General features: G+C 43.1%; 1 protein-coding gene across 4 annotated transcripts; it reads right to left on the reverse strand.

Moving 5' to 3' along the window:
- Nucleotides 1–1,700: 1,700 nt before the first annotated feature.
- Nucleotides 1,701–57,949, reverse strand: LOC128691707 (integrin beta pat-3). Of its 4 annotated transcripts, none has more exons than XM_053780587.2 (9): nt 57,929–57,949; nt 19,230–19,327; nt 18,456–18,627; nt 16,919–17,066; nt 14,975–15,201; nt 7,927–8,118; nt 6,992–7,137; nt 3,314–3,420; nt 1,701–2,906 (listed from the first exon to the last, which is right to left on the reverse strand). In XM_053780587.2, the coding sequence occupies exons 2-9, from the start codon at nt 19,300–19,302 to the stop codon at nt 2,883–2,885; spliced, it is 1,089 nt and encodes a 362-aa protein (XP_053636562.1). In that variant the 5' UTR covers nt 19,303–19,327; nt 57,929–57,949; the 3' UTR covers nt 1,701–2,882. The 4 variants fall into 4 exon arrangements, with proteins under 4 accessions (XP_053636562.1, XP_053636560.1, XP_053636561.1 ...); XM_053780585.2 differs by having other exon boundaries at nt 57,641–57,949; XM_053780586.2 differs by lacking the exon at nt 57,929–57,949 and adding an exon at nt 27,360–27,442.
- Between the last annotated feature and the right edge of the window lie 14,140 nt (nt 57,950–72,089).

The raw sequence follows: 72,089 nt of genomic DNA on the forward strand, positions 1-72,089 counted from the left end.
TAAATCAAGTGTTTACATTGAAGCATATATGTGAACAGTATTTAGATAAAGGTAGGGAAGTTTTCATTGCATTTATCAATTTAGAAAAGGCATATGATAAGTGGATAGGGGAGCAATGTGGCAGATGTTGCAACTGTATGGAGTAGGTAGTGAGGCTCAGGTTAGGGTGTGTAGGAGGGAGGGAGATTACTTCCCAGTACAAGTAGGTCTTAGACAGGGATGTGTAATGTCAACATGGTTGCTTAACATATTTATAGATGGGGTTGTAAAAGAAGTAAATGATAGGGTATTTGGGAGAGGGGTGGGATTAAATTATGGGGAATCGGATTCAAAATGGGAGTCAAGTTACTTTTTGCTGATGATACTGTGCTTTTGGGGGATTCTAAAGAAAAGTTGCAAAGGTTAATTTATGAGTTTGGGAGGGTGTGTAAAGGTAGAGTTGAAAGTAAACATAGATAAGAGTAAGGTGATAATGGTATCAAACGATTTAGATAAAGAAAAATTGGATATCACATTGGAGGGAGGGAGTATGGAAGAAGTGAATGTTTTCAGATATTTGGGAGTTGACTTGTCAGTGGATGGGTTTATGAAGGATGAGGTTAACCATAGAATTGATGAAGGAAAAAAAGACAAGTGGTGTGTTGAGGTATCTGTGGAGACAAAAAACGTTATCCATGGAGGCAAAGGAAGGAATATATGAGAGAATAGTGGTACAAACACACATATATGGGTGTGAAGCATGGGTTGTAAATGCTGCAGCAAGGAGGAGGCTGGAGGCAGTGGAGATGAATTGTCTAAGGGCAATGTGTGGTGTAAATATTATGCAGAGAATTTGTAGTGTGGAAATTAGGAGGTGTGGAGTTACTAATAGTATTATTCAGAGGGCTGAAGAGGGGTTGTTGAGGTGGTTTGGTCATTTAAAAAGAATGGAACAAAGTAAAATGACTTGGAGAACGTATAAATCTGTTGAAGGAAGGCGGGGTATAGGTTGTCCCCGAAAAGGTTGGAGGGAGGGGGGTAAAGGACTCTTTGTGGGCAAGGGACTTGGACTTCCAGCAAGCATGCGTGAGAGTGTTAGACAGGAGTGAAGGGAGAAGAATGATTTTTGGGACCTGGTGAGCTGTTGGAGTGTGAGCAGGGTAATATTTTGTGCAGGGATTCAGGGAAACTGATTAGCCGGACTCGAGTCCTGGAAATGGGAAGTACAATGCCTGCACTTTAAAGGAGGGGTTTGGGATATTGGCATTTTGGAGGGATGTCTAAGCTGTTATATCTGAGCGCATCTGCAAAGACAGTGATTATGTACGAGGGATCGTGAAAGTGTTGAATGATGGTGAAAGTTTTTTTTTTTTTTTTTTTTTTTGCCACCCTGCCTCGGTGGGAAACAACCGATGAAAAAAAGTAAAACATTTTAAAGGAGTAACTCCTCTTGAAGGTAAGGTTCAGGCAGTATGTTAAGAGATGTTTCATAAACCATTTGGCTTCTCGAGAATTTAATTGACTCCCACTTAAGACTGTAGCTCTTCACTCCTTCCACCACAGCACTGTGACCCACAAATTTGGCCCTTCCTTGGAATATATCAAACTCATATGATACCCATACAGTATGTATGAAAATATAATTTATAAATGCCTTTATTTTCTGTTACAGTTTTCTCCTGAAGTAGGCATGGAAAAACAAGGAAAAGGAAACTCCAACATCTGTTTTCGTTTTGTGAGATTATTTTTATTGTGAGCTTTATCTAGTTCCTGTTTCAGCTATTGTTGCCTTACACTTGTGTAGCATAACATACCATACTTTAGAAATTATCTATTTATTGTAGACTATAATTTTTTTAGTACTGTATTCTTATAGTTGACTATGCTTGTTTGAATGGTTTGTGTAAATAGAATTATATTTGACGAGATTTAACTTTCATTAAGTATTACATTCCAAAGAGGTTTATGGCTCCCCACCCACTTTTATTTTTAAAGAATACACATTATCAAAGTCTGTCATATATGATTAATTTACTTTCATGTATATCACAGAAAAATCTTTTTGTTGGTCTTCTCTTTAAGGTGGTTGGTGAATTCTCAAAAAGACAGTTTATTAAAAATCCTGTAATAAAAAACTATGCAGATTTTCTATTTTTCCATTTTTATTAGCAAATTTCTTTGCCCTGAAAGTCTTCTTGCCTTGACACTTTGTAAAAAAAAAAAAAACTTGGTACATTGTTCTTTCCACAAGAACATTATATATACACCCAAGGTCTGTAGACTGTAGCAATGCATGGATAACAAAAACAAATAATGACAGAGATAGTATACAAGATCCTAAGTAAAATGCTTATACCAATATATTCAAATATTTATAAATCAATTAGTATTGTTTAAAAATCAAAAACACTGCTGCTCACTGACAAAATATGAAGTGCCATGATTAGCTAAAGCTTACTAAGAATGGAATTACTCAAGATCAATAAATGATACGTGAATGGGATAGATTATGTGAACTTTCCATAAATATGATGATAGTTGAATAATGATGCCATCACTGCATAACTAGAACATAATGACTATAGTAAAAACATTGCAAGTTTGAATTTCCTTTAGGAATTATAAAATTTGAAACCTTTCAAGGGGAGTTGGCCTTGATACTGATGAAGGGCTCTTGTTTCAAAGAATTAAGGTCACTTCCCAATTTCTTCTGATCAAATCTAATTACCTAATTTGCCAGGTGTTGTACAGCACTTATCAGTTTAGTATTTCCACATGAACACCAAAATTATAAGACGTTCCCCTTTTGTAGTCATAATTACAGCTCTGCACAATTCTTGTATAGAGGCACAAGGTGATCACTGACCTTCATCTCTTGCTTATATTTATCGAAGGAGTTCACCTTAGTCAATTTGTGGTGGACATTCCTGTGGAGTGGTTAATAGTGATTATGATCTAAGCCTACCCAAGCAAGGATTCACATACAGTAAGTTCAATTAAACTGCAAATTACTTATTCAGTGTTTAACAATATCCTGCAGTCTGTAAACAGATAATGCTAAAAAAAAATGTGGAACAAAAGGGGCCATAAAATGTGATCATCCAGTGTGGTTGAAAATTCAGCATTCCCCTTTTCCCTTTAGATGTCAGGTAATTTATTGAAAGATCTACTGTAATACAAATAAAACAGACTAGATAAATAGTTAATTGAGGTTATTACAGCTTTAAATATGATCATAACCAGGCCTGGTTGACCAGACGAGCCTGGCCCATGGCCGGGCTCAGAGAGTAGATAAACTCTCGAAACTCTTCAAAGGTATATCAAAGGTACTTACATTGTTTCTTTCCACAAGAACATTATATATGCCCAACACTTGTAGACTGTACGAATACTTGAGAATGCATCCCGAGTTAACCATCACACAAGTTGTCATTGATGGTTCTGCAAACCATAAGAAAATTTATTATATTTCCTCATACAATTTATCAGAGCACAAACTGTGACTTGGAACTACTGTCTCATTCCTTGGATCAAACCTGTTTATCTCCCATTCTCCAGGCATTATATGGCTATGGGTTTAGCACTTCCCATGACTAATAATAATGATGGCAGTGAAGAACTTGGTCCAAAGAATTGGAGTTGTTCTCCCTTTCCTTGGATCAAACTTGATTGCCTCTTATAGGGGTCACATAGCTCTTGGTAATGAGTATAGCACTCCTCTGTACTGTACATTAAATAAAATACAATAGGTTTTGAGTACTAGGGTCTTGAACATCCAACAGGCTTGTGTCAGCATGTTAGAAGGGAGTGAGTGGAGACAAATAGTTTTTGTGGCTTAATGTGGTTTAAAATAGCAACCGAGGTGTTTTCTATGATGGTTTTTATGGTTTTATTGGCCGGTTTTAGGACAGAAAGTAGCTTGAAATTGAGTTTAAAATAATGTAATTATTAGATGTTTGACAATCTTCCTGAGGGTGGGTAAAGCCTCCCTACACCCTTCCCCCTGGTCTGTTTTATGGGCTTTTACTAGGCCTGGTTCAACTAATGGGATGCTGTAAACCATGACCAATAATGCCTGATTATATTATCTGATTTTAATAATAATAACCATGGAGCGCACTTCAACCCATAGAATTATACAGCACATGTGGGGGGGGGGGGAATGAAAGGCATTCGGGCTCAATTCAGGGAACTGGAGCACAGATCAAGAGCCCCTCACCAGCATCAAGGAACTTCCCTTGAGGGGTATTATTATCTGAGAAATAGGGTAATTCCTAAAAAAAAAAAAATTAATGGAGGGGGCATGAGGGACATGATTAATGAAACGACACAAGTGCAACCAATATGACATTTTATTGTGGCAACATTTCGCTCTCCAGGAGCTTTTCAAAGCCATTACAAATAATGCAGGGACACAGAGAGTACATATAGACTTAGTGAGGTGTAGTAGTTGTAGTAGTAGTACGTAATATATGTGGTAGAACAATCAACTTCCACATGAGTAAAAGGTTATAAAAGCTATTACCTAGGTAGCATAAAAATAGGTTAGACAAATATTTCTGTTAGTGGTTGGTAAGGCCAGTGTTCCTCCTCTGTTATGTTTTTGTGTAGTATTAGCAGCAGCAGCAACTGTGATGGCAGGGTTTATTGTTTTGAGGAGGATTTTTGCTAATACTTCAGAGATGATGAAACTGCCTTTATTTTGCTTGTATTAGAAACTAATTAATGATGATTCAAGGTATTTACGTCTGTGGAAATTAGGTTCTCTGATCACTAGTTGGGCGTCGTTGAATTTCATGATGTGATTGGTGGAATTCCAGTGTTGTACTAAGGCATTGTTCAAGTTATAGTTCCTACATGCGTTAATGTGTTCACTGAGATGTGTTTCGAGGTTCCTTGCAGTTTCATCTATATATATTCTGTCGCAGCCTCCACAAGGTATAAACTTCTGCACTGACTGGTTCGTGGTGGTTTGATTTTGTCCTGGTTAGATCCCTTATGGAAGTGCTGAATGTGATGGCGACTCTAGTGTTAGTTTGTGCGAATACCTTAGAAACGTTCAATACAACCTGGCTGTTGGGAAGAATTGTAACTTCGTCAGGAGCGGTGTTGGTCAAGATACTAAGACCAAAAGAGGTATCATCGGATTTTTCTTAAGAGCTTACCGAATTTGTGGTCCTGCTTCTTGACGAGGAATGTACTTGCATACATCAAACCTTCACTGATTTTCATTTTCCTTCCTTTTCATCAAAGACTGCCAGAAAAGAGCTCTTCAGATCAATTCTTCATGCACCAACACCACTCCTAACAAGCTTATAATCGTTCCCAACAGCCAGGTTGCATTGAACGTTTCTAAGGTACTCTCACAAACTAACATTAGTGATCAGAGAACCTAATTTCCGCAGACGCAAATGCCTTGAATCGTCATTAATTGCCGTTTCTAATGCAAGCAAAATAAAGGCAACTTCATCATCTCTGAAGTTATTAGCAAAAATCCTCCTCAAAACAATAAACCCTGCCATCATGTAGTCGTTGCTACTAATACTACACAAGAACATAACAAAGAGGAGGAATGCTGAAACAGGCCTTCCCAACCCCTAACAGAAATATTTGCCTAACCTATTTTTATGCTACCCAAGTAGAGTACATTTAATAGCTTTTACTCATGTGCTGGTTCATTGTTCTACTACTAGTATTACACCTCGGTGTGAGCCTATATACACCCTCTGTGTCCATGTATTGTTTGTAACTGCTTAATAAAGCTCCTGAAGAGCCAAATGTTGCCACAATAAAATGTCACATTGTGTCCTTTTACCTAACATATTGTCAGTAATTGTACCAACATTAATACATGATTAATGAACAAAAGTAATGTTCATTTAGTGCTTGGAATGTCTACAGTGTTCATTTTGGACTGTTTTTAAAATTGGAATTTTATATAAAATTGCCCAAATATATACAAGGGTAGTTCTGATAGCTGTAAAGGTGGTTTCTTGTGTTCAATGGATAAACAGAAGGATAGTGGCAAAATAGCTAAGAATTTGGTCAAGCTGAGCAATGGAACTGGCTTAAAACAGGACTCAAACTGGGTGAAATTGCTGATATGTAAATTGTGCCCAGATCACTAAAATTGTGCCTGCATAATTCCCCAAGTTCTCCATCAAATTTCGTTTTTGCGGTGTCATTACCTTCAGAAGATGATTCTCTACCATTTCACCCCTCAAGGAAGATTCCTTGATGTTGGTGAGGTCTCTTGATCTAGGGAACTGAATCTGTGCTCCAGTTCCCTCAAGCCTGAATGCCTTACACATTCCCCCCCCCCCCCAAAGGTGCTGCATAATTCTATGGGTTTAGCACTCCCCTTTGATTATAATAATAATAATCTTTATAATAATAATAATAATAATCTACCATTTCAGAAGAATTTAAAAAAAAAATACCAACACTCATCTCCTCTAATTTTGGGGCTTCCAACAATGAAGGGGTTAAGAGGCTTTTTAAGTCTGGGGTGTATAAAAGGTGTAAGGGATGTCCAAGAAAAAAGTTGGTAGTGTGAAAGAGATAGAGGCTTGAACATCTAGCAGTCATAGAGCATGGGAGATTGGAGTTAAGTGGCCTTCGGGATTTTGCTGGGTTAGTGTATGGCAATGTGTGTGTGAAGAGATTCAGGGAACCAGTTAGCCAGATTTAGAAGTGGAAATGTTGCCATTCAGTGGTTCATCACTGCCCCTATTTATTTATTTATTTTTTTTTTTTTTTGTTTTTTTTGAGGGGGGAGGTCACCCTTCTCTAGTGGGGAACAGCTGATGTATTAGAAATGATCATTTACTGGTTGTCAAAAATTTCATATAAATATTGGTTCTAAAAGCTTTCTTTTTCATCAAATGAGCATTTTAATTGTAAAAACAGAACCAAAAACCTTTCTTGGCCATCTTTTGATTTCAAATGACTTTAGTCCTACATTAATATACTACAGATTTAAATGAATTACCAATTACTTGGTGGTACTCACCAAGAATATCCACAGTAGTGACTGTGATCTGACACTGATCACATGTAGACAGCTCCCACTTCCAGGCTTTACAGAGAACACAAGGCTTCAGCTTTTCACATACTCCAGCTGCATAGGCTGAATCCTCACAGTACATACCTTTAAATCTGGGGAAAAAAAAAACTGGTTTAAGATGGCAGTTCAAGATGCAGTATAAATATTGAGTTCTTCATGTCTGTCCTCCTGCCATTAGTCTAGCCTTTACTATGAGATGTGAATGCAATTTTTTTGATGCTCTATCCAAGTACAGCCAGAAAAATGTTTAATGGTAACACACTTGCTATCACACTTCTCATTAATTGACCATGGGATCACCTTCCATAAATTAAGCAACCAAGTTTGTACTGTGTGCACACATCATACCTGTAAAACTGATGCCCTCTTCAAACTCCAGGCAGTATCTGGTTGATATGTGACTCAGTTTCCATTCAGTTACCAATACTCTTTACCATTCATTCATACTTACGACCAGTGGTTTACATCTATAGAGACAGACCTAAAGCCGTACAGTTATTGAAATTAATACGCTTTTTAAGGATATAGTATTTGTATAATTTTTCACATATGTACTGTTATGCCAAGTGATATATCACAATACTGTATTTAAAAGTTTTGCACTCCTATTAAAATAACTACCTGTGCAGGCATACATTCTATAGATCTTTTCAATTAGTAAATAGTGCATAATATATTTGTGTCCTGGTGTGCATGGAGTAAGAGAGCATGTGCTCTATCTCAAGGTAAATAATGATTATTCTGCTAGTGGCAATGAATTTATCACTCTTTGATACTCAAAATTCCCAAGATACTAACTAGTACTTGTTCATATAGTAAGACTCTACTGTAACCAATTCTCTACACTATGTACTAAGTAGATATTGAATACAATAACCTACCCATCTCCACAGCTACATCTTCCACACACACAAGTCCCTTTATTTGAGCATATACTATTATTCCCTGGTAGGATACATGTCTGAGTTTGAGTGGGGCAGTTGCAAGCTTCTCCGACATAGCCAGGTCGACATACACACCCTCCACAACGACACTGTCCACGACTTGGTCCACCACAAACCATTCCGTCATATCTGCCTCAAAAACATGGATTATAAATCAACAGTTCAGTATATTAAATGCATCTAAAACATTTAAACATGTGTTCTCATTGATTATTAAATGCTCTTGTACAAAAAAAAGCTTCAAATGATAAATGACATTAGAAAGCATAATTCAACTGATAGGGAAGACCATACTGGTAGGCAATGTATTTAATTAAATGTCTGCAGAAGGAGCAAATTAATCATTCTTATGAAATCAAGTTTATAAACCTGGAGAAGCTAAATGCTACAGAATGTAAAATATGAAAAATTCCCATGAGTAATAGTATATTTATCCTGATTAATACAGACATTAACCATCATTCAGTCAATTACAATTTTGCTACAAGCATGTTGACATAACAATTTAGATTACTCCACCCCCAAATGCAGGCACTGCTTTTCCTGCAAAAAGTTACCTTGATCACAATCCAAAGGTATATCCATTAAAAGCTACTTGCCTCCACTCACTCCTGTCTCACACACTTGCATAAGCTCGTTAGATACTTAAGACTAAACTTTCCTTACCCCCCTCCCATTAACCAATCCTGTAGTCTCTACTTCCACCTTTAACTCCAAACATTTAAAAAAAAAAAGTTACACATTAAAGAGGTAATCTATCATTGCCTAGACTTTTTTGTTACTTCCATCATCTTGCTCTTTTCTGTGTTTGCTTCCAATTTCTTCTTTTTCCTTCCCTCCCAAATTCATCCACCAACCTCACCTACTGGCCTAAGCCAGTAGGTGAGGTTGGTGGATGAATTTGGGAGGTCCAAGTTTGACAGGTCCAGGTCACCTACTGGTGACTTGGACTTGCCTAGCATAAGCCAGTAAGCTTGCTGCAGTGCTCCTTATGTTCTTAACTGTGTCATCTGTAAAGAGCAAGTGTGACAACAACATTTAATCTCGCACCTCTCCCCAGTACAACAGCATTCACTTCTTTTACAACTCCATCTATAATATATTAAATAACAATGGTGACATCATACTGTGCATACCTGCCCAAGTCCTGCTTTCACTAAGAAACAGTCTCCCTCTCTATATACCCTGAGCCTCATTATCCACTTATAAACTCTTTCCTGCTTTTAGTAACCTACCATCTATTCCAAACACGTACAACATGTGCCCCATGGGTTCCCTATCCACACTATCATGCACCTTTTCTAAAGCCACTGATGAAACAAACTGCTCTTTACCCTTATCTAAATTCTGCTCACTTAAATTATTCAATGTAAATGCTGTCGACACATCTTCTACCCTTCTTAAATCCTCCTGGCTCCTCTGTAATCATACTTTATCTTACTGCTAACCCTTTCAGTAATAATTTTACCTTACACTTTACTAGGTATACTCAATGAGCTAATCCCCTTAAAATTCTAACATTCTCTTTTGTCCCCTTTTTCCTTACAAGGAAAATATGTATGTTCTTTGCTAATCCTTAGGTACCTTCCCTTCTTTTAAGCATATATTAAACAAATACACCAACCACTCCAACACTATATTTCCACCTGCTTTGAACATCTGTCTTATATTCCATTTTATTTCTTTCAATCTATTCTAACTCCCTATCTAATATCTCCCCTCGTTCATTTTTAAATGTCATTTGCTCTTCAGGCTTCCTCACTTTATTATCTCCAAAACTGTTTCTCATTCTCAGCAAAATTTGCTGACAAAAATATGCCTATTCTCTTTTTATCAGGGCTGTGGAGACAGCACATAAAACCTTCGATTCTGACTCCTTTAATTACATTTTGCTGACTCCAACTCCAGTAACCCAAGAACTGCTTCAGACTCCATCTCCACAGCCCTGCTTTTTACCCTCCTTTTTTTTTCTCTCCATATACTCTGCCACCTGTAAATAACTTTTATAAAGTGGTACCCTGGTACACATCTGCTTTGGAATAAGTCCATCTTGGTATGTCTTGTTTGGACACAAAAATTTTTGCTTGGTATACGACCTTTGTTTGGAATACGACTCATGTGCTAGAACTTGTATGGGTCAAAAGACTTGTGGTTGGGCCAAGTTTAAAAAGTTCTTTACAGGAGAAAAACCTGCCTCTGAAGGCCCTCCTCATAATGGACAATGCTCCAGCTCACCCTCCAAGCTTGCAGGATTATGTGCTGCTGGAGTTTGACTTCATCACTGTAAAGTTTCTTCCCCCTAACACGACTCCTCTCATCCAGCCCATGGATCGGCAGGTCACCAGTAATTTCAAGAAACTCGACACTAAAGTACTATTCCAGAAGTGCTTTGAAATGACCTCTGACACAGAGTTAACCCTGAGAGTGTTGGAAAGATCACTTTACTATCGCGCATTGCATAACTTTCATTGACAAAGCCTGGCAGGAAGTTTCATACAGAACAATGAACAGTGCTTGGAGGAATTTGTGGCCAGAAGTGGCTGAAAGGGACTGAGGGATATGAGACTGTGTCTATAGTGGAGGATATTGTCTCTCTGGGCAGGTCCATGGGTCTGGATGTGAGTGATGGTGATTTGGAGGAGTTAGTGGAGGGGCACAGGGAAGAGCTGACCACTGAGGAGATGCAGGAACTTAAGGAGGAGGAGCACAAGACTAAGATGGATGCACTCTCTTCAGGCTTGGAAAAGGAGACAGAGGAAACCCCTATTTCATTAATCAAGGAAATCTCTGCTACATGGATGGACATCAAAAACTTTGCAGAGAAGTACCATCCCAACAAAGCCCAAACAAGCCGTAATAGCATTGTCTGGAATGACCAGACAATGTCACATTTCTGAAACATCCTGAGAAGAAGGCAGAAACAAAGTTCTTTGGACAGATTTTTAGTATAAGTCAAACCTGGTGAGCTTCAACCAGGTCCAAATAGGGAAAAAGAGACAGAAAAGAGGAGACTCTCCTTCCAACCAATAATATTTCTTCCTCCTCCCTTCTCAGCACTATCCTAGTAATCACTCAACTCTTTTCAGCAAAGTAAAGTGAGGTTAAATTTGCATTTATTTCATCTAATTCTTTTGTATTTATGTATGTATTTTAGTATTAAGCAGTGTATAAATTACATATTTTAGTATTAAGCAGTGTTTTTCTTCTTTTGCACACCCTACCAAATTCATCCACCAATCTCTGCAACTTCTCTTCAGAATCTCCCAAGAGCACAGTGTCATCAGCAAAGAGCAGCTGTGACAACTCCCACTTTGTGTGTGATTCTTTATCTTTTAACTCCACGCCTCTTGCCAAGACCCTCGCATTTACTTCTCTTACAACCCCATCTATAAATATATTAAACAACCACGGTGACATCACACATCCTTGTCTAAGGCCTACTTTTACTGGGAAAAAATTTCCCTCTTTCCTACATACTCTAACTTGAGCCTCACTATCCTCGTAAAAACTCTTCACTGCTTTCAGTAACCTACCTCCTACACCATACACTTGCAACATCTGCCACATTGCCCCCCTATCCACCCTGTCATACGCCTTTTCCAAATCCATAAATGCCACAAAGACCTCTTTAGCCTTATCTAAATACTGTTCACTTATATGTTTCACTGTAAACACCTGGTCCACACACCCCCTACCTTTCCTAAAGCCTCCTTGTTCATCTGCTATCCTATTCTCCGTCTTACTCTTAATTCTTTCAATTATAACTCTACCATACACTTTACCAGGTACACTCAACAGACTTATCCCCCTATAATTTTTGCACTCTCTTTTATCCCCTTTGCCTTTATACAAAGGAACTATGCATGCTCTCTGCCAATCCCTAGGTACCTTACCCTCTTCCATACATTTATTAAATAATTGCACCAACCACTCCAAAACTATATCCCCACCTGCTTTTAACATTTCTATCTTTATCCCATCAATCCCGGCTGCCTTACCCCCTTTCATTTTACCTACTGCCTCACGAACTTCCCCCACACTCACAACTGGCTCTTCCTCACTCCTACAAGATGTTATTCCTCCTTGCCCTATACACGAAATCACAGCTTCCCTATCTTCATCAACATTTAACAATTCCTCAAAATATTCCTTCCATCTTCCCAATACCTCTAACTCTCCATTTAATAACGCTCCTCTCCTATTTTTAACTGACAAATCCATTTGTTCTCTAGGCTTTCTTAACTTGTTAATCTCACTCCAAAACTTTTTCTTATTTTCAACAAAATTTGTTGATAACATCTCACCCACTCTCTCATTTGCTCTCTTTTTACATTGCTTCACCACTCTCTTAACTTCTCTCTTTTTCTCCATATACTCTTCCCTCCTTGCATCACTTCTACTTTGTAAAAACTTCTCATATGCTAACTTTTTCTCCCTTACTACTCTCTTTACATCATCATTCCACCAATCGCTCCTCTTCCCTCCTGCACCCACTTTCCTGTAACCACAAACTTCTGCTGAACACTCTAACACTACATTTTTAAACCTACCCCATACCTCTTCGACCCCATTGCCTATGCTCTCATTAGCCCATCTATCCTCCAATAGCTGTTTATATCTTACCCTAACTGCCTCCTCTTTTAGTTTATAAACCTTCACCTCTCTCTTCCCTGATGCTTCTATTCTCCTTGTATCCCATCTACCTTTTACTCTCAGTGTAGCTACAACTAGAAAGTGATCTGATATATCTGTGGCCCCTCTATAAACATGTACATCCTGAAGTCTACTCAACAGTCTTTTATCTACCAATACATAATCCAACAAACTACTGTCATTTCTCCCTACATCATATCGTGTATACTTATTTATCCTCTTTTTCTTAAAATATGTATTACCTATAACTAAACCCTTTTCTATACAAAGTTCAATCAAAGGGCTCCCATTATCATTTACACCTGGCACCCCAAACTTACCTACCACACCCTCTCTAAAAGTTTCTCCTACTTTAGCATTCAAGTCCCCTACCACAATTACTCTCTCACTTGGTTCAAAGGCTCCTATACATTCACTTAACATCTCCCAAAATCTCTCTCTCTCCTCTGCATTCCTCTCTTCTCCAGGTGCATACACGCTTATTATGACCCACTTCTCGCATCCAACCTTTACTTTAATCCACATAATTCTTGAATTTACACATTCATATTCTCTTTTCTCCTTCCATAACTGATCATTTAACATTACTGCTACCCCTTCCTTTGCTCTAACTCTCTCAGATACTCCAGATTTAATCCCATTTATTTCCCCCCACTGAAACTCTCCTACCCCCTTCAGCTTTGTTTCGCTTAGGGCCAGGACATCCAACTTCTTTTCATTCATAACATCAGCAATCATCTGTTTCTTGTCATCCGCACTACATCCACGCACATTTAAGCAACCCAGTTTTATAAAGTTTTTCTTCTTCTCTTTTTTAGTAATTGTATACAGGAGAAGGGGTTACTAGCCCATTGCTCCCGGCATTTTAGTCGCCTCATACGACACGCATGGCTTACGGAGGAAAGATTCTTTTCCACTTCCCCATGGACAATAGAAGAAATAAAAAAGAACAAGAGCTATTTAGAAAAAGGAGAAAAACCTAGATGTATGTATATATATATATGCATGTGCGTGTCTGTGAAGTGTGACCAAAGTGTAAGTAGGAGTAGCAAGATATCCCTGTTATCTTAGCGTGTTTATGAGACAGAAAAAGAAACCAGCAATCCTACCATCATGCAAAACAGTTACAGGTTTTTGTTTCACAGTCATCTGGCAGGACGGTAGTACTTCCCTGGGTGGTTGCTGTCTACCAACCTACTACTCCAAATTATTTTATATAACCCCATCAATGTATAATATGCCAATAACAATAGGATTTTTTTTTCATGGGAACAGATTAATCATTTTCCCTATATTTCGTAAGGAAAAAGTCATTCAGTATAAGTCCAAGGTCCTGGAACGGATTAAGGACATATACTGAGGTACCACTGTATTATAAAAGCCCCTCGTATACTAACTTTTTCTTCTTATCACCCTCTTCATCATCATTCCACCAATCATTCTTCTTCCCACCCACAACCACCCTCCTATACTCACAAACTTCTGCTGCACTCCATAGCATTGCATTCTTAAATTTACCCCATATCTCCTCAACTTCCTGTACTCATACTTGCTTGCCTTTCTCCCAATAGATGTTTATATCTTTCCTTGTCTCCTTGAGTTCATTCACTTTCACTACTCTCTTACCCACTGATGTCATTCTCCTTGTACTCTATGTACCCTTTACTCTTACTGTAGCTACTACTATTTATCTGACACATATGTCACCCCCCTTTAAAAACATGCTCATCCACAAGTACAGTGGACCCCCGCATAACGATCACCTCTGAGTGCGACCAATTATGTAAGTGTATTTATGTAAGTGCGTTTGTACGTGTATGTTTGGGGGTCTGAAATGGACTAATCTACTTCACAATATTCCTTATGGGAACAAATTCGATCAGTACTGGCACCTGAACATACCTCTGGAGTGAAAAAATATCGTTAACCGGGGGTCCACTGTGTTAGCCTTTTATCCACTAATACAGTCTAACAAACTGCTATTATTACACCCTATGTCATATCTTCTATGCTTATTTATCATCTTTCTTAAATTAAATTTTACCTATAACCAAGTCCCTTTACAGGCATAATTCATTTAAGGGTCCCCCATGATCACGTACCCCGGTCACTCCAAACTTACATACTACACCAGCTACAACACTCGCCCACTTTAGCATTTAGGTCCCCATAAAAATTATTCTTTTACTTGGCACAAAGCTTCCAAAACATTCACTTAACACATCCCAAACTCTCTCTCCTCTACACACTTCTCATCTCTATGTGCATACATACTTAATAACCCAATTCTCTCTTAAGTAGAATGATAATTTGCAGTCACAAACAAACTTACAGATCACAGGTGTAATCACTACACTGGCATGTGCTGCCATAGTAATCAGAGTTGCACTGACAATGACCACATGAGCACTTCCCGTGCCCACTGCAGATCTGGCCTCCATTGCCGCGGCAGCCATCTACCCCAGTAGGACACGAGGCATAATCTTCTGTAACTTCACTTGCTTCTGAAGTTTCACTGCGTTCTCTTGTTAGTGAACCACGATTTGTATGTCCATGTCCCTGAGGAGTGAAAACTTTTTAGATAATTTTTTCTACAAATACAGTGAACACTCTCATTAACCCTTAAACTGTCCAAACGTAGATCTACGATTTTTCAACATTTGAAAGTATGTAAAAAAAAGCAGATCTTTTCTTTTTTTACATTTGAAAACGTGTAAAAAACTTTGATCTACGTTTTTTTTGTTATATTTGAAAATATGTAAAAAAATGTAGATCTACTTTTGGAGCACTACGCATGTGAACATAGACCTGCTTGGACAGTTTAAGGGTTAACAGACTAATGGACGAGGAGTGTGTGATATTGCTGAATGTCTGAAACTTCCCAATTCTGAAATTAATTTTTCATGATCATCCAGCCATCTTCTGAACTAGTGGACTTCAGTCCATTGATGCAGAAGACAACCAGACACAAAGAATATGGGCATTGTAACTTGTACCCCTACAATACAGTACCGTCAAGTAATTTTATAGTACAATAATTTTACTTACCTTTTCATAGTGGAGAGATGATATGTAAACTGCTGTGATCAGTACTGGTGACTCAGATTAACTTTTATTCTGAGTCAGAGGAGATGCCAAGTTACACTAGTATCTATGCTAAACTTAGCTGTATAATCCTACGGGTTTAGCGCTTCCCCTTGATTATAATAATAATAATAATATGCTAAACTTAACAGCATAACTGGTAAGTTTGTCCTTGCTTCTATGGATATCAGACACTGTTTCTGAACACCATATTCTCACATACCCATACCAATGAGACACCACACTCAACCTTTACTATTTAAAGTTTCTCCTTAGCATTTCTTCTTGGCACCACCACTTGCTTTAGAAGCCACTGTTAATTTTACTTTACTAATATGTTGATAAAGTCACATAAAATACCCTAAACCCAGGAAAAATTAGAGACTGAATAAGTGTATGCATGAATGAACACAAACAAACTAGCATGGGAGGCCTACAGATCATGAATCAATTAAAACAGAGGGGGCCTGGACATGGACGCTCTGGTCTGTATCAGGCAAATAGTGAAGTCATCAGGCTTGGTCAGATACTTCAGAAGACAACTGGACACTATCACTACAAACAAAATCCAGAATTACCAACTTTTGTCCATTTCGTTCAAGACTTCCAATGTTTGTTCTGCCAATTTTTTTGTCCAAAGCTGCCAAAATCCACTGAGAGGTGTTACAATACATAAAAAGCATTGCTAAAAGTAAATAGAGTAAAACACTATTCTATGTAAATAATTTTTTTAACAACTGTTCGACTTCCAAATGGCAGGCTGCATACCTTTACATAACAAATGAAGCATTTAGGAAAGTTTTTACAATCACTGCCAAGCTACAGTAGGAACATGTGAGAAATAATCCTTTGTATAAATGTTTTTTAAACAAACACCTTGTTTGTAAGTAAAACATAAACAGGAATGCAACTCCTAGTTGTGGATCTAATGCAATTATTATTACTTTTTTTTTTTTTTACATTTATAAGTAGTGTTATAATCAAGCAAACTGTTTGTCATCTCCTAAATTACCTTTGTACAGTATTTACAGTAGTATTAAACTTGTTCTATTCCTTGATCTAAAGATGTTAGTCGTTCTATGATCTCCAGTACTGAGAAGCCCTACTCTAATGATGGATACTTAGAGATAACTCAGGGAAACAAATCAACAGCTTTTACTTGCTGTGTAATGGGCTATCCAAATTCTCTAACCTGTTGCTTTGTAAAAGCTCGAAACTCTCTCCAGAGGGAGGAAAGGTTAGCCCTCAACCATGCTAAGTCCACCACCTCAGCGGATACTTCATGTCTTCGGTCATGCCCTGTTCTCCGACCATCCTCCTTTTGCCGCCTCCTTTCATCCCTGACGGTATACTGTAGTTTGATTAAAAGATACACATTAAGCAAAAAAAAAAAATCAAATTAGCTATTCAAACAATGTGAGGTTGTAGTATCCACATCTCAATTAGAAAAATTTGCTTAATCTTAAATTTTACATGATACTAATCAATACTATATTACTATTTTATATTTTCTGCAACCTATTTACCTCTTCAGTTAATCTAGAAATCTTACAAGTTTGAACTGCATGTTTTCCATATGTTATAGTAGTTTTTAGCAAACTTTCTAAAAGTACCTATATATAACAAACATTTTAAATATAACTTTTATCATTTTAGTTTCCACTGCATTCTTTATGCTGTTACCAAGTCATTTACAATTGCTATACATACTTCACTGTAAGATTCATTATTTATCAGCATTTTAACAACATTTCTCCATTATTTGGAGCTGCAGCAATGAATTACTGCTGATATTTTCAAATATGTGTATGATTAAAAGATGCTGGATCTGATATAATGTGGAAGTTATCACAGTTGCTTTCTGCTGATGACTTGAGGGATTCTGAAGTCAAGTTAGGAAGGTCGATGGGTGAATTTGAGAGGGCATATAAAAGAAGGAAATTAAAAGTGAACGCAGAAATCAGTAAGGTGATGAGAATAACAAAGACTATGTAATGATAGATTGGATATCAGATTGGAGAGAAAGTATGGAAGTGAATGTATATAGCAGATAAATGGATCTATAAGACAAGGTGAACCACAGAACGGATAAGGGGACAAAAAAGGGGGGCTTGGTGTGCTTAAGTATCTGTAGAAAAAAAAAAACTTATCTATGGAAGAAAAAAATAAATATACCAGAGTACAGTGGTACCAACACTTACATCAGTGTGAGGCTTGTGTAAGCATGTTAGATAGGAGTGAATGGAAACAAGTGGTATTTAATGGACATACTGTTGGAGCTCAAGCAAAATAACTTTCATGAAGAGATTCAGGGACACCAGTTAGCCAGACTTAGAGTCCTAAAGGTGGGAAGGGCAGTGCTTGCACTGTGAAGGAGAGATGGGAATGTTGCAGTAGGAGGGTAATGTGCTTGGTGATGTCAGTGCACTTCTGGTAAGACAGCTACTGAATGAATGATGGTGAATGTATTTTCTCCTTTGGGTTACCCTGCCTTGGTGGGTGAAGACTGCTGCCACTTCCCACTGAGGCATGGTAACCTGACAAAGAAGACAACACTTTCACTGTCCCTCATTCAATCAGTGTCATGCCAGAAGCATGCTGACATTACAGCTCAGATGACCCTCCAAACCACAAAAACAATAAATTCATATACCAAGAAAATCATGTTTCTTATCTAATTTCCCAAGAATTTTATGAAGTGGTGCCAATTAGTTTTTATTCATACACACCTTCTCTCACTTCTTGCCAGTTGGCGCTCCTCCCTTTGCCTTCTCCTCTCCTCTCGTGTCAACACACGATCATCATCCATCTCATCTGTAGGGCTTTTGAATCTTCCCCTCGCATTTCTGCCATTTCCATGGTGATTATGCACAGCAGAGTCTTGATGTTCATATTGCCGTTCTACATTGATGAAATTATAGAAGAGAAGATGAAAGTGTAAAATACAGTTCAATATTGTGCCTATTTATATATGAGCTTTGTAATCAGTTATCATGTTCATTCAAATGATTATTTGAATTTTGAAGTTTTGAATCTGAATATGAGAAGGCACACTCACTAAAGTCGAATAAAAAACTTTGGATTATTATATTAAAAATAAGCACTAAATCCATAAGTTTCACACAGCAATAAATAGTTTTGGAGAAATAAAAATACAGGCAGGTCCTGTTGTACAGCATTTCACTAATACAGCAGTTTTTCAAATATAGCCATTCTTCATTTATTCAAAACTTCCTACAATAAATATATTCATGACTCACTATACATTCAGGATGAAAACATTTTCAGTAATGTGTGTACTGTATATGCATTTTTAGGCCTAGCTATATTACTTAATATATGAAAACAAAAACATGTTATCAGGCTTTTATATGCATTTGAAAGTGAAAAAAGGCTACGATTCACTTTACAGCGATTTTCACTTTACAGTGGTAGTCCGGAACCTAACCTGATGTATAGCGGGGCCCTCCTGTATGATATCCCAAATACAAGTATTTTCTTACCCTGGCCTAGGCAGCTACATGCAATGATCAGAACAATCACTGCAGATGCACCCCATTTCCAGAAGGTCATCATTGTGCAGTGTATACTGCTGCCAAGTCTGTAATAATACATAATGTGTAGAGAATTGAAAGGTACAATATGTTATAGGTATGTAATATAAGGTATGTACTGTAATATATTGCTCAGCCTAGTTTGAAATGTAAGGAGATGGTTTACAGCTATTATTATTAAAAGCAAAAAAGTGCTAAACTCATAGGGGTCATACATCAACTGGATAATAGGAGGTAATCAGATTTGATCCAAGAAAGAGGAGGGAAACTCTACTTCCTTTGATCAAGAGGTCTTTAATGCAAAGGCAACTTTCCCCTTCCTTGAATGGTATAAAGAGAGAACTTAATGGTGTGAGCACTGTCAGTGTGACTGCTGGACATGAGCTTCATAATGAAAGGAAATGTGATTTGAGATAAGCTGAGTGCACCTCATCCTCAGCTGCACCAACATCAACCACCCTCGCATGGCAACCCATAGTTATGCTCACCCACCTTACTGACATGTGGCCATATATTCAAATGATTATCCTGTATGTGGTAGTGCTAGGCATGCCTTGCGACCTGAGAAAGGTATCCCTGCACCCCATAAGCCCAGCCCCCCACTGTAATACACACAAAAGGAGTAGTACAGAATACGGAATAAGTTTCTAATGCAGTTAAATATTACCAATGAAGGTCTGAAGCCAATAAGAAGGGAGACTAAAACTAGGTAAGATATGTCCTCATTGAAAGATGTTACAAGTGGGTTGCCCTGAGGATCTGTACTTGTCCAAATAATGCTTTTAATTTACATGAGGAATTTATCAGCAGGAATAAATACAAGAACATCTTTGCAGCTTAGGCAAAAAGATAACATATGTAAATATAATAATAATGATTTAATGGAATTTAATGTAGTAGATAAATGAATTTAATAATAATAATGATTTAATGGAATTTAATGTAGATAAAAGCCATGTATAATAATAATACATATACAGTGGACCCCCGCATAACGATTACCTCCAAATGCGATCAATTATGTAAGTGTATTTATGTCAGTGCGTTTGTACGTGTATGTTTGGGGGTCTGAAATGGACTAATCTACTTCACAATATTCCTTATGGGAATAAATTCGGTCAGTACTGGCACCTGAACATACTTATTGAGTGAAAAAATATCGTTAACCGGGGGTCCACTGTACATGTAATATCTTTATTTCTACAAGTACATGTACAAGGTATACAGGCCTAGCTGACATCAATGACATCCTACTACATAGAAAGCCGCTTGTTATGCAGAGCATTTCGGGCAAATTAGGTCAGTTTTGTCTCAGGGTGCGACCCACACCAGTTGACTAACGCCTAGGTACCCATTTTACTGATGGGTGAACACAGACAACTGGTGTAAAGAAACACACCCAATGTTTCTACCCTTGCTGGGAATCGAACCCGGACCCTTGCTGTGTGAAGCAAGAGCTTTAGCCACCAGGCCATGGAGCCTGGTAACAGAAATGGAAGAGAGTGCAATCAAGCCGTATGAAGAATATAAATTGTGATAAAATACTGATAATGTCAATGAAAGAAAGGGACTAAAGTGTTAGTATTAAAAATTAAATGTCACCAGATCACACGACAAAATTGTGAGAAACTCATATACAACTCTAGTGAATTGTGAAATAGCTTTTATATATATGGACGGAAAAATGCTGAAAAGCTTATTCACAACCAGCAGTAACAGCCTGGTTGATCAGACCCTGATCCACCATGAGGCCTGGTCTCAGACCGAGCCGTGGGGGCGTTGACTCCCGAAACCCTCTTCAGGTAAACTCCAGGTAGTTAGTTTAATATCTTTATTATGCACCCCATACCCATCCTGTGGGTGGTAGCCAAAAGATTACAGAGGTACATAATGGGTCCAGGGACTGGACCCCAAAGTTATGATAGCTGAACTAGTTACAAAGGTAATGAACTCCAGGTAGATCTGGTCACAATCATGGCAAGTTACAAAGGTAATGAATCAGCCTCACTCCTATACATGTTTACAGTCATAAACAAATTACAAAGTAATGAGCCACTGATACGTCCACACCTGGTCACAACTGTAATGAGTTATAAATACAAATATTAAGTGGGTCATACACCCACACGAGCGCACGCACACACACACACACACACACGAGGGTGCACGCACAGACACATGCACACGAGCGTACAAATATATGCATACACAAGCGCGCGCGCGCACACACACACACACACACAGTAGGGACACTGCGTGCGCGAGTCACGCCTTCCGTGCTCTGCGAATGTAAGTGTTTTTGAGGGCTACCCAAGTGTACTGCAAGGGTTGCTAAGTGTGTTAGGGTAGTGAACAATTCCTTGAAGCGATTTACAATCTGCATGAGCCACATAAGTGTGGGGAGAGCCACAATTTTGTAAGTGATCTAGAAAGTGAAACGTGGTGGTGCATTCAGAGCGGGCAGGGCTCAGGCAACATTGCCACGTGTCACCCAAGAAAGATAATAAAGTGAAACAAACGTGTGACTAGCGAAAGAAATACAGTGAATAGGGTACGTTATAAAACGAGAAGAAATTGAGGTGGATCTACGCCAGGACGTCACATCGAGCTGGACAATCTACAGACTGCTACAGCTGCATTGTAAGTACTGTAATCATCTATGCGTGGTTGTTTGAGTGTGGGTTTCGGGTTCCAATTAACCGCCAAGCTGATTGTGAACGGTCCAACTCTCCTAGCATGATAAAGAATAGGCACTCAAGTACTCAATAAGGAATAGCAATTGGTAATCTATGGAACAAGGCAAGTAAGTTACTATAAGCTTAGGTGGTAGTAAAAGCATAGAGGGCAGCATTGTAAGTAGGTGCGGGTCAAGTCACAGGAGGGTGAGGGTCAGGTCACAAGAAGTTGTGGTCAGGTAAGGGACCACTGAGACTCCACATAACACTCCAACGCACAATTCCATCTACTTTTCAGACACTTAATAAACCCACACATAATTACACACACACACACACACACACACACACACACACACACACACACACACACGTGGTAATGCTTTATTTACAGCTAGCAAAGTCAGGGTATTTCTCCAGAATGGTCTGTAATATACCACTGTGCATAAAATACTTTGCCATTTCTTGAACATTTCTGAGTGTGGTGCCCACACCTTAAAAAACACATGCATAAATTAAAGGCCAAAGCAGAGCTACAAAATAGTTACCAATTAAAAAATCTGAGGGATAACAAGAGGCCACAGTTGTAAATTGTGGCCTCTAATATTCCCTCAGATTTCCCTAGAGCCAAGATGTTAGGAAATTTTTTTTAGTGATAAATCAATGAAATGAATTACTAGAGAGTGTAGTAAGTGATACAACCATTGGAAATTTAAATTATATGATGAACAAATTGTTGAAGACAGGACACAATGAGCATAGCTCTGCTCTTGTAGCTACAAATACATAAAATAGGTAATTACCAGTGCTTAAAGTTTAAAGGCAATCAGAAGAGGCCTTCTCTAGTTATTGCATGGAAACCCATTTTAATTATTTAAATTAAATAATTAAAAAGTACACAACCTAAAACTAGTGCAAAGTTTCCTTTAAGGAAAAAATCCCCAGTTAAAAGTTTGAAGCCAAGGAGATGATGCATTCTTCATTAATCACACAGAATTCAAATAGTTCCAAGCATATTATTTATGTTATCTACATAGCCTAAACCCAAAGATAATAAAAGATTTTGTTTGGATTATTAACCCAGAGAGTTAGGTACCTAGGAAAATCCCCCCCAAAAAGTCATTATATGTCAATGAGGAGTCTTATTTCCATTTTGTGTTTTTAGTCTTGTCCCCTAGGATGTGACCCACAATAGTCGACTATTGCCTAAGTACCTATTTACTGCCTGGTGAGCAAGGACAGCAGGTTTAAAGAAACATTTACCCGTGCTGGAGATAGATCCCAGATCTTTCAGTGTGTGAGTTAAGGCTGCTACCAAATGAGCCACAAGCTCCCCACAATACTCCAAAAAGTGTCATTCTTTTCATAAAATGTATTAGCCATCAGAGACTGAAGAAAAGATAAGATTTTTTTCAGATTTTTAACCCCGGAGGTTTAGCCACCCAGGATAACCCAAGAAAGTCAGCGTGTCATCGAGGGACTGTCTGTCTGATTTCCACTGGGATCTTCAATCTTGTCCCCCAGAATGCATCCCACACCAGTCAACTAACACCCAGATACCTACTTATTTGCTAGGTGAACAGGACAACGGGTGTAAGGACACATGCCCAATGTTTCCACCCTTGCCGAAGACTGAACTACAGACACTCAAGTGTGTGAAGTGAGAGCATTGCCTACCAGGCCACGGTGGCCCGTGGCCTGGTAGGTCAAGTAAGAGAGCATTCCAGCAGGCCTACTGGCCTATGTTAGGCAGGTCCAACTCGTCTAACCTATTTTTAAAGCTACCCAAGGTTTGTGCTTCAACTACACTAAGGAGTTTGTTTCACTATTGCCAAACCAGTGTTTTTCTAAATCTAATTTTTTTCCAGCGTGGACCCATTGCATCTAAACCTTCATAATCTGACACCCAATCAAAACCTATTGGAAAGTAACTGCCTTTATTACACAGCATCACAAGCCACCACTATCCTAAACAATGCTAAAAGTCTATCAGTACTTAACTACAACATCAGGTCCTTAAGCAAACACTGTGATGACCTCCTAGCACTCCTTGAATCACTAAAGACACCCTTCTCCTGGCTTAAACAGGACACAATAGATATCTACCCTCTACCAGGATACACATTATTATTATTATTATAATCAAGGGGGAAGCGCTAAACCCGGAGGATTATACAGCGCCTGGGGGGGGGATGTGGAAGGCATTCAGGCTTAATTCGGGGAACTGGAGCACAGATCCAATTCCCTAAATCAAGAGCCCCTCACCAACATCAAGGAACCTTCCTTGAGGGGACCAGGATACACAGCAATTCACAACTGCAGACCAAACCAAGTTGGGGGTGGTACTGCAATCTATTACTCTAACCAATTATCTTGTCTTAGCACCACTTGCTTTAGTGATGAATATGGGGAATACATTTTTGCTAATTTTACTGTAAAAAACCTTAAGACGCCTATAACAATCGGTGCCATTTACCGGATACCTCACACAAACATCCCAAATTTCAGTGAGAAATTAAAGTCACTAATAACAAACAGACAAATGAATAAGCACCACCTTCTCTTAGCTGGAGACTTCAACATCAACCTTGGCTTACTAGATGATCAGCCTGTAACTGATTTCATCAACAATATGAACAACACACTTCTCATACCAACAATAACTAAACCAACCAGGCTCACTGAGACAAGTGCAACCATAATAGACCACATATGGACCAATATACTAGCCCCCCTTAAATCAGGGATAATCACAGATAGCACTACAGACCACTACCCTACCTTCCTCCTGACAAACATTAGTAAACCACCACTTGAATACAACAAAGTCTCATTTAGACTCCATGACGAGGCCTCAGTAAGGAAGTTCACAGCTGACCTAGAGACTGTTGATTGGCCTACAGAATTCTCCAAGGCCAATGGTATTGATGACTGGACAGACATTTTTCTTAACAAATTACTTAGACTATACAACAAACATTGTCCTATAAAAACAAAACAGATCACAAACAAATGGCTTGGTTGCCCATGGCTAACCAGCACCATTCTGAAATCCATTGACAAGAAACACCAATATGAAAAGCAATATAGACAGGGCTTAATACACAAAGATACTCTTAAACACTATTCATCACCTCTCACCAAAGTAATAAAGAAAGCCAAACAACTATACTACTCCAGTAGATTCACAGACACTAGAGGAGATATAAAAAAGACCTGGAAAACACTCTCTCAGATTCTAGGGATTGACAAACTGAGAAAAACCAAGAATATTGTCCTAACTAAACCTAATGAAACACCACTACATCCCATTGACACAGCTAACAAGATAAACGACTTCTTCTCAAACATAGGATCTAATCTCGCCAGTAAAATCCCACATACCAATGCCCATGCCGGGGACTACCTAGATGGGAATTTCCCTAATTCCTAATATCTTGCACCAACTGAGCCCACGGAAGTCATTGAGATTATAAAGTCACTTAAAAATAACTCTGGGAATCTGTCTCATGTCCCACCATTACTGTACAAGCGAGCGGCCCATGTCCTTTCGCATGCAATTTCATTACTTTTTAACAAGTCACTAGAGACTAGCACCTTCCCGAAACTACTCAAGATGGCAAGGGTTACACCAATACATAAAGGTGGTGACCCTACAGACTTAAACAACTATAGGCCAATATCTAACTTACCATTGCTATCCAAAATCTTTGAGAAACTCGTGCACAGGAGACTGTATTCATTTATAACGGCTCAAAACATACTCAACCCCTGCCAATTTGGATTCAGGAAAAATAAAAGCACTAATGATGCAATCATAAAAATGCTAGATCTGCTTTACACAGCGTTGGAAAATAAGGAATATCCACTATGAATTTTTATTGACCTAAGAAAAGCTTTTGACACAGTAGACCACGACAACCTACTCCACAAACTTGATCATTACGGTATAAGAGGCCATGCGCTTGCTTATTTCAAATCTTACATTACTAATAGGTATCAGTACGTCACCATTAAAGACACAGCATCAGCAACACGGCCACTTGATACTGGAGTTCCGCAGGGAAGTGTCCTTGGTCCCCTGCTCTTCCTCATATACATCAATGACCTTCCAAACGTATCCCAACACCTGAAACCCATTCTCTTTGCTGATGACACGACTTATGTCATCTCTCACCCTAATCTTGCCACCCTCAACACCATTGTGAATGAGGAGCTGATTAAAATATCGACTTGGATGACAGTCAATAAACTTACGCTTAACACTGACAAAACCTACTATATTATATTTGGTAGCAGAGCAGGAGATGCACAAATTAACATTAAGATTGACAACACTCTAATTACCAGAAATAATGGGGGAAAATTCCTAGGCTTATACCTTGACAACAACCTGAATTTCAGCACCCATATCCAGCATATAACCAAAAAAGTATCCAAAACGGTTGGGATCCTCTCCAAGATACGATACTACGTGCCGCAAAATGCCCTTCTCACACTATACCACTCACTTATTTATCCATACCTCACCTATGCTATTTGTGCTTGGGGATCAACTGCAGCAACACACCTAAAGCCAATAATAACCCAACAAAAAGCTGCAGTAAGAATAATCACTAAATCCCATCCCTGGCAACACACCCCCCACTCTTCATAGACCTAAACTTACTCCCAGTTCAGTACATCCACACTTACTACTGTGCAATCTACATCTACAGGACCTTAAACTCTAATATCAACCTTGACCTAAAATGCTTTCTTGATAGTTGTGACAGAACTCATAGGCATAACACCAGACACAAACATCTCTACGACATTCCCCGTGTCCGACTAAACCTTTACAAAAATTCAATGTATGTCAAAGGCCCGAAAATCTGGAACACCCTACCTGAGAACTCTAGAACTGCAGACACATTCATCACCTTCAAAACTACCATTAGAAAACATCTTATCTCCCTGATACACCCCGTCAACTAACTACACGAATACCACCTGGTGGTTCACACTTACACTCACTCACCCATTTGACCATAAACAGAAATATTAATCTCAATCTTAAAATAATGAATCCTATGATACTCCAATACTGAAACTATGTACTGTGCCAAAACAAAAGCATTCACATTGCTAAACTTACAAACTAGTATTTAGTCACTTAGCCATAATACCAACTTACCTCATAATTTGTAATATTTTACAATTAAGAATAAAACTAAGTATGCCCGAAATGCCTAGCCATGCTAAGCGTTCTAGTGGTACACTCTGTAATCACAATTTTACTATATGTAAACCAAACAATAACCAAATTTCTGTAAACTCAGCATTGTAATCCTTACAGAGAATAAACTTTGAATTTGAAACTTTGAATTCCTATCACACTTAAGTTATTTCACGGAAAAAATACCATGAAAATGTGGGGACCCATAGCCTCGGAGAAGTAAATATAAAAACTTCGAAGAAAAATATTGAGATTAGCTACTGTTGTTGTTGTTGTTGGTGTTTGGAATAGTAAAGACCCCCAAAGCGTATGTCTTATTGAATCCAGCCTCTCGGAAGTCCGGAAAAAATCTTGTTAAATCTTGGCAAGAAAAAGATATGGGAAAATAACTTGAAACCGTAGTAACACGATTGCTCATAAGTTTTAGGACTCGCCTGCCATGGGTTCGAATCTCACCCGTTCTGTGATTTGATACGGGAACACATAATTCCCAAGTTAGATCCGGTGGACCCCCAGGTCTGAACACAGGCTGAGTCAGGCGTCTCACTCCCTGAGTAAGCACGTCTATTCAAATTCAAATTATTTATTTCCTTGTAAGTTTACAATGTGGTTGACATGTAGGAGGTATATTTACATAGGTAGTTTCTAGTGAGGGTTTACTAAGATTTGTAGTGTAAAGAGAGCCACTATCACGCCTTGGCATTACGGGCAGTCTAAACTTAATAGATTACTGATTACTTAACACTAGACGTACAAAACTTAGTTTGATCAGGTTGCACTGATTATACAATAGGTTATACATCTGTTAAATATATGTTCTTCAACATTTGCATTAGGTTAAAATATGAGAATTTATTGTACTATTGTATCTAAAGCAAAAAAAAAAAAAAAGATTACAAGGGTCTCCATCAGACCTCAGGGCACAGCTGGCAATGAGGGTAGATATTCTTGATGGGGGGTTATGGGGCCGTATCGATCTCTGCCTCCCAGGGCCCGAGGAAGAAATATTGTCCAAATTGGCAGTAACACGACTTAAGATATTAAATTTACCCGGTGCACATCAACATAAAATGCGAAGTGTGTGGACAGAGACAGGGCCATACACTGGTGTGTGGACAGAGACAGGGCCATACTGGTGTGTGGGCAAAGACAGGGCCATACACTGGTGTGTGGACAGAGACAGGGCCATACACTGGTGTGTGGACAGAGATAGGGCCATACACTGGTGTGTGGACAGAGACAGGGCCATACACTGGTAAGTGGACAGAGACAGGGCCATACACTGGTGTGTTTACCTGGAGTTTACCTGGAGAGAGTTCCGGGGGTCAACGCCCCCGCGGCCCGGTCTGAGACCAGGCCTCCTGGTGGATCACAGCCTGATCAACCAGGCTGTTGCTGCTGGCTGCACGCAAACCAACATACGAGCTACAGCCCGGCTGATCCGGAACTGACTTTAGGTGCTTGTCCAGTGCCAGCTTGAAGACTGCCAGGGGTCTGTTGGTAATCCCCCTTATGTGTGCTGGGAGGCAGTTGAACAGTCTCGGGCCCCTGACACTTATTGTATGGTCTCTTAACGTGCTAGTGACACCCCTGCTTTTCATTGGGGGGATGGTGCATCGTCTGCCAAGTCTTTTGCTTTCGTAATGAGTGATTTTCGTGTGCAAGTTCGGTACTAGTCCCTCTAGGATTTTCCAGGTGTATATAATCATGTATCTCTCCCTCCTGCGTTCCAGGGAATACAGGTTTAGGAACCTCAAGCGCTCCCAATAATTGAGGTGTTTTATCTCCGTTATGCGTGCCGTGAAAGTTCTCTGTACATTTTCTAGGTCGGCAATTTCACCTGCCTTGAAAGGTGCTGTTAGTGTGCAGCAATATTCCAGCCTAGATAGAACAAGTGACCTGAAGAGTGTCATCATGGGCTTGGCCTCCCTAGTTTTGAAGGTTCTCATTATCCATCCTGTCATTTTTCTAGCAGATGCGATTGATACAATGTTATGGTCCTTGAAGGTGAGATCCTCCGACATGATCACTCCCAGGTCTTTGACGTTGGTGTTTCGCTCTATTTTGTGGCCAGAATTTGTTTTGTACTCTGATGACGATTTAATTTCCTCATGTTTACCATATCTGAGTAATTGAAATTTCTCATCGTTGAACTTCATATTGTTTTCTGCAGCCCACTGAAAGATTTGGTTGATGTCTGCCTGGAGCTTTGCAGTGTCTGCAATGGAAGACACTGTCATGCAGATTCGGGTGTCATCTGCAAAGGAAGACACGGTGCTGTGGCTGACATCCTTGTCTATGTCGGATATAAGGATGAGGAACAAGATGGGAGCGAGTACTGTGCCTTGTGGAACAGAGCTTTTCACCGTAGCTGCCTCGGACTTTACTCTGTTGACGACTACTCTCTGTGTTCTGTTAGTGAGGAAATTATAGATCCATCGACCGACTTTTCCTGTTATTCCTTTAGCACGCATTTTGTGCGCTATTACGCCATGGTCACACTTGTCGAAGGCTTTTGCAAAGTCTGTATATATTACATCTGCATTCTTTTTGTCTTCTAGTGCATTTAGGACCTTGTCGTAGTGGTCCAATAGTTGAGACAGACAGGAGCGACCTGTTCTAAACCCATGTTGCCCTGGGTTGTGTAACTGATGGGTTTCTAGATGCGTGGTGATCTTGCTTCTTAGGACCCTTTCAAAGATTTTTATGATATGGGATGTTAGTGCTATTGGTCTGTAGTTCTTTGCTGTTGCTTTACTGCCCCCTTTGTGGAGTGGGGCTATGTCTGTTGTTTTTAGTAACTGTGGGACGACCCCCGTGTCCATGCTCCCTCTCCATAGGATGGAAAAGGCTCGTGATAGGGGCTTCTTGCAGTTCTTGATGAACACAGAGTTCCATGAGTCTGGCCCTGGGGCAGAGTGCATGGGCATGTCATTTATCGCCTGTTCGAAGTCATTTGGCGTCAGGATAACATCGGATAGGCTTGTGTTAATCAAATTTTGTGGCTCTCTCATAAAAAATTCATTTTGATCTTCGACTCTCAGTCTGGTTAGCGGCTTGCTAAAAACTGAGTCATATTGGGACTTGAGTAGCTCACTCATTTCCTTGCTGTCATCTGTGTAGGACCCATCTTGTTTAAGTAGGGGCCCAATACTGGACGTTGTTCTCGATTTTGATTTGGCATAGGAGAAGAAATACTTTGGGTTTCTTTCGATTTCATTTATGGCTTTTAGTTCTTCCCGCGATTCCTGACTCCTAAAGGATTCTTTTAGCTTAAGTTCGATGCTTGCTATTTCTCTGACCAGTGTCTCCCTGCGCATTTCAGATATATTGACCTCTTTTAGCCGCTCTGTTATTCTTTTCCGTCGCCTGTAAAGGGAGCGCCTGTCTCTTTCTATTTTACATCTACTCCTCCTTTTTCTTAGAGGAATAAGCCTTGTGCATACATCGAGTGCCACCGAGTTAATCTGTTCTAGGCATAAGTTTGGGTCTGTGTTGCTTAGTATATCTTCCCAGCTTATATCGGTTAGGACTTGGTTTACTTGGTCCCACTTTATGTTTTTGTTATTGAAGTTGAATTTGGTGAATGCTCCCTCGTGACTAGTCTCATTTTGTCGGTCTGGGGCTCCACGCATACATGTCTGAACCTCAATTATGTTGTGATCTGAGTATATTGTTTTTGATATGGTGACATTTCTTATCAGATCATCATTGTTAGTGAATATGAGGTCTAGTGTATTCTCCAGTCTAGTAGGCTCTATTATTTGCTGGTTTAAATTGAATTTTGTGCAGAGATTTAAAAGCTCGTGTGAGTGTGAGTTTTCATCAGAGCTGCCTCCTGGTGTTATTTCTGCAACAATATTATTTGCTATATTCCTCCATTTTAGGTGCCTTAAGTTGAAATCCCCCAGGAGCAAGATGTTGGGTGCAGGAGCTGGAAGATTTTCCAGACAGTGGTCAATTTTTAACAGCTGTTCCTGGAATTGCTGGGAAGTTGCATCAGGAGGCTTGTAGACTACCACAATGACTAGGTTTTGGTTCTCGACCTTTACTGCTAAAACTTCCACTACGTCATTTGAGGCATTAAGCAGTTCTGTGCAAACAAGTGACTCTGCAATGTACAGGCCAACCCCCCCCTTTTGCCTGTTCACTCTGTCACATCTGTATAGGTTGTAACCTGGGATCCATATTTCGTTGTCCAAGTGATCCTTTATGTGGGTCTCAGTGAAAGCCGCGAACATTGCCTTTGCCTCTGCAAGCAGTCCACGGATGAAAGGTATTTTGTTGTTTGTTGCTGGCTTTAGACCCTGTATATTTGCAAAGAAGAATGTTATCGGACTGGTGGTATTGTTGGTACTGGGGGGGGATTTTTTTTCCGGCATTAGTATCTGTATCTGTTGGTTTGGAGTGGAGGCCATCGACTGTGGTTCCACTCCAGGAATGACTGGATTTGGTGTACGATTTCTGCCATTTCCTGCCAGTTTTTTTTCCTTCCTGGCACTAAAAAACCTCTCCCTCTTGAGTGTCTGTGGCTACCCAGGTTTTCCCATGGCCTGGATGTTTTGTATCTTTTTGTCCCCTTTAGATGGTATGCCTGGCAATTTAAGTTATAGCACAGTCTTTCCTGTACTGAAGAGGTACACATTTCAGGGTGAAAAAGCTTACAGGAAGGGAGTTTGCATTTTCCTGTTGTCATATGGACATGACATTTTCTAGGGTGGTCATAGTTGCATGTCCCATCTGTTTTTCCAGATTTCCCATGCCAGCAGATACCAAGTGCATAGTATGTGCACAGGCTTGGTTTCCGTTTGCCTTGGGTTTCTGTGACTGTATTCCCTGTTGGTGCATGTTTCCCTGTCTTATTCCTATCCTCCCTAGCACCAACAATGGAGCTCCCACCAGTTGTTTTTGGTAATTTATCCTCACTATTGCTATTGGAGTCCTCTTGTTTGCTATTTCCTGCGGTATTTCTTGTTTGCAATATTGGTTTTATCTTATCTTTGACTACACTTGTTTCCCTACTATGGCTCCTGTCTTCTATGAGGTCATTTATATGTATTCCTTCCTGCGTATAATTCCCGACTACCTGGACAAAATCTCCAGCTTCACCATTACTGTCTCCCAGGACAGTATCTCCAGCTTCACCATTTCTGTCTCCCAGGACAGCACCTCCAGCTTCACCATTACTGTCTCCCAGGACAGCACTATCAGCCCCACATTTACTGACTACCAGGACATCACCTCCAGCCTTACAGTTTGTGACTACATGGCCAGTATCAAGGGCAGTACCATTCAGCCCAGACTTTTTATGTTCCCATCTGTTGTAGAAAGCTTCCAGGTTTTCTATGAAAGCAGCTTTGATGTTGTCCTCTTTTAATACCCTTGTGATTTTAGTCCACAGATTTTCCTCATTTGGGCATACCCAAAAACACTTCTCTGTTTTAATACTGCTTGTAGCTAGTTCTGGGATATCTGCACAAGGAGCGTGACACCAATTTCCACAAAAATGACAATTTATCCATGTGGTAGCCCGTTTGTTTGACTGACCACAGACTACACACAGCTTCATAATGATGTGAATGGTTGATTTACTGCAATTCTACTAGCAACCTCTTGAATATTATATTAATAACCTTAAATGAAGCTCTAGCTATTTGTATTTCTGTTTCTAACTCTTTTTGTATATTGGACAGCTTACCGTCACGTTCCTGATTTTTAATGTTTGTGTTTATAAGGGCGCCTACAAACCCAACCGTTTACAGTCTGCTTTATTGTCCAACGAAACTGTTTGAAACCAGACCCGGGTTCGGACCAGTCAAGGGTTCGGACCAGTCGATCTGCTCTGATCAGTGGGTCACTTATTTAAAACATACTGGTCGGTGATTTGAGCTAACACATGAAGGATCTACTGGAAATTATCTACCCGAGTAATATGTGATTTGACTGATACAAAAGTATAACTTGCGTGTTGAAGAGCCGGTGATATCTGGCAGCTCCTACAATGACGTACAGTCGACCTCTTTGTTTATCAATCGCTGTATCTGGCTTTTCTATTTTTGTTTTTTCCGTCTCCACCACAATAAATGCTATATTATCACTATAGTTGACTGGTGCAAATTTTGGAGGAAGGACGCTTTTTCTGTAGTAATAATTGCTTCTCGTTGTGTATATTGCGACCGCTGGTAACTACAGGTTATATGAAATTCACAGTAACGTCTGGTATTTCAAGAAAATGAAACTAATGAAAGTCACTCCACTCCACTAAGTACCATTATAATACTGGTTAGTTGCTACTACAACACTGTATTCTGCTATTCACTGGTATCACTAGATTATATGCGAGTACACTAGCAAGCCAGGAAGATTATTAAAAACAGCTGACCTGTGGTAAGTTTCTGGCGACTTCTGGCACCTGCCTCTATAGGCTTATCACTTCATTTACAAATTCACCTGTTTTCAAATGACACTTTAGCCTTTATCATCAATATACTAGGGAGCCACTGTAGTATACACTATACACTATGTATACTCAATGCTTTCAGGGAGACTTTCTTTCCTCTGACACAAAGTTCAATTATTATTATTTTTTTTCACACGGGAAACAGGCCTATGATTCCCCTCTGGCAGTAAACTCTGCTAGGTAATGCCCACTAATTCTCCTTTTTTGACTCAGTATATAATGTTTTCCGCCCAAGATTGGTTCCAGGCGCTAGAGGGATGTATCGTATAGGATTGATGACACGAAATAAAGTTCTAGCACGTAAGAGCGACCGTGAAAACACCAGAAAAACCGGGTGCTTGTCCAGTGCCAGCTGGTGTGTGGACAGAGACAGGGCCATACACTGGTAAGTGGACAGAGACAGGGCCATACACTGGTGTGTGGACAGAGACAGGGCCATACACTGGTAAGTGGACAGAGACAGGGCCATACACTGGTGTGTGGACAGAGATAGGGCCATACACTGGAGTGTGGACAGAGACAGGGCCATATACTGGAAAGTGGATAGAGACAGGGCCATACACTGGTGTGTGGACAGAGACAGGGCCATACTGGTGTGTGGGCAAAGACAGGGCCATACACTGGTGTGTGGACAGAGACAGGGCCATACTGGTGTGTGGGCAAAGACAGGGCCATACACTGGTGTGTGGACAGAGACAGGGCCATACACTGGTGTGTGGACAGAGATAGGGCCATACACTGGTGTGTGGACAGAGACAGGGCCATACACTGGTAAGTGGACAGAGACAGGGCCATACACTGGTGTGTGGACAGAGATAGGGCCATACACTGGTGTGTGGACAGAGACAGGGCCATACACTGGTAAGTGGACAGAGACAGGGCCATACACTGGTGTGTGGACAGAGACAGGGCCATACACTGGTGTGTGGACAGAGACAGGGCCATACACAAAAGAGGAGAGGGGCAATTGAGAAATCGATATATTCAGTTAAAGAGAGAAATAAAAAAGGGAATTAGAAAAGCAAAAAGAGATTATGAGGTTAAAGTTGCAAGAGAATCGAAGACTAACCCAAAAGGATTCTTTCAGGTATACAGAAGTAAGATCAGGGACAAGATAGGCCCACTCAAAAGTTCCTCGGGTCAGCTCACTGACAGTGATAAGGAAATGTGTAGAATTTTTAACACATACTTCCTCTCAGTTTTTACACAGGAGGATACCAGCGATATTCCAGTAATGATAAATTATGTAGAACAGGACGATAATAAACTGTGCACTATTAGGGTCACAAGTGACATGGTCCTTAGGCAAATAGATAAATTAAAACCTAACAAATCCCCAGGCCCTGATGAACTGTATGCAAGGGTTCTAAAGGAATGTAAAGAGGAGCTTAGCACACCTTTGGCTAATCTTTTCAACATATCACTACAAACTGGCATGGTGCCAGATAAGTGGAAAATGGCAAATGTGATACCTATTTTCAAAACAGGTGACAGGTCCTTAGCTTCGAACTATAGACCAATAAGCCTAACCTCCATAGTGGGAAAATTTATGGAATCAATAATTGCCGAGGCAGTTCGTAGCCACCTTGAAAAGCATAAATTAATCAACGAATCTCAGCATGGTTTTACAAAGGGGCGTTCCTGCCTTACGAATTTATTAACTTTTTTCACTAAGGTATTTGAGGAGGTAGATCATGGTAATGAATATGATATTGTGTATATGGACTTCAGTAAGGCTTTTGACAGGGTCCCACATCAGAGACTATTGAGGAAAATTAAAGCACATGGAATAGGAGGAGAAATTTTTTCCTGGATAGAGGCATGGTTGACAAATAGGCAGCAGAGAGTTTGCATAAATGGGGAGAAATCAGAGTGGGGAAGTGTCACGAGCGGTGTTCCACAGGGGTCAGTGTTGGGCCCCCTGCTGTTCACAATCTACATAAACGACATAGATGAGGGCATAAAGAGCGACATCGGCAAGTTTGCCGATGACACCAAAATAGGCCGTCGAATTCATTCTGACGAGGACATTCGAGCACTCCAGGAAGATTTGAATAGACTGATGCAGTGGTCGGAGAAGTGGCAGATGCAGTTTAATATAGACAAATGCAAAGTTCTAAATGTTGGACAGGACAATAATCATGCCACATATAAACTAAATAATGTAGATCTTAATATTACGGATTGCGAAAAAGATTTAGGAGTTCTGGTTAGCAGTAATCTGAAACCAAGACAACAGTGCATAAGTGTTCGCAATAAAGCTAATAGAATCCTTGGCTTCATATCAAGAAGCATAAATAATAGGAGTCCTCAGGTTGTTCTTCAACTCTATACATCCTTGGTTAGGCCTCATTTAGATTATGCTGCACAGTTTTGGTCACCTTATTACAGAATGGATATAAATTCTCTGGAAAATGTACAAAGGAGGATGACAAAGTTGATCCCATGTATCAGAAACCTTCCCTATGAGGATAGACTAAGGGCCCTGAATCTGCACTCTCTAGAAAGACGTAGAATTAGGGGGGATATGATTGAGGTGTATAAATGGAAGACAGGAATAAAAGAGGGGATGTAAATAGTGTGCTGAAAATATCTAGCCTAGACAGGACTCGCAGCAATGGTTTTAAGTTGGAAAAATTCAGATTCAGGAAGGATATAGGAAAGTACTGGTTTGGTAATAGAGTTGTGGATGAGTGGAACAAACTCCCAAGTACCGTTATAGAGGCCAGAACGTTGTGTAGCTTTAAAAATAGGTTGGATAAATACATGAGTGGATGTGGGTGGGTGTGAGTTAGACCTGATAGCTTGTGCTACCAGGTCGGTTGCCGTGTTCCTCCCTTAAGTCAATGTGACCTGACCTGACTAGGTTGGGTGCATTGGCTTAAGCCGGTAGGAGACTTGGACCTGCCTCGCATGGGCCAGTAGGCCTTCTGCAGTGTTCCTTCGTTCTTATGTTCTTATGTACACTGGTAAGTGGACAGAGACAGGGCCATACACTGGTGTGTGGACAGAGACAGGGACATACACTGGTGTGTGGACAGAGACAGGGCCATACACTGGTAAGTGGACAGAGACAGGGCCATACACTGGTGTGTGGACAGAGACAGGGCCATACACTGGTGTGTGGACAGAGACAGGGCCATACACTGGTAAGTGGACAGAGACAGGGCCATACACTGGTGTGTGGACAGAGACAGGGCCATACACTGGTAAGTGGACAGAGACAGGGCCATACACTGGTGTGTGGACAGAGACAGGGCCATACACTGGTGTGTGGACAGAGACAGGGCCATACACTGGTAAGTGGACAGAGACAGGGCCATACACTGGTAAGTGGACAGAGACAGGGCCATACACTGGTGTGTGGACAGAGACAGGGCCATACACTGGTGTGTGGACAGAGACAGGGCCATACACTGGTAAGTGGACAGAGACAGGGCCATACACTGGTAAGTGGACAGAGACAGGGCCATACACTGGTGTGTGGACAGAGACAGGGCCATACACTGGTAAGTGGACAGAGACAGGGCCATACACTGGTAAGTGGACAGAGACAGGGCCATACACTGGTGTGTGGACAGAGACAGGGACATACACTGGTGTGTGGACAGAGACAGGGCCATACACTGGTGTGTGGACAGAGACAGGGCCATACACTGGTGTGTGGACAGAGACAGGGCCATATACTGGAAAGTGGATAGAGACAGGGCCATACACTGGTGTGTGGACAGAGACAGGGCCATACACTGGTGTGTGGACAGAGACAGGGCCATACACTGGTGTGTGGACAGAGACAGGGCCATACACTGGTGTGTGGACAGAGACAGGGCCATACACTGGTGTGTGGACAGAGACAGGGCCATACACTGGTGTGTGGACAGAGACAGGGCCATACACTGGTAAGTGGACAGAGACAGGGCCATACACTGGTAAGTGGACAGAGACAGGGCCATACACTGGTGTGTGGACAGAGACAGGGACATACACTGGTGTGTGGACAGAGACAGGGACATACACTGGTGTGTGGACAGAGACAGGGACATACACTGGTGTGTGGACAGAGACAGGGCCATACACTGGTGTGTGGACAGAGACAGGGCCATACACTGGTGTGTGGACAGAGACAGGGCCATACACTGGTAAGTGGACAGAGACAGGGCCATACACTGGTAAGTGGACAGAGACAGGGCCATACACTGGTAAGTGGACAGAGACAGGGACATACACTGGTGTGTGGACAGAGACAGGGTCATACACTGGTGTGTGGACAGAGACAGGGCCATACACTGGTGTGTGGACAGAGACAGGGCCATACACTGGTAAGTGGACAGAGACAGGGCCATACACTGGTAAGTGGACAGAGACAGGGCCATACACTGGTGTGTGGACAGAGACAGGGACATACACTGGTGTGTGGACAGAGACAGGGACATACACTGGTAAGTGGACAGAGACAGGGCCATACACTGGTAAGTGGACAGAGACAGGGCCATACACTGGTGTGTGGACAGAGACAGGGCCATACACTGGTGTGTGGACAGAGACAGGGACATACACTGGTAAGTGGACAGAGACAGGGCCATACACTGGTAAGTGGACAGAGACAGGGCCATACACTGGTGTGTGGACAGAGACAGGGACATACACTGGTGTGTGGACAGAGACAGGGCCATACACTGGTGTGTGGACAGAGACAGGGCCATACACTGGTAAGTGGACAGAGACAGGGCCATACACTGGTGTGTGGACAGAGACAGGGCCATACACTGGTAAGTGGACAGAGACAGGGCCATACACTGGTGTGTGGACAGAGACAGGGACATACACTGGTGTGTGGACAGAGACAGGGCCATACACTGGTAAGTGGACAGAGACAGGGCCATACACTGGTGTGTGGACAGAGACAGGGCCATACACTGGTGTGTGGACAGAGACAGGGCCATACACTGGTAAGTGGACAGAGACAGGGCCATACACTGGTGTGTGGACAGAGACAGGGACATACACTTGTGTGTGGACAGAGACAGGGACATACACTGGTGTGTGGACAGAGACAGGGCCATACACTGGTGTGTGGACAGAGACAGGGCCATACACTGGTGTGTGGACAGAGACAGGGACATACACTGGTGTGTGGACAGAGACAGGGCCATAAACTGGTGTGTGGACAGAGACAGGGCCATACACTGGTAAGTGGACAGAGACAGGGCCATACACTGGTGTGTGGACAGAGACAGGGCCATACACTGGTAAGTGGACAGAGACAGGGCCATACACTGGTGTGTGGACAGAGACAGGGCCATACACTGGTGTGTGGACAGAGACAGGGACATACACTGGTGTGTGGACAGAGACAGGGCCATACACTGGTAAGTGGACAGAGACAGGGCCATACACTGGTGTGTGGACAGAGACAGGGACATACAGTGGTGTGTGGACAGAGACAGGGACATACACTGGTGTGTGGACAGAGACAGGGCCATACACTGGTAAGTGGACAGAGACAGGGCCATACACTGGTGTGTGGACAGAGACAGGGACATACACTGGTGTGTGGACAGAGACAGGGCCATACACTGGTAAGTGGACAGAGACAGGGCCATACACTGGTAAATGGACAGAGACAGGGCCATACACTGGTGTGTGGACAGAGACAGGGACATACACTGGTGTGTGGACAGAGACAGGGCCATACACTGGTAAGTGGACAGAGACAGGGCCATACACTGGTAAGTGGACAGAGACAGGGCCATACACTGGTGTGTGGACAGAGACAGGGACATACACTGGTGTGTGGACAGAGACAGGGCCATACACTGGTAAGTGGACAGAGACAGGGCCATACACTGGTGTGTGGACAGAGACAGGGACATACACTGGTGTGTGGACAGAGACAGGGCCATACACTGGTAAGTGGACAGAGACAGGGCCATACACTGGTGTGTGGACAGAGACAGGGACATACACTGGTAAGTGGACAGAGACAGGGCCATACACTGGTAAGTGGACAGAGACAGGGCCATACACTGGTAAGTGGACAGAGACAGGGCCATACACTGGTAAGTGGACAGAGACAGGGCCATACACTGGTGTGTGGACAGAGACAGGGCCATACACTGGTAAGTGGACAGAGACAGGGCCATACACTGGTGTGTGGACAGAGACAGGGACATACACTGGTGTGTGGACAGAGACAGGGCCATACACTGGTAAGTGGACAGAGACAGGGCCATACACTGGTGTGTGGACAGAGACAGGGACATACACTGGTGTGTGGACAGAGACAGGGCCATACACTGGTAAGTGGACAGAGACAGGGCCATACACTGGTGTGTGGACAGAGACAGGGACATACACTGGTGTGTGGACAGAGACAGGGCCATACACTAGTGTGTTTTTATCTGGAGTTTACCTGGAGAGAGTTTCGGGGGTCAACGCCCCCGCGGCCCGGTCTGTGACCAGGCCTCCTGGTGGATCAGCGCCTGATCAACCAGGCTGTTGCTGCTGGCTGCACGCAAACCAACGTACGAGCCACAGCCCGGCTGATCAGGAACTGCCTTTAGGTGCTTGTCCAGTGCCAGCTTGAAGACTGCCAGGGGTCTGTTGGTAATCCCCCTTATGTGTGCTGGGAGGCAGTTGAACAGTCTCGGTCCCCTGACACTTATTGTATGGTCTCTTAACGTGCTAGTGACACCCCTGCTTTTCATTGGGGGGATGGTGCATCGTCTGCCAAGTCTTTTGCTTTCGTAGTGAGTGATTTTCGTGTGCAAGTTCGGTACTAGTCCCTCTAGGATTTTCCAGGTGTATATAATCATGTATCTCTCCCTCCTGCGTTCCAGGGAATACAGGTTTAGAAACCTCAAGCGCTCCCAGTAATTGAGGTGTTTTATCTCCGTTATGCGCGCCGTGAAAGTTCTCTGTACATTTTCTAGGTCGGCAATTTCACCTGCCTTGAAAGGTGCTGTTAGAGTGCAGCAATATTCCAGCCTAGATAGAACAAGTGACCTGAAGAGTGTCATCATGGGCTTGGCCTCCCTAGTTTTGAAGGTTCTCATTATCCATCCTGTCATTTTTCTAGCAGATGCGATTGATACAATGTTATGGTCCTTGAAGGTGAGATCCTCCGACATAATCACTCCCAGGTCTTTGACGTTGGTGTTTCGCTCTATTTTGTGGCCAGAATTTGTTTTGTACTCTGATGAAGATTTAATTTCCTCATGTTTACCATATCTGAGTAATTGAAATTTCTCATCGTTGAACTTCATATTGTTTTCTGCAGACCACTGAAAGATTTGGTTGATGTCCGCCTGGAGCCTTGCAGTGTCTGCAATGGAAGACACTGTCATGCAGATTCGGGTGTCATCTGCAAAGGAAGACACGGTGCTGTGGCTGACATAAGAACATAAGAACGAAGGAACACTGCAGAAGGCCTACTGGCCCATGCGAGGCAGGTCCAAGTCCCTACCGGCTTAAGCCAATGCACCCAACCTAGTCAGGTCAGGTCACATTGACTTAAGGGAGGAACACGGCAACCGACCTGTTAGCACAAGCTATCAGGTCCAACTCACACCCACCCACATCTACTCATGTATTTATCCAACCTATTTTTGAAGCTACACAACGTTCTGGCCTCTATAACGGTACTTGGGAGTTTGTTCCACTCATCCACAACTCTATTACGAAACCAGTACTTTCCTATATCCCTCCTGAATCTGAATTTTTCCAACTTAAAACCATTGCTGCGAGTCCTGTCTAGGCTAGATATTTTCAGCACACTATTTACATCCCCTTTATTTATTCCTGTCTTCCACTTATAAACCTCAATCATATCCCCCCTAATTCTACGTCTTTCTAGAGAGTGCAGTTTCAGGGCCCTTAGTCTATCCTCATAGGGAAGGTTTCTGATACATGGGATCATCTTTGTCATCCTCCTTTGTACATTTTCCAGAGAATTTATATCCATTCTGTAATACGGTGACCAAAACTGTGCAGCATAATCTAAATGAGGCCTAACCAAGGATGTATAGAGTTGAAGAACAACCTGAGGACTCCTATTATTTATGCTTCTTGATATGAAGCCAAGGATTCTATTAGCTTTATTGCGAACACTTATGCACTGTTGTCTTGGTTTCAGATTACTGCTAACCAGAACTCCTAAATCTTTTTCGCAATCCGTAATATTAAGATCTACATTATTTAGTTTATATGTGGCATGGTTATTGTCCTGTCCAACATTTAGAACTTTGCATTTGTCTATATTAAACTGCATCTGCCACTTCTCCGACCACTGCATCAGTCTATTCAAATCTTCCTGGAGTGCTCGAATGTCCTCGTCAGAATGAATTCGACGGCCTATTTTGGTGTCATCGGCAAACTTGCCGATGTCGCTCTTTATGCCCTCATCTATGTCGTTTATGTAGATTGTGAACAGCAGGGGGCCCAACACTGACCCCTGTGGAACACCGCTCGTGACGCTTCCCCACTCTGATTTCTCCCCATTTATGCAAACTCTCTGCTGCCTATTTGTCAACCATGCCTCTATCCAGGAAAAAATTTCTCCTCCTATTCCATGTGCTTTAATTTTCCTCAATAGTCTCTGATGTGGGACCCTGTCAAAAGCCTTACTGAAGTCCATATACACAATATCATATTCATTACCATGATCTACCTCCTCAAATACCTTAGTGAAAAAAGTTAATAAATTCGTAAGGCAGGAACGCCCCTTTGTAAAACCATGCTGAGATTCGTTGATTAATTTATGCTTTTCAAGGTGGCTACGAACTGCCTCGGCAATTATTGATTCCATAAATTTTCCCACTATGGAGGTTAGGCTTATTGGTCTATAGTTCGAAGCTAAGGACCTGTCACCTGTTTTGAAAATAGGTATCACATTTGCCATTTTCCACTTATCTGGCACCATGCCAGTTTGTAGTGATATGTTGAAAAGATTAGCCAAAGGTGTGCTAAGCTCCTCTTTACATTCCTTTAGAACCCTTGCATACAGTTCATCAGGGCCTGGGGATTTGTTAGGTTTTAATTTATCTATTTGCCTAAGGACCATGTCACTTGTGACCCTAATAGTGCACAGTTTATTATCGTCCTGTTCTACATAATTTATCATTACTGGAATATCGCTGGTATCCTCCTGTGTAAAAACTGAGAGGAAGTATGTGTTAAAAATTCTACACATTTCCTTATCACTGTCAGTGAGCTGACCCGAGGAACTTTTGAGTGGGCCTATCTTGTCCCTGATCTTACTTCTGTATACCTGAAAGAATCCTTTTGGGTTAGTCTTCGATTCTCTTGCAACTTTAACCTCATAATCTCTATTTGCTTTTCTAATTCCCTTTTTTATTTCTCTCTTTAACTGAATATATCGATTTCTTAATTGCCCCTCTCCTCTTTTGATTTGCCTATATATGCCTCTCTTTTGACCAATCAGATATTTTAATCTATTGTTCATCCATTTAGGATCATTTTTGTTTGATCTGATTTCCCTATTTGGAACATAATTTGACTGAGCAGCTAGAACTATGCCCTGGAAAGCATCATATCGGCAACCATCACCACCTACCTGACCCCTAGTCAGGTCATTCCAGTTCAGCCCACCTAAGTAATTTTTCAGTCCTATGAAATCAGCCAAGCGAAAGTCAGGGACGGAGACTTGATTGCCATTATTAGGGGAATTCCATGATATGTTAAAACTGAGTGATTTGTGATCACTCTCCCCAAGCTCATCATTAACCTCAAGATTATTAATTAGTGTTTCCCTACTGGCAAGAACCAAGTCAAGGAGGTTATTTCCCCTAGTTGGCTCTGTCACAAACTGTTTTAAAAAACAATCCTGGATCGTATCAAGAAAGTCACCCGACTCTAAATTTCCTGTCAAATTGCTCCAGTCAATCTGTCTATAATTGAAATCTCCCATTAGCACAACATTTTCGTATGTAGATGCCTTACGAATTTCGTCCCATAGAAGTTTACTGCACTCCCTATCAAGATTTGGGGCCCTGTAAATCACACCCAAAATTAGTTTTTCTCGGCCCTCGAGAAGCTGTAACCAAACAGATTCAGTGGCTGACGCTTCTAATTTAATATCTTGTCTAACACAACAATTTAAATTGTCTCTGACATACATCGCTACTCCACCACCTTTCCTGTTGACCCTGTCAGTGTGGAATAATTTATAGCCTTGTATGTGACATTCAGAGGGCATCTCTCTATCTTTCAGATTGAGCCAGGTCTCTGTTATAGCAATAATATCTATGTTTCCTGCACTTGCAATTAATCTTAGCTCATCTATCTTATTTCTAACACTCCTGCTATTAGTATAGTAAACCTTAAGGGAGCTAGTCCCTTGCTGCCCTCTGCTGTCCCCCTTTGTTTGCTGACCTGTTCTATTGTCTTTATTTATAACTTCATGCTGAATGCCTTTTATACATTTACTGTTTCCAACCCTAGTGTTGCAACCTGCTTGTTTCCCACACACACCCATACCTCTATCTTCCATCAGTTTAAAATCATAGGCATTTCACCAATGGCCTTCTCAATCGAGTCTGCAAGTGCTACCACCCCTGCCCCAGAGAGATGAACCCCATCCCTTGCATACATATCATGTTTGCCATAAAAGTTGTTCCAGTTGTCAATGAATGGGATTGCAAGTTCCTTGCAGTATCTGTCTAGCCAGCAATTTACACCAATTGCCCTAGACAACCATTCATTTCCTACTCCCCTTCTAGGCAAGATGCTACATATGATTGGGATCCCTCCCTTAGACTTAATGAAATCTATAGCTGACCTGTACTTATCTAGCAGCTCTTCTCTCCTACCCTTCCCAATATCATTTCCACCAGCACTGAGACAGATAATGGGCTTGTTCCCATTACCTGACATGATATTATCCAGTCTGTTGACAATGTCCCCAACACCAGCTCCAGGGAAGCACACTCTATCTCTCATCTTCTTATTCCTATTACAAAAAGCACGATCAACATATCTTACCTGAGAGTCACCAACCACAAGAATGCGCTTACCTTCATTAGCAGGGGCAGTAGTACCCTTACCTTCACTGGCCACTGAAGTACATTCATCCTGGAGAACAGAGAAGCGATTTCCTACCTTCAGATCTGCACTCTTAACTTTCCTTACTCTGATGCGCCTCCCATTACTGTGAACAACTCGCCACTTGTAGCAGGTGCTGGGCTGCACCTCACTGCTGGTAGCCGTTGCTACCACCCCACCTACAGCCTCCTCACAGTGAGAGACAGACTGCACCTCACTGCTAGAAGCCTCATTCCCCACATCTCCAACCACCTCACACTCTCTCCCAGGCCCATTGAGGTGGACCTTCAGCCTCCTAATCTCCTCCTGGAGAAGCAAGACCTCCTCCTTCAACTCTCCAACCTCAGCTTTTAAAACACTGTAGAAGCAAGCCATGCTTTGTAACCGTCCACGCTAATCCCCAAGCAGCTCAGGGTCTGTGACCTCACGTGACGACTGACCACTGAACACTGTGACGACTGACCACTGATATGAGGATGAGGAACAAGATGGGAGCTAGTACTGTGCCTTGTGGAACAGAGCTTTTCACCGTAGCTGCCTCGGACTTTACTCTGTTGACGACTACTCTCTGTGTTCTGTTAGTGAGGAAATTATAGATCCATCTTCCAACTTTTCCTGTTATTCCTTTAGCGCGCATTTTGTGCGCTATTACGCCATGGTCACACTTGTCGAAGGCTTTTGCAAAGTCTGTATATATTACATCTGCATTCTTTTTGTCTTCTAGTGCATTTAGGACCTTGTCGTAGTGATCCAGTAGTTGAGACAGACAGGAGCGACCTGTTCTAAACCCATGTTGCCCTGGGTTGTGTAACTGATGGGTTTCTAGATGGGTGGTGATCTTGCTTCTTAGGACCCTTTCAAAGATTTTTATGATATGGGATGTTAGTGCTATTGGTCTGTAGTTCTTTGCTGTTGCTTTACTGCCCCCTTTGTGGAGTGGGGCTATGTCTGTTGTTTTTAGTAACTGAGGGACGACCCCCGTGTCCATGCTCCCTCTCCATAGGATGGAAAAGGCTCGTGATAGGGGCTTCTTGCAGTTCTTGATGAACACAGAGTTCCATGAGTCTGGCCCTGGGGCAGAGTGCATGGGCATGTCATTTATCGCCTGTTCGAAGTCATTTGGCGTCAGGATAACATCGGATAGGCTTGTGTTAATCAAATTTTGTGGCTCTCTCATAAAAAATTCATTTTGATCTTCGACTCTCAGTCTGGTTAGCGGCTTGCTAAAAACTGAGTCATATTGGGACTTGAGTAGCTCACTCATTTCCTTGCTGTCATCTGTGTAGGACCCATCTTGTTTAAGTAGGGGCCCAATACTGGACGTTGTTCTCGATTTTGATTTGGCATAGGAGAAGAAATACTTTGGGTTTCTTTCGATTTCATTTATGGCTTTTAGTTCTTCCCGCGATTCCTGACTCCTAAAGGATTCTTTTAGCTTAAGTTCGATGCTTGCTATTTCTCTGACCAGTGTCTCCCTGCGCATTTCTGATATATTGACCTCTTTTAGCCGCTCTGTTATTCTTTTCCGTCGCCTGTAAAGGGAGCGCCTGTCTCTTTCTATTTTACATCTACTCCTCCTTTTTCTTAGAGGAATAAGCCTTGTGCATACATCGAGTGCCACCGAGTTAATCTGTTCTAGGCATAAGTTTGGGTCTGTGTTGCTTAGTATATCTTCCCAGCTTATATCGGTTAGGACTTGGTTTACTTGGTCCCACTTTATGTTTTTGTTATTGAAGTTGAATTTGGTGAATGCTCCCTCGTGACTAGTCTCATTTTGTCGGTCTGAGGCTCCACGCATACATGTCTGAACCTCAATTATGTTGTGATCTGAGTATATTGTTTTTGATATGGTGACATTTCTTATCAGATCATCATTGTTAGTGAAGATGAGGTCTAGTGTATTCTCCAGTCTAGTAGGCTCTATTATTTGCTGGTTTAAATTGAATTTTGTGCAGAGATTTAAAAGCTCGTGTGAGTGTGAGTTTTCATCAGAGCTGCCTCCTGGTGTTATTACTGCAACAATATTATTTGCTATATTCCTCCATTTTAGGTGCCTTAAGTTGAAATCCCCCAGGAGCAAGATGTTGGGTGCAGGAGCTGGAAGATTTTCCAGACAGTGGTCAATTTTTAACAGCTGTTCCTGGAATTGCTGGGATGTTGCATCCGGAGGCTTGTAGACTACCACAATGACTAGGTTTTGGTTCTCGACCTTTACTGCTAAAACTTCCACTACGTCATTTGAGGCATTAAGCAGTTCTGTGCAAACAAGTGACTCTGCAATGTACAGGCCAACCCCCCCCTTTTGCCTGTTCACTCTGTCACATCTGTATAGGTTGTAACCTGGGATCCATATTTCGTTGTCCAAGTGATCCTTTATGTGGGTCTCAGTGAAAGCCGCGAACATTGCCTTTGCCTCTGCAAGCAGTCCACGGATGAAAGGTATTTTGTTGTTTATTGCTGGCTTTAGACCCTGTATATTTGCAAAGAAGAATGTTATCGGACTGGTGGTATTGTTGGTACTGGGGGGGGATTTTTTTTCCGGCATTAGTATCTGTATCTGTTGGTTTGGAGTGGAGGCCATCGACTGTGGTTCCACTCCAGGAATGACTGGATTTGGTGTACGATTTCTGCCATTTCCTGCCAGTTTTTTTTCCTTCCTGGCACTAAAAAACCTCTCCCTCTTGAGTGGCTGTGGCTACCCAGGTTTTCCCATGGCCTGGATGTTTTGTATCTTTTTGTCCCCTTTAGATGGTATGCCTGGCAATTTAAGTTATAGCACAGTCTTTCCTGTACTGAAGAGGTACACATTTCAGGGTGAAAAAGCTTACAGGAAGGGAGTTTGCATTTTCCTGTTGTCATATGGGCATGACATTTTCTAGGGTGGTCATAGTTGCATGTCCCATCTGTTTTTCCAGATTTCCCATGCCAGCAGATACCAAGTGCATAGTATGTGCACAGGCTTGGTTTCCGTTTGCCTTGGGTTTCTGTGACTGTATTCCCTGTTGGTGCATGTTTCCCTGTCTTATTCCTATCCTCCCTAGCACCAACAATGGAGCTCCCACCAGTTGTTTTTGGTAATTTATCCTCACTATTGCTATTGGAGTCCTCTTGTTTGCTATTTCCTGCGGTATTTCTGGTTTGCAATATTGGTTTTATCTTATCTTTGACTACACTTGTTTCCCTACTATGGCTCCTGTCCTCTATGAGGTCATTTATATGTATTCCTTCCTGCGTATAATTCCCGACTACCTGGACAAAATCTCCAGCTTCACCATTACTGTCTACCAGGACAGTATCTCCAGCTTCACCATTTCTGTCTCCCAGGACAGCACCTCCAGCTTCCCCATTACTGTCTCCCAGGACAGTATCTCCAGCTTCACCATTACTGTCTCCCAGGACAGCACCTCCAGCTTCCCCATTACTGTCTCCCAGGACAGTATCTCCAGCTTCACCATTACTGTCTCCCAGGACAGCACCTCCAGCTTCACCATTACTGTCTCCCAGGACAGTATCTCCAGCTTCACCATTACTGTCTCCCAGGACAGCACCTCCAGCTTCACCATTACTGTCTCCCAGGACAGCACCTCCAGCTTCACCATTACTGTCTCCCAGGACAGCACTATCAGCCCTACATTTACTGACTACCAGGACATCACCTCCAGCCTTACAGTTTGTGACTACATGGCCAGTATCAAGGGCAGTACCATTCAGCCCGGACTTTTTATGTTCCCATCTGTTGTAGAAAGCTTCCAGGTTTTCTATGAAAGCAGCTTTGATGTTATCCTCTTTTAATACCCTTGTGATTTTAGTCCACAGATTTTCCTCATTTGGGCATACCCAAAAACACTTCTCTGTTTTAATACTGCTTGTAGCTAGTTCTGGGATATCTGCACAAGGAGCGTGACACCAATTTCCACAAAAATGACAATTTATCCATGTGGTAGCCCGTTTGTTTGACTGACCACAGACTACACACAGCTTCATAATGATTTGAATGGTTGATTTACTGCAAGTCTACTAGCAACCTCTTGAATATTATATTAATAACCTTAAATGAAGCTCTAGCTATTTGTATTTCTGTTTCTAACTCTTTTTGTATATTGGACAGCTTACCGTCACGTTCCTGATTTTTAATGTTTGTGTTTATAAGGGCGCCTACAAACCCATCCGTTTACAGTCTGCTTTATTGTCCAATGAAACTGTTTGAAACCAGTCCCGGGTTCGGACCAGTCAAGGGTTCGGACCAGTCGATCTGCTCTGATCAGTGGGTCACTTATTTAAAACATACTGGTCGGTGATTTGAGCTAACACATGAAGGATCTACTGGAAATTATCTACCCGAGTAATATGTGATTTGACTGATACAAAAGTGTGTGGACAGAGACAGGGCCATACACTGGTAAGTGGACAGAGACAGGGCCATACACTGGTAAGTGGACAGAGACAGGGCCATACACTGGTAAGTGGACAGAGACAGGGCCATACACTGGTGTGTGGACAGAGACAGGGACATACACTGGTGTGTGGACAGAGACAGGGCCATACACTGGTAAGTGGACAGAGACAGGGCCATACACTGGTAAGTGGACAGAGACAGGGCCATACACTGGTGTGTGGACAGAGACAGGGACATACACTGGTGTGTGGACAGAGACAGGGCCATACACTGGTGTGTGGACAGAGACAGGGACATACACTGGTAAGTGGACAGAGACAGGGCCATACACTGGTGTGTGGACAGAGACAGGGCCATACACTGGTGTGTGGACAGAGACAGAGTCATACACTGGTGTGTGGACAGAGACAGGGCCATACACTGGTGTGTGGACAGAGACAGAGTCATACACTGGTGTGTGGACAGAGACAGGGCCATACACTGGTGTGTGGACAGAGACAGAGTCATACACTGGTAAGTGGACAGAGACAGAGTCATATACTGGTAAGTGGACAGAGACAGAGTCATATACTGGTAAGTGGACAGAGACAGGGACATACACTGGTGTGTGGACAGAGACAGGGCCATACACTGGTGTGTGGACAGAGACAGGGCCATACACTGGTGTGTGGACAGAGACAGGGTCATACACTGGTGTGTGGACAGAGACAGAGACATATACTGGTAAGTGGACAGAGACAGAGTCATACACTGGTAAGTGGACAGAGACAGAGTCATATACTGGTAAGTGGACAGAGACAGAGTCATACACTGGTAAGTGGACAGAGACAGAGTCATATACTGGTAAGTGGACAGAGACAGAGTCATATACTGGTAAGTGGACAGAGACAGGGCCATACACTGGTGTGTGGACAGAGACAGGGACATACACTGGTGTGTGGACAGAGACAGGGTCATACACTGGTGTGTGGACAGAGACAGGGACATACACTGGTGTGTGGACAGAGACAGGGCCATACACTGGTGTGTGGACAGAGACAGGGTCATACACTGGTGTGTGGACAGAGACAGTGACATACACTGGTGTGTGGACAGAGACAGTGACATACACTGGTGTGTGGACAGAGACAGTGACATACACTGGTGTGTGGACAGAGACAGTGACATACACTGGTGTGTGGACAGAGACAGTGACATACACTGGTGTGTGGACAGAGACAGTGACATACACTGGTGTGTGGACAGAGACAGGGCCATACACTGGTGTGTGGACAGAGACAGGGTCATACACTGGTGTGTGGACAGAGACAGGGACATACACTGGTGTGTGGACAGAGACAGGGCCATACACTGGTGTGTGGACAGAGACAGAGTCATACACTGGTGTGTGGACAGAGACAGAGTCATACACTGGTGTGTGGACAGAGACAGGGACATACACTGGTGTGTGGACAGAGACAGAGTCATACACTGGTGTGTGGACAGAGACAGGGACATACACTGGTGTGTGGACAGAGACAGAGTCATACACTGGTGTGTGGACAGAGACAGAGTCATACACTGGTGTGTGGACAGAGACAGGGACATACACTGGTGTGTGGACAGAGACAGAGTCATACACTGGTGTGTGGACAGAGACAGTCATACACTGGTGTGTGGACAGAGACAGGGCCATACACTGGTGTGTGGACAGAGACAGAGTCATACACTGGTGTGTGGACAGAGACAGGGTCATACACTGGTGTGTGGACAGAGACAGGGTCATACACTGGTGTGTGGACAGAGACAGGGACATACACTGGTGTGTGGACAGAGACAGGGACATACACTGGTGTGTGGACAGAGACAGGGTCATACACTGGTGTGTGGACAGAGACAGGGTCATACACTGGTGTGTGGACAGAGACAGGGTCATACACTGGTGTGTGGACAGAGACAGGGTCATACACTGGTGTGTGGACAGACAGGGACATACACTGGTGTGTGGACAGAGACAGGGACATACACTGGTGTGTGGACAGAGACAAGGACATACACTGGTGTGTGGACAGAGACAGGGTCATACACTGGTGTGTGGACAGAGACAAGGACATACACTGGTGTGTGGACAGAGACAGGGTCATACACTGGTGTGTGGACAGAGACAGGGTCATACACTGGTGTGTGGACAGAGACAGGGTCATACACTGGTGTGTGGACAGAGACAAGGACATACACTGGTGTGTGGACAGAGACAGGGTCATACACTGGTGTGTGGACAGAGACAGGGTCATACACTGGTGTGTGGACAGAGACAGGGTCATACACTGGTGTGTGGACAGAGACAGGGCCATACACTGGTGTGTGGACAGTGACAGGGCCATACACTGGTGTGTGGACAGAGACAGGGCCATACACTGGTGTGTGGACAGAGACAGGGTCATACACTGGTGTGTGGACAGAGACAGGGTCATACACTGGTGTGTGGACAGAGACAGGGTCATACACTGGTGTGTGGACAGAGACAGGGTCATACACTGGTGTGTGGACAGAGACAGGGTCATACACTGGTGTGTGGACAGAGACAGGGCCATACACTGGTGTGTGGACAGTGACAGGGCCATACACTGGTGTGTGGACAGAGACAGGGCCATACACTGGTGTGTGGACAGAGACAGGGCCATACACTGGAATACTATAATAATAATATCTTTATTTACTACAAGTACATGTACAAGGTATACAGTCCTAGCTGACATCAATGATATAGTATATAGAAAGCCCCGTATTATGCAGAGCATTTCGGGAAATTAGGTCAGTTTTGGCCCAGGATGCGACCCACACCAGTCTACTAACTCCCAGGTACCCATTTTACTGATGGGGAACATAGACACGCCCAATGGTTCTACTCTCTCTGGGAATCGAACCCAGACCCTCGCTGTGTGAAGCGAGAGCTTTAGCCACCAGGCCACAGGGCACCGTAACCATCTTAAAGTAGCCAAACATCCGACCTTTCAGACACCTCTACGTCAGCACTTCATTGTTAACAGTAGGATATCTGAAATCTTGAGACTACACCCACATTTTGTATCAACTACATGAATGACTATTTTTCAGTGGTTATAAGACATTTATATGATGTTGAGACTAACTCCACATTATACTGTGTTCATTAGCTATATGAAGAAACTGTAGTATATGATAATACTACTACTACTACTACTACTACTACTACTACTACTACTAATAATAATAATAATAATAATAATAAAATCTTTATTCTGGAACGTTTCGCCAGGCAGTGGCTTCTCCAGTCCGAATACCCCGGCATTTACCAAACCAAAATTGTAATTATACATTGTAACCTTTACAAAGAAATAAACCTTTATCTTATCTTATTTTATCAATGCAGAGAAAGATGGAAGACGAGGAGGAGGCTGAGGTGATCAGTCCCTCAGTCTCCAGTCCATGAAAATTTAGACACGTGCAACATCTGGATATCTTTATTGTAGACGTTTCGCCATCCAGTGGCTTTATCAATTATCATTATAGCCGTGTAGATTCTGAGGGACTGATTACCTCATCTTTTGTATATAGTTCTAGTGTCTTAATTAGAAGACAGTAGAACTATATACAAAAGATGAGGTAATCAGTCCCTCAGAATCTACACGGCTATAATGATAATTGATAAAGCCACTGGATGGCGAAACGTCTACAATAAAGATACCCAGATGTTGCACGTGTGTCTAAATTTCCATCTTGTCGGTGTTGTATACCATTCTTGTACAACTCTAGTCGATGTGTTCAGTCCATCAATCTTGACAAAAGTGCAGCCAAATCGCGGAGATGGGGCTTATATACCGAATCTGCACACAAAAATCACCCCCTACGAAAGTAAAAGACTGGGCAGGCGGTGCAAAATACCCCCAATGAAAAGTAGGGGCACCATTGGTACACTAAGAGAACACACCATAAGTGTCCGGGACCCAAGACTGTTCAACAGCCTCCCACTATGCATTTGGGGAATTACCAATAGGCCCCTGGCTGCCTTCAAGAGAGAGCTGGATAGATGCTTAAAGTCGGTGCCGGATCAGCCTGGCTGTGGTTCGTACGCTGGACTACGTGCGACCAGCAGTAACAGCCTGGTTGATCAGGCCCTGATCCACCAGCTGAGAAGACCACAAGTGGAAGTAGGTTATGTCTATAGGTGAGACATGTACATGATACAACTTATACAGACCTAGCTGACATCAATGGCATATTGGTTAAGCAGAGCATGTCAGGCAAATTAGATTAATTTTATCCCCAGGATGCAACCCACACCAATCGGCTACCACTCAGGTACCTATTTACTGCTAGGTGAGCAGGGAAAGCAGGTGTCTTAAGAAAACACGCCAAAATGTTTTCGCCCGTACCGGGGATCGAACCACGGACTTCAATGTGTGGTAGCATCCTCATAAGAACGAAAGAGGGGCTTAAAAGGAAGAACATTAAAAAAGTTGGAACGAATAAGACGCTTAACTGTGGGGTTCATAAATAACAAAAAAAAAAAAAGTTACAATCATGCCCATCTCCTACTTCAACAGCTCATCCTTTCTACTAAGTCTCAGGTTGAAGATGCCTTCTTTTCTCTCCGTCAGCGTCAACCTGCTTTCAATGTGTGAGCTGAATGGGCTACCAGCCAACTGCAATATACGTACGTATATATATATATATATATATATATATATATATATATATATATATATATATATATATATATATATATATATATATATATATATATATTCATATAGTCGGACTTGAGTCCTGGAAATGGGAAGTACAATGCCTGCACTTTAAAGGAGGGGTTTGGGATATTGGCAGTTTGGAGGGATATGTTGTGTATCTTTATACGTATATGCTTCTAAACTGTTGTATTCTGAGCACCTCTGCAAAAGCAGTGATAATGTGTGAGTGTGGTGAAAGTGTTGAATGATGATGAAAGTATTTTCTTTTTGGGGATTTTCTTTCTTTTTTGGGTCACCCTGCCTCGGTGGGAGACGACCGACTTGTTGAAAAAAAAAAATATATATATATATATATTGCGATGTAACTATGTCCATTGGGGGTGTGGTGAAGAACTTTTGTGACCTCTGTAATCCTGTTGTTTGCTCTGCTCTTCTCATCATAAGCAATGTGTGCACAATAAACTAGTCGCTCAGGAGACGCAACAACAGTCTTTGCGCCCACAAGTCTGCAGGAAGGCGCAGGTGTGGGCTCGGATTTCCCGGTGACTAATATGGGTCCTTCAGGATGTTCTACCACAAGAATCACAGTGGAAATCGAGGGCCCCAACGAAAATAAGTTACTCTGACATTTTCCGTGTTATCTAAAGTTGCAGAAGTTACTATGTAACAAAATTCTAATCATTCAAAAACTGTGTAATTTTTTTTACCTAAATAGCCACTTCCACCACCCCATTTTTAATACATAAATATATATGATTTATTATGTAAAATGTTTCAGAAGTTTTAAAGTATATATTTAAAATATAAAATCGTCAGGTAAACTCCAGGTCATACTGACTCCTCCAAACTCTGATAATAATCATAACTTTACACTATTTTTTTCTGCCTAGGATACACGAGTGTTGAAAGTTTGAAACCGATTAGTAGAGGCATTAAATTATTGCACAGAAACCAAAATTGGGAAGGATATGTATAAAATCGAGCAGAACGCCTGCACATTCCAATAGTTTCAAAAGATATGACACGATTTTGTTCAGATTTTTAATTAGCCACCAAGGATAACCCAATAAAATCCGTGCGTCATTGGGGACTGTCTTATTTCCAGTGTGGTCCTTCAATATTATCCCCCAGGGTGCGACCCACACCACTGGACTAACACCCAGGTACTAACACCCAGGTAATGTTAGGTCAACAGAGGCAGCAGGTGTGAGGAAACATGAGCCACCATCAATGACAGTGAAAAATAACACAGACACCACCACCAACAAGGCTGTTGTATACTTCACACACTACAGAAGTTATGACAAAAGTAAGCACCACACCACAGAAGTCAGTCAGGAGCTACATAACATCCAGAACCGTGACCAAACGATTTGTGCACACCACTAACACTGGATGACACCACTGAGCCATCAACACTCAGGAGGTCCACTGACCTCATGTTGACATTCGTCCAACCGTTGAGATTACCCAAGATGTTATCGTTAGTATGTTACTCTACTGCTGATAGGTCCTTACTCAGACCCAGCCCATCTCACCTCAGCTGTACCACTACCATTAATTCTTCTACTACTGCTAATTATACTACGTTGTTTTCTCTCGTTCAGTTGTGACTTGACAGTGGTTCTGGAACGACCGAAGAGTCGTCCTAAGTGCGAGTTATTTGTGAATTCTAAGAGTTTTAGCTAAACAGACAATGAATCGCCAAGGTACAGCTGTCAGCCGAAACCATTGTTCACACACCCCGTCTATGTTTTCCTCACTATGTTTTGAGTTGAAATGTTATTGGTGAGCGAAACATATCCTAATGAAAGTTTCCAAATGATTTTCAAGTGCCTAATTTATGCATTTGTCGGTATTATGAACCTTGTGTGGTATGTTAGTTACAACCACGACACAGTTCCTGGACCCATTATGTGCTTCTGTAGTAACTACCGCCCACATGATGGGTGTGGGCTACCACCCACAGGATGGGTGTGGAGTGACTATCACCCACAGGATGGACGTGGAGTGACTATCACCCACAGGATGGATGTATGGTGACTACCACCCACAGGATGGATGTATGGTGACTACCACCCACAGGATGGATGTATGGTGACTACCACCCACAGGATGGATGTATGGTGACTACCACCCACAGGATGGATGTATGGTGACTACCACCCACAGGATGGATGTATGGTGACCACCCACAGGATGGGTGTATGGTGACTACCACCCACATGATGGATGTATGGTGACTATCACCCACAGGATGGATGTGGAGTGACTATCACCCACAGGATGGATGCATGGTGACTACCACCCACAGGATGGATGTATGGTGACTACCACCCACAGGATGGATGTATGGTGACTACCACCCACAGGATGGATGTATGGTGACTACCACCCACAGGATGGATGTATGGTGACTACCACCCACAGGATGGATGTATGGTGACTACCACCCACAGGATGGATGTATGGTGACCACCCACAGGATGGGTGTATGGTGACTACCACCCACATGATGGATGTATGGTGACTACCACCCACAGGATGGATGTATGGTGACCACCCACAGGATGGGTGTATGGTGACTACCACCCACATGATGGATGTATGGTGACTACCACCCACAGGATGGATGTATGGTGACTACCACCCACAGTATGGGTGTATGGTGACTATCACCCACACGATGGATGTATGGTGACTATCACCCACACGATGGATGTATGGTGACTACCACCCACAGGATGGATGTATGGTGACTATCACCCACAGGATGGATGTATGGTGACTATCACCCACAGGATGGATGTATGGTGACTATCACCCACACGATGGATGTATGGTGACTACCACCCACAGGATGGATGTATGGTGACTACCACCCACAGGATGGGTGTATGGTGACTACCACCCACAGTATGGGTGTATGGTGACTATCACCCACAGTATGGGTGTATGGTGACTATCACCCACAGGATGGGCATGAGGGACCACTGTTCACAGGATGGGCATGAGGGACCACTGTTCACAGGATGGGCATGAGGGACCACTGTTCACAGGATGGGCATGAGGGACCACTGTTCACAGGATGGGCATGAGGGACCACTGTTCACAGGATGGGCATGAGGGACCACTGTTCACAGGATGGGCATGAGGGACCACTGTTCACAGGATGGGTATGGAGTAACTACAAACCACAGGATTGGTATATTTAATGTCGTCTAACGTTAAGAAATCCATCTATATAGTACTAGACTTTAACCCAAATAATTTTTTCTTATAATTATGTACAATGATATATTTATCTACTTATGTGAACACATTTATTGACCTTAAATACATATATATATATAATGGAAAAAGTCACTGTATCTGACGTTTTGAGGTTATCTTAATTAATTTACACACATGTTACTATGTATGATAATTTGTGTAACCTGTATTTATGTGTACCTGTACCTTAATAAGCTTACTTACTTAGTTGACTCACGATATCGTAATGACACGATTGCAAACAAACCATACCAGGGGTGGAGTTAGAACCCGCGATCAGTCTCAAAAGGCGACGGTCTGGAGTTTTGAGACTGATCGTGGGTTCTAACCCCACCCGTGGTATGATTTACTTATCTGGTTACTTGCCCTTGTAGTCTTAAGCTTGCCAGAAATCCTCTGCATAACCATGCCCTTTCTGCAAGCACTTAAGTGCCACCCATTTCTGTATAAACATTGTACCATGTCGAAATAAACTTTGACTTGACAGGACGGTCATGGGGGTCAATAATAAAGTCCTCAATGTACAAGCCCCAGGAGTTCAGACTGACGACAATCATAATCTACTTACATCAGTGTACCCTCACTCCCAGGCTGTGTGCTACTGAATGTGGGTTTGTGAGCTGAGGCAGCAGGGTGAGCCGAGGCAGCAGGGTGAGCTGAGGCAGCAGGGTGAGCTGAGGCAGCAGGGTGAGCCGAGGCAGCAGGGTAAGCCGAGGAAGCAGGGTAAGCCGAGGAAGCAGGGAGAGCCGAGGCAGCAGGGAGAACCGAGGCAGCAGGGAGAGCCGAGGCAGCAGGGTGAGCTGAGGCAGTAGGGAGAGCTGAGGCAGCAGGGTGAGCTGAGGCAGCAGGGCAGTACAGAGGAAGCTGATGAAGCTTCGGTCACTTCGGTGCTTATGAACTCATGCTCAGACGTCCGGCAGCGCGGCGCGGTGAGGGCAGTGAGGGGTGCCCACACTCCCCTCACCTACACCAGTACCATCACTTCTGAACGAGAAAAATATTTACAGTAGTCTAAAGTTTTGAACTGTGGAAAATATCGTGGGTATATATAGTACTGAACTATAAACATTCATGGAAAATAAACCCACAGATGTTTTTAAGGACTGCTTTTTTATTTTCTCCAATAACTGCGTTAAATATATTAACAAAGACAAACACCGGTGATAAATTATCAAAATTTAACGTAAGTCGTAGCAACCAGAACCATAAAACTAGAAACATATGGAAAATACTAATTAAATATTAACATGCGCTGGGACCCCATAGCTTATATCGAAAGAAAACTATAATAGGTTGAAATACTCGAGAATAAGAAAATATTCTGGTTACAACTACTGAAATAACGTAGACATAATAACCAAAGTGGCAACTAACATAGTGAAAACTTCTGGGACTGACGCACGAACCTTGAGCTAAACTTTGTGGAGTTGTCACAATAAATATCTGTCTCGCAACTTTTTTCCATTTTGCTTCGATTACTAACATGTTTAATGTGTGCTTTAAACTACAGATAAACTAGATAATAACCTAACTAATGTTTACAAACTAGTTAATCTTTAGATTAATTAACTAGTTTGAAATAACAATCATATGTGACTTATTACAAACTAGTTATTCTAAAAATTATTATTATTATTATTATTATTATTATTAATATAACTGAATTTGAAAATGTATAAACAGTGACGGTCTTAACATGAAGACTGAGAGTTAACCACAGTAGGTCTACTGGCCCATGCTGGCAGGTCTTACTCTCAACTCTTCAGTAGGTCTACTGGCCCATGCTGGCAGGTCTTACTCACACTCAACTCTTCAGTAGGTCTACTGGCCCATGTTGGCAGGTCTTACTCACACTCAACTCTTCAGTAGGTCTACTGGCCCATGCTAGCAGGTCTTACTCACACTCAACTCTTCAGTAGGTCTACTGACCCATGCTGGCAGGTCTTACTCACACTCAACTCTTCAGTAGGTCTACTGACCCATGCTAGCAGGTCTTACTCACACTCAACTCTTCAGAAGGTCTACTGACCCATGCTGGCAGGTCTTACTCACACTCAACTCTTCAGTAGGTCTACTGGCCCATGCTGGCAGGTCTTGGTCACACTCAACACTTCAGTAGGTCTACTGACCCATGCTAGCAGGTCTTACTCACACTCAACTCTTCAGTAGGTCTACTGATCCATGCTGGCAGGTCTTACTCACACTCAACTCTTCAGTAGGTCTACTGACCCATGCTGGCAGGTCTTACTCACACTCAACTCTTCAGTAGGTCTACTGGTCCATGCTGGCAGGTCTTACTCACACTCAACTCTTTAGTAGGTCTACTGGCCCATGCTAGCAGGTCTTACTCACACTCAACTCTTCAGTAGGTCTACTGGCCCATGCTAGCAGGTCTTGCTCACACTCAACTCTTCAGTAGGTCTACTGGCCCATGCTGGCAGGTCTTACTCACACTCAACTCTTCAGTAGGTCTACTGACCCATGCTGGCAGGTCTTACTCACACTCAACTCTTCAGTTTAGTCTACTGGCCCATGCTAGCAGGTCTTAGTCACACTCAACTCTTCAGTAGGTCTACTGACCCATGCTGGCAGGTCTTACTCACACTCAACTCTTCAGTAGGTCTACTGACCCATGCTAGCAGGTCTTACTCACACTCAACTCTTCAGTAGGTCTACTGACCCATGCTGGCAGGTCTTACTCACACTCAACTCTTCAGTTGGTCTACTGGCCTATGCTGGCAGGTCTTACTCACACTCAACTCTTCAGTAGGTCTACTGACCCATGCTAGCAGGTCTTACTCACACTCAACTCTTCAGTAGGTCTACTGACCCATGCTAGCAGGTCTTACTCACACTAAACTCTTCAGTAGGTCTACTGGCCCATGCTAGCAGGTCTTACTCACACTCAACTCTTCAGTAGGTCTACTGACCCATGCTGGCAGGTCTTACTCACACTCAACTCTTCAGTAGGTCTACTGACCCATGCTGGCAGGTCTTACTCACACTCAACTCTTCAGTAGGTCTACTGACCCATGCTAGCAGGTCTTACTCACACTCAACTCTTCAGTAGGTCTACTGACCCATGCTAGCAGGTCTTACTCACACTCAACTCTTCAGTAGGTCTACTGATCCATGCTAGCAGGTCTTACTCACACTCGACTCTTCAGTAGGTCTACTGACCCATGCTGGCAGGTCTTACTCACACTCAACTCTTCAGTAGGTCTACTGGCCCATGCTGGCAGGTCTTACTCTCACTCAACTCTTCAGTAGGTCTACTGGCCCATGCTGGCAGGTCTTAGTCACACTCAACTCTTCAGTAGGTCTACTGGCCCATGCTGGCAGGTCTTACTCACACTCAACTCTTCAGTATGTCTACTGGCCCATGCTAGCAGGTCTTACTCACACTCAACTCTTCAGAAGGGCTACGGGCCCATGCGGGCAGGTCTTACACTCAACTCTTCAGTAGGTCTACTGACCCATGCTAGCAGGTCTTACTCACACTCAATTCTTCAGTAGGTCTACTGGTCCATGCTGGCAGGTCTTACTCACACTCAACTCTTCAGTAGGTCTACTGGCCCATGCTGGCAGGTCTTACTCACACTCAACTCTTCAGTAGGTCTACTGGCCCATGCTGGCAGGTCTTACTCACACTCAACTCTTCAGTAGGTCTACTGACCCATGCTGGCAGGTCTTACACTCAACTCTTCAGTAAGTCTACTGACCCATGCTAGCAGGTCTTACTCACACTCAACTCTTCAGTAGGTCTACAGGCCCATGCTGACAGGTCTTACTCACACTCAACTCTTCAGTAGGTCTACAGGTACATGCTAGCAGGTCTTACACTCAACTCTTCAGTAGGTCTACTGGCCCATGCTGGCAGGTCTTACTCACACTCAACTCTTCAGTAGGTCTACTGGCCCATGCTGGCAGGTCTTACTCACACTCAACTCTTCAGTAGGTCTACTGGCCCATGCTGGCAGGTCTTACACTCAACTCTTCAGTAGGTCTACTGACCCATGCTAGCAGGTCTTACTAACACTCAACTCTTCAGTAGGTCTACTGGCCCATGCTGGCAGGTCTTACTCACACTCAACTCTTCAGTAGGTCTACTGACCCATGCTGGCAGGTCTTACACTCAACTCTTCAGTAGGTCTACTGACCCATGCTAGCAGGTCTTACTCACACTCAACTCTTCAGTAGGTCTACTGGCCCATGCTGGCAGGTCTTACTCACACTCAACTCTTCAGTAGGTCTACTGGCCCATGCTAGCAGGTCTTACTCACACTCAACTCTTCAGTTGGTCTACTGGCCCATGCTAGCAGGTCTTACTCACACTCAACTCTTCAGTTGGTCTACTGGCCCACGCTAGCAGGTCTTACTCACACTCAACTCTTCAGTAGGTCTACTGGCCCATGCTGGCAGGTTTTACTCACACTAAACTCTTCAGTTGGTCTACTGGCCCATGCTAGCAGGTCTTACTCACACTCAACTCTTCAGAAGGTCTACTGGCCCATGCTAGCAGGTCTTACTCACACTCAACTCTTCAGAAGGTCTACTGGCCCATGCTAGCAGGTCTTACTCACACTCAACTCTTCAGTAGGTCTAGTGACCCATGCTAGCAGGTCTTACTCACACTCAACTCTTCAGTAGGTCTACTGGCCCATGCTGGCAGGTCTTACACTCAACACTTCAGTAGGTCTACTGGCCCATGCTGGTAGGTCTTACACTCAACTCTTCAGTAGGTCTACTGGTCCATGTTGGCAGGTCTTACACTCAACTCTTCAGTAGGTCTACTGGCCCATGCTAGCAGGTCTTACTCACACTTAACTCTTCAGTAGGTCTACTGGCCCATGTTGGCAGGTCTTACACTCAATACGGACCAATGGAAAAAGACAAAGTCAGCAATATAAAGTCTCCAGCCTCGACGTGACGTCTCTATTACCTAGGTGACTACAACGTAAACCAGTGATCTCCTTAATGGTAAATATATAAGATAATTTAAGAAGAGTCTCAAATGTTCGTTCAGCACAATACATTGTAGGGTGTGAGTACAACCTGCCAGCATGGGCCAGTATTGTAGACAAACTGTAAAAAACACTGACACGATGATAAAGACAAATACAGTGTAATTCAAACCTTTATTGACGTTCAGCCCGCACAGTGAGTTTTATCAAGTCACAGATAGATCTACCTGGGAAGACAGGATGTGCTGATACACAGTGAGCGTAGTGATGTGCTGATACACTGTGAGCGTAGTGATGTGCTGATACACTGTGAGCGTAGTGATGTGCTGATACACTGTGAGCGTAGTGATGTGCTGATACACAGTGAGCGTAGTGATGTGCTGATACACTGTGAGCGTAGTGATGTGCTGACTGTGAGCGTAGTGATGTGCTGATACACTGTGAGCGTAGTGATGTGCTGATACACTGAGTGATGTGCACAGTGAGCGTAGTGATGTGCTGATACACTGTGAGCGTAGTGATGTGCTGATACACTGTGAGCGTAGTGATGTGCTGATACACTGTGAGCGTAGTGATGTGCTGATACACTGTGAGCGTAGTGATGTGCTGATACACTGTGAGCGTAGTGATGTGCTGATACACTACACAGTGAGCGTAGTGATGTGCTGTATACACAGTGAGCGTAGTGATGTGCTGATACACTGTGAGCGTAGTGATGTGCTGATGACACTACACAGTGAGCGTAGTGATGTGCTGAGTGACGTAGTGATGTGCTGATACACAGTGAGCGTAGTGATGTGCTGATACACTGTGAGCGTAGTGATGTGCTGATACAGTGATGTGAGCTAGTGATGTGCTGATACACTGTGACGTAGTGATGTGTGATACAGCGTAGTGATGTGCTGATACACAGTGAGCATAGTGATGTGCTGTGAGCGTAGTGATGTGCTGATACACTGTGAGCGTAGTGATGTGCTGATACACAGTGAGCGTGTGATGTGCTGCGTGAGCGTAGTGATGTGCTGATACACTGTGAGCGTAGTGATGTGCTGATACACTGTGAGCTGTGAGCGTAGTGATGTGCTGATACAGTGACGTAGTGATGTGCTGCGTAGTGATGTGCTGATACACTGTGAGCGTAGTGATGTGCTGATACACTGTGAGCGTAGTGATGTGCTGATACACTGTGAGCGTAGTGATGTGCTGATGCACAGTGAGCGTAGTGATGTGCTGATACACTGTGAGCGTAGTGATGTGCTGATACACTGTGAGCGTAGTGATGTGCTGATACACTGTGAGCGTAGTGATGTGCTGATACACAGTGAGCGTAGTGATGTGCTGATACACTGTGAGCGTAGTGATGTGCTGATACACTGTGAGCGTAGTGATGTGCTGATACACTGTGAGCGTAGTGATGTGCTGATACACTGTGAGCGTAGTGATGTGCTGCTGTGAGCGTAGTGATGTGCACAGTGAGCGTAGTGATGTGCTGATACACTGTGAGCGTAGTGATGTGCTGAGCGTAGTGACTGTGAGCGTAGTGACTGTGTAGTGATGTGCTGATACACTGTGAGCGTAGTGATGTGCTGATACACACTGTGAGCGTAGTGATGTGCTGATACACTGTGAGCGTAGTGATGTGCTGATACACTGTGAGCGTAGTGATGTGCTGATACACTGTGAGCGTAGTGATGTGCTGATACACTGTGAGCGTAGTGATGTGCTGATACACTGTGAGCGTAGTGATGTGCTGATACACTGTGAGCGTAGTGATGTGCTGATACACTGTGAGCGTAGTGATGTGCTGATACACTGTGAGCGTAGTGATGTGCTGATACACAGTGAGCGTAGTAGTGATGTGCTGATACACTGTGAGCGTAGTGATGTGCTGATACACTGTGAGCGTAGTGATGTGCTGATACACTGTGAGCGTAGTGATGTGCTGATACACTGTGAGCGTAGTGATGTGCTGATACACAGTGAGCGTAGTGATGTGCTGATACACAGTGAGCGTAGTGATGTGCTGATACACTGTGAGCGTAGTGATGTGCTGATACACAGTGAGCGTAGTGATGTGCTGATACAGTGAGCGTAGTGATGTGCTGATACACTGTGAGCATAGTGATGTGCTGATACACTGTGAGCGTAGTGATGTGCTGATACACTGTGAGCGTAGTGATGTGCTGATACACTGTGAGCGTAGTGATGTGCTGATACACTGTGAGCGTAGTGATGTGCTGATACACAGTGAGCGTAGTGATGTGCTGATACACTGTGAGCGTAGTGATGTGCTGATACACTGTGAGCGTAGTGATGTGCTGATACACTGTGAGCGTAGTGATGTGCTGATACACTGTGAGCGTAGTGATGTGCTGATACACTGTGAGCGTAGTGATGTGCTGATACACTGTGAGCGTAGTGATGTGCACAGTGAGCGTAGTGATGTGCTGATACACTGTGAGCGTAGTGATGTGCTGATACACTGTGAGCGTAGTGATGTGCTGATACACAGTGAGCGTAGTGATGTGCTGATACACAGTGAGCGTAGTGATGTGCTGATACACAGTGAGCGTAGTGATGTGCTGATACACAGTGAGCGTAGTGATGTGCTGATACACAGTGAGCGTAGTGATGTGCTGATTCACAGTGAGTGTAGTGATGTGCTGATACACAGTGAGCGTAGTGATGTGCTGATACACAGTGAGCGTAGTGATGTGCTGATACACAGTGAGCGTAGTGATGTGCTGATACACAGTGAGCGTAGTGATGTGCTGATACACTGTGAGCGTAGTGATGTGCTGATACACAGTGAGTGTAGTGATGTGCTGATACACTGTGAGCGTAGTGATGTGCTGATATACAGTGAGCGTAGTGATGTGCTGATACACAGTGAGCGTAGTGATGTGCTGATACACTGTGAGCGTAGTGATGTGCTGATACACAGTGAGCGTAGTGATGTGCTGATACACAGTGAGCATAGTGATGTGCTGATACACAGTGAGCGTAGTGATGTGCTGATACAGTGAGCGTAGTGATGTGCTGATACACTGTGAGCGTAGTGATGTGCTGATTCACAGTGAGCGTAGTGATGTGCTGATACACTGTGAGCGTAGTGATGTGCTGATACACAGTGAGCGTAGTGATGTGCTGATTCACAGTGAGCGTAGTGATGTGCTGATACACAGTGAGCGTAGTGATGTGCTGATACACAGTGAGCATAGTGATGTGCTGATTCACAGTGAGCGTAGTGATGTGCTGATACACTGTGAGCGTAGTGATGTGCTGATACAGTGAGCATAGTGATGTGCTGATACACAGTGAGCGTAGTGATGTGCTGATACACTGTGAGCGTAGTGATGTGCTGATACACTGTGAGCGTAGTGATGTGCTGATACACAGTGAGCGTAGTGATGTGCTGATACACAGTGAGCATAGTGATATGCTGATACACAGTGAGCGTAGTGATGTGCTGATACACAGTGAGCGTAGTGATGTGCTGATACACAGTGAGCGTAGTGATGTGCTGATACACAGTGAGCGTAGTGATGTGCTGATATACAGTGAGCGTAGTGATGTGCTGATACACAGTGAGCGTAGTGATGTGCTGATGCACAGTGAGCGTAGTGATGTGCTGATACACAGTGAGCAGTGAGTGATACACAGTGAGCGTAGTGATGTGCTGATATACAGTGAGCGTAGTGATGTGCTGATACACAGTGAGCGTAGTGATGTGCTGATACACAGTGAGCGTAGTGATGTGCTGATACACAGTGAGCGTAGTGATGTGCTGATACACTGTGAGCGTAGTGATGTGCTGATACACTGTGAGCGTAGTGATGTGCTGATACACAGTGAGCGTAGTGATGTGCTGATACACAGTGAGCGTAGTGATGTGCTGATACACTGTGAGCGTAGTGATGTGCTGATACACAGTGAGCGTAGTGATGTGCTGATACACAGTGAGCGTAGTGATGTGCTGATTCACAGTGAGCGTAGTGATGTGCTGATACACTGTGAGCGTAGTGATGTGCTGATACACAGTGAGCGTAGTGATGTGCTGATTCACAGTGAGCGTAGTGATGTGCTGATACACAGTGAGCGTAGTGATGTGCTGATACACAGTGAGCATAGTGATGTGCTGATTCACAGTGAGCGTAGTGATGTGCTGATACACTGTGAGCGTAGTGATGTGCTGATACAGTGAGCATAGTGATGTGCTGATACACAGTGAGCGTAGTGATGTGCTGATACACTGTGAGCGTAGTGATGTGCTGATACACTGTGAGCGTAGTGATGTGCTGATACACAGTGAGCGTAGTGATGTGCTGATACACAGTGAGCATAGTGATATGCTGATACACAGTGAGCGTAGTGATGTGCTGATACACAGTGAGCGTAGTGATGTGCTGATACACAGTGAGCGTAGTGATGTGCTGATACACAGTGAGCGTAGTGATGTGCTGATATACAGTGAGCGTAGTGATGTGCTGATACACAGTGAGCGTAGTGATGTGCTGATGCACAGTGAGCGTAGTGATGTGCTGATACACAGTGAGCGTAGTGATGTGCTGATGTGCTGATACACAGTAAGCGTAGTGATGTGCTGATACACAGTGAGCGTAGTGATGTGATACACTGTGAGCGTAGTGATGTGCACAGTGAGCGTAGTGATGTGCTGATACACTGTGAGCGTAGTGATGTGCTGATACACAGTGAGCGTAGTGATGTGCTGATACACTGTGAGCGTAGTGATGTGCTGATACACTGTGAGCGTAGTGATGTGCTGATACACAGTGAGCGTAGTGATGTGCTGATACACTGTGAGCGTAGTGATGTGCTGATACACTGTGAGCGTAGTGATGTGCTGATGTGCTGATGTGCTGATACACAGTGAGCGTAGTGATGTGCTGATACACTGTGAGCGTAGTGATGTGCTGATACACTGTGAGCGTAGTGATGTGCTGATGCACAGTGAGCGTAGTGATGTGCTGATACACTGTGAGCGTAGTGATGTGCTGATACACTGTGAGCGGAGTGATGAGCTGATGAACAGGGAGCGTAGTGACAGTGAGCGTAGTGATGTGCTGATACACTGTGAGCGTAGTGATGTGCTGATACACAGTGAGCGTAGTGATGTGCTGATACACACTGAGCGTAGTGATGTGCTGATACACTGTGAGCATAGTGATGTGGTGATACACTGTGAGCGTAGTGATGTGCTGATGCTGATACACTGTGAGCGTAGTGATGTGCTGATACACTGTGAGCGTAGTGATGTGCTGATACACTGTGAGCGTAGTGATGTGCTGATACACTGTGAGCGTAGTGATGTGCTGATACACAGTGAGCGTAGTGATGTGCTGATACACTGTGAGCGTAGTGATGTGCTGATACACAGTGAGCGTAGTGATGTGCTGATACACTGTGAGCGTAGTGATGTGCTGATACACAGTGAGCGTAGTGATGTGCTGATACACTGTGAGCGTAGTGATGTGCTGATACACTGTGACACTGATGTGAGCGTAGTGATGTGCTGATACACTGTGAGCGTAGTGATGTGCTGATGCACAGTGAGCGTAGTGATGTGCTGATACACTGTGAGCGTAGTGATGTGCTGATGCACAGTGAGCGTAGTGATGTGCTGATACACTGTGAGCGTAGTGATGTGCTGATACACTGTGAGCGTAGTGATGTGCTGATGCACAGTGAGCGTAGTGATGTGCTGATACACTGTGAGCATAGTGATGTGCTGATACACAGTGAGCGTAGTGATGTGCTGATACACTGTGAGCGTAGTGATGTGCTGATACACTGTGAGCGTAGTGATGTGCTGATACACTGTGAGCGTAGTGATGTGCTGATACACTGTGAGCGTAGTGATGTGCTGATACACAGTGAGCGTAGTGATGTGCTGATACACTGTGAGCGTAGTGATGTGCTGATACACTGTGAGCGTAGTGATGTGCTGATACACAGTGAGCGTAGTGATGTGCTGATACACTGTGAGCGTAGTGATGTGCTGATACACTGTGAGCGTAGTGATGTGCTGATACACTGTGAGCGTAGTGATGTGCTGATACACTGTGAGCGTAGTGATGTGCTGATATGTGCTGTGAGCGTAGTGATGTGCTGATACACTGTGAGCGTAGTGATGTGCTGATACACTGTGAGCGTAGTGATGTGCTGATACACTGTGAGCGTAGTGATGTGCTGATACACTGTGAGCGTAGTGATGTGCTGATACACAGTGAGCGTAGTGATGTGCTGATACACAGTGAGCGTAGTGATGTGCTGATACACAGTGAGCGTAGTGATGTGAAGAGTCAGGTGAGGTATGCTGAAAATGACTTCTAGGGTAGATTAACCAGATATATAGCTGAAGGGAGGTTGTATTTGAGAAGGACGTATCTAGCATGAGCCAGTAGACCTACTGCAGTGTTTCTCCATGCTATGACCTAGTGCAGTGAAGAATAATGAAGTTTCCTGCCAAGAAGATTAGCTGTGCTTTAGGAGTCATTGTTCTGGTTGACATTGTCAAATATACCGGTGAATGGTGACTCCAAGATCCTGCCTCCCTGGATATCTTCCTCCTTGCAGATTAGATTAGATAAGATTCGTCAGGAAACAGGAGAAGTGTGTCCTGACGCGGGTCTCAGATGATGACCTGCCGTTGGAACTTTTGGTCATCTTACCGAGGCCTTCCGCTGGCTTACCGATCTACCCCTTCAAAAATTATGGTCAATGTTATAACCATTAGTCAACCATCTTTGTTATTAGATGGTTGTGGCAGTTTCATTGTAAAACACAGGTGTTCAAGTTGTCTGTTCTGCTGCCCAAACTGCACGTACATGCTAGTGGCTTTGTGCTTAACAATATTTATTATATGTGAACTACACAAGGAAATAAAAGTTGTTTGTTTTTTAATCCAGAAATACGGAGGCGCAAGTGCATGGAGGCAGCCCCGATATCTGCCTCCAACACTGTTGTAAGTGCATGGAGGCAGCCCCGATATCTGCCTCCAACACTGTTGTAAGTGCATGGAGGCAGCCCCGATATCTGCCTCCAACACTGTTGTAAGTGCATGGAGGCAGCCCCGATATCTGCCTCCAACACTGTTACAAGTACATGGAGGCAGCCCCGATATCTGCCTCCAACACTGTTACAAGTGCATGGAGGCAGCCCCGATATCTGCCTCCAACACTGTTACAAGTGCATGGAGGCAGCCCCGATATCTGCCTCCAACACTGTTACAAGTGCATGGAGGCAGCCCCGATATCTGCCTCCAACACTGTTACAAGTACATGGAGGCAGCCCCGATATCTGCCTCCAACACTGTTACAAGTACATGGAGGCAGCCCCGATATCTGCCTCCAACACTGTTACAAGTACATGGAGGCAGCCCCGATATCTGCCTCCAACACTGTTACAAGTACATGAAGGCAGCCCCGATATCTGCCTCCAACACTGTTACAAGTACATGGAGGCAGCCCCGATATCTGCCTCCAACACTGTTACAAGTGCATGGAGGCAGCCCCGATATCTGCCTCCAACACTGTTACAAGTACATGGAGGCAGCTCCGATATCTGCCTCCAACACTGTTACAAGTACATGGAGGCAGCCCCGATATCTGCCTCCAACACTGTTACAAGTACATGGAGGCAGCCCCGATATCTGCCTCCAACACTGTTACAAGTACATGGAGGCAGCCCCGATATCTGCCTCCAACACTGTTACAAGTACATGGAGGCAGCCCCGATATCTGCCTCCAACACTGTTACAAGTACATGGAGGCAGCCCCGATATCTGCCTCCAACACTGTTACAAGTACATGGAGGCAGCCCCGATATCTGCCTCCAACACTGTTACAAGTACATGGAGGCAGCCCCGATATCTGCCTCCAACACTGTTACAAGTACATGGAGGCAGCCCCGATATCTGCCTCCAACACTGTTACAAGTACATGGAGGCAGCCCCGATATCTGCCTCCAACACTGTTATAAGTACATGGAGGCAGCCCCGATATCTGTCTCCAACACTGTTATAAGTGCATGGAGGCAGCCCCGATATCTGCCTCCAACACTGTTATAAGTACATGGAGGCAGCCCCGATATCTGTCTCCAACACTGTTATAAGTGCATGGAGGCAGCCCCGATATCTGCCTCCAACACTGTTATAAGTACATGGAGGCAGCCCCGACATCTGTCTCCAACACTGTTATAAGTGCATGGAGGCAGCCCCGATATCTGCCTCCAACACTGTTATAAGTACATGGAGGCAGCCCCGATATCTGTCTCCAACACTGTTATAAGTGCATGGAGGCAGCCCCGATATCTGTCTCCAACACTGTTATAAGTACATGGAGGCAGCCCCGATATCTGTCTCCAACACTGTTATAAGTACATGGAGGCAGCCCCGATATCTGTCTCCAACACTGTTATAAGTACATGGAGGCAGCCAAAGTATCTATCTGCAGAGAGAGAAAAAGAGGGAGGGAGAAAGACAGAGAGAAAGAGAGAGAGAGAGAGAGAGAGAGAGAGAGAGAGAGTTAGAGAGAGAGAGAGAGAGAGAGAGAGAGAGAGAGAGAGACAGACAGACAGACAGACAGACAGACAGACAGAGAGAGAGAGAGAGAGAGAGAGAGAGAGAGAGAGAGACAGAGAGACAGAGACAGAGACAGAGACAGACAGACAGACAGACAGACAGACAGACAGACAGACAGACAGACAGAAGGAGAGAGAGAGAGAGAATCAACTGGCACCTCCTAACATTGCACTGCACTGTGATTCCCTTTGGTCAGCCGCACACTCAGTGCTGGTGTACCTATTGCTTTGTTCACCTTATACAACACCCCCACGGGTTTAACGCTTCCCGGTAAATATAATAATAATATTAAGGCACATTGCAGTAGACATTAACTGATGGACTCAACACTAACTGATGGACTCAACACTAATTGATGGACTCAACACTAACTGATGGACTCAACACTAACTGATGGACTCATCACTAACTGATGGACTCAACACTAACTGATGGACTCAACACTAACTGATGGACTCAATACTAACTGATGGACTCATCACTAACTGATGGACTCAACACTAACTGATGGACTCAATACTAACTGATGGACTCATCACTAACTGATGGACTCATCACTAATTGATGGACTCAACACTAACTGATGGACTCAACACTAACTGATGGACTCAACACTAACTGATGGACTCAACACTAACTGATGGACTCAACACTAACTGATGGACTCAACACTAACTGATGGACTCAACACTAACTGATGGACTCAACACTAACTGATGGACTCAACACTAACTGATGGACTCAACACTAACTGATGGACTCAACACTAACTGATGGACTCAACACTAACTGATGGACTCAACACTAACTGATGGACTCAACACTAACTGATGGACTCAACACTAACTGATGGACTCAACACTAACTGATGGACTCAACACTAACTGATGGACTCAACACTAACTGATGGACTCAACACTAACTGATGGACTCAACACTAACTGATGGACTCAACACTAACTGATGGACTCAACACTAACTGATGGACTCAACACTAACTGATGGACTCAACACTAATTGATGGACTCAACACTAACTGATGGACTCAACACTAACTGATGGACTCAACACTAACTGATGGACTCAACACTAACTGATGGACTGAACACTAACTGATGGACTCAACACTAACTGATGGACTCAACACGTCTCCAGGCTGAGGGACTGATTATCTCAGACTCCTCCTTATCTTCCATCGTTCTTCTCTTCACTGGACTGAAGAGGCCACTAATGGCGATACGTTTCCACAGTAAAGATACCCAAGTGTTGCGCAAGTGTCTCAGTCATCAAGTGTTGTGTCAGCCTCAGTCATCAAGTGTTGTGTCAGCCTCAGTCATCAAGTGTTGTGTCAGCCTCAGTCATCAAGTGTTGTGTCAGCCTCAGTCATCAAGTGTTGTGTCAGCCTCAGTCATCAAGTGTTGTGTCAGCCTCAGTCATCAAGTGTTGTGTCA

The sequence above is a fragment of the Cherax quadricarinatus genome, unplaced genomic scaffold (assembly GCF_038502225.1).
Source record: "Cherax quadricarinatus isolate ZL_2023a unplaced genomic scaffold, ASM3850222v1 Contig1173, whole genome shotgun sequence".
Lineage (NCBI taxonomy): Eukaryota > Metazoa > Arthropoda > Malacostraca > Decapoda > Parastacidae > Cherax > Cherax quadricarinatus.

Excerpts from the sequence above, each read along its gene's own strand:
- LOC128691707 (XM_053780583.2), bottom strand. Across the intron at positions 8,119-14,974 it reads AGTGATTACACCTGTGATCT|ATATGACGGAATGGTTTGTG; the intron begins GTAAGTTTGTTT and ends TTTTTGAGGCAG. Across the intron at positions 3,421-6,991 it reads CACTACTGTGGATATTCTTG|AACCATCAATGACAACTTGT; the intron begins GTGAGTACCACC and ends TATGGTTTGCAG.